Source organism: Lepidochelys kempii, chromosome 13 (assembly GCF_965140285.1).
Source record: "Lepidochelys kempii isolate rLepKem1 chromosome 13, rLepKem1.hap1, whole genome shotgun sequence".
Taxonomy (NCBI): Eukaryota; Metazoa; Chordata; order Testudines; family Cheloniidae; genus Lepidochelys; species Lepidochelys kempii.
The window spans coordinates 28,111,402-28,183,098 of NC_136392.1; the positions used below are offsets into that span (position 1 = coordinate 28,111,402).

A 71,697-nucleotide genomic window follows, 5' to 3' on the forward strand; every position below is an offset into this window, starting at 1 on the left:
AAGTTACCTGTTACTGACAACAGGTGCGGCCCATTGGGTGCTGAACCTAATTTAGCTACAAGTGCTGACAAAAAAAAAAACAAATAAACAAGTTTCAACCCCATTTCAGGACCCAGCTCTTACCCAAGCTTTCTGGAGAGGAGACCAGCACTGTCCCTCGCTAGGCTTGTCGTTAAAAACATGCTCGGTAGCAGTTCAGTCCAGTCACACATGGAACTGACACTGGCTGTCGCTTTCCTGTCCTAGACAAAGCTTAACTGACCCAGATACCGCACCTCAGTATATTGAATGTGAACCACTTCCATTTACATGGAGAGAAAGGAGACAGCCGTTAATTCTCTCAGTACTGGAGCTATGATCCTTGCAGTCCACAAACAAAGGCCATGTATACACTATGGGGACTATACAGGCATAGCTATAGGTCCAGAGCAATGCTGGCATAACCCTGTAGGGTACGCCCATAGGAGGTGGTTTTTCTGTTGCTGTAGGAACACCATCTCCCTGAGCAACGTTAGCTAGGTTGGTGGAAGCATTCTTCTATTGGGCTAGCTGCGTTTACACTTGGAGTTCGGTCAGCATAGCTCCGGCACTCAGGACTGCAGATTTTTCACACCCCTGGTCACTGTAGCTATGATCACCTAAATTTTAAGTGTAGCCCAGGCCCAAGTAGACCATTTAACTGCCAGCTAATGTACAGAAATGCCATTAATTCATCCAGTAATGTTCACACTGTACTCAGCATCAAGGGCTTTGACCCAAGTGAGGTCATTGTAAATTAAACTAATCAGGGAAGGGTAAATGACGCTTAGTCAAGACAAACAGGAGGGTGATTTGTAGTTGTGGTGCCTAGTGAGAGCCCCCCACAACCCACTTAACATTTCCACTAGGCAGGGAGTTTGTAGTGGTTATAGCCTTATGCCCATGCAGAGGTGTGCGGTTGCATCCTAAATTCAGCTCCAGGAGTGGGGTATATAGGTAAGAAACCTGTGAAAGCAGTTTGCAGAGCTTACTACTTCAGCTCCCAGAGGGGAAAGAGGATGAAAAAGTTCAAGATCAAACAACTCTACCCATATAAAGTAATTTTAGCCACCAGCTAGGTGAACCATGGATTTTAAATGTTCCTAAAGTGGTCCTGGACAAAGTCTATCGTTAACTCTTCGTTATCACCTGCGGGAGCTCCCCCTTAAGTCACTTTTGATTTCAGTGGTGCTACCATGAGTTCAGTCCTTACCAGGTTAGCATTACATGTTTTCCTAACCCAGGCCTCCTACATGGTCTATTAGTCTGCATCCTTTGATTCAAGGCCTGCATTCAGACCCACAATCCCTCAGGTGTCAGCTTGCCAAGGTGGGCCTTTATCTCCCCAGTTCCTTTTGTGCTGCTTGCAGGAGGAAATAAACTGCTCTCCTTGAACCCGAGGGGGACGTTTTCCTGCAGCCAGCTCCCTTGTCCAGGCAGCCCCAGCACCAAGAATAGAGATACTCCAAATGAGAATACATGTTCGTTATCAGAATCAGTGCCAAGGTGTTAGATGAAACCAGCTACTGCTTCCTCTCTCTCCAGTTTCATGCTAGCTTCTATTGCCTAGAGCTGGGATTAAACCGTCCTCACAGCCTAAAATCAAAGATTGATCAAGTAATCTCCATCAGCACACTTTTCCTACACCACTCCTCCAACCACGTAAGCCTTATTTGTCAGCCTCCACTCTTACTGGTCCCCCTCAAGGGCTTTCAGAAGAAGCAAGGCTTTTTGGCAGCCCAACACTCTCGCTGTTCATGCTCTGAGATAGGAAAACTCTCAGATGCAAATCCTCTTAGAATTAGTTTATTTAAATTCACATGAAATAATTAGTCTGCCATTTTCTAGGAGTAGCTACCCTCGCTGGTACTTTTGGAGAGGACTCACTATTACCACAAATACTCAAGGGATATGAATGTGGATGGTCACTCCAACAGACGTAAGAATTTCCTTTACTAAGCAGATTGAGAAAAATCCAAATGTGCTCCTTGCTCTGTGTTACAAAAGCTGCAGACCAGAGCAGTACCCTGGCACGTCTGCGGGGAGCAGGAGTTGCCTTTTCAATTCTCCACATGGCTTTACCCTACATCATCCCTTTGCCGTGGGTTCATTTTGGGTGCGAAGGTATTAACTGAACCACCCAAACCTGGATGGGCAAATACCACTCTGCGTAAAGAACTCGGAGGAGAAATTGTTACAGCCTGTGCTTTGGAAGTTGGAGAGGCAGAGAGATCCAAGGATACACTACAGGCTGGAACCAGCAAATCTCTGCTGTGCCAAAGGTCATTACTCAAAACCAGGTACCAGCTACCTACTCACACAGCCTTTAGCCATGGACGAAGAAGCTATTTTGGTAAAGGGAGAAGCACATACCTACGGCAGCCCTTTTGTGGCAGTTTAAAGAGATAGCATTTATACCCTCGTATTGTCCTTCCTTAAAATGGAAGGACGGCTCATGGGATTTCACCCGCAGGAAGTGCAATGGGGCTCGGAAGAGTGACCGCCTCTAAGTCCAACTACAAGAGTCGGGGAATGTGTTATTGCTGAGGTTTGACCACTCCTCTTCTGCAACTGGCACGTGCAGGGGGTGGTGCTCTCTGCAGACAAAACCCAAGCAGGAAGTCTCTACACAGGCCAATTCAGGGAAGGCGGCAGCCGTGCATGTGAAGCCATTTCAACCAGGGAGCTTCCAGTGGATTAGGCCAGCCTTCTGTACTACTCTGCATTATTCTCGTGCTCCGAAGCCAAACAATAGGCACTTCATGTGACTGAAGAACAGAACTGTCTAGGGAACTCATCATAGGATGACAGGCTCTCCTGAACACTAGACAGCACTTAGCTACAAAAGGGCTTCAGAGACCTATCGCGCTCTGTCATTCTAGTTTTCCCTGATTAATTTGCTAAATGACCTTAAGGTCAAGCCACAACTTCTGTGTCCCAGTTTCCCCATCTGTACAGTGGGGATAATTCAGCCCTTTTCAAAATGTGGTAAGTAACATCTTCAGGTTTTTCAAAGCGCTGGGAAGGAAAGCATTAAAGACATCCACAAGGCTGGATCACATTTTTCCCCTACTGTGAATGCTGGGAGGTTCTTTGCTGGTATTGCAGGTACATACAATAAAGCAACTAAGCTTTCACTAGTTCAACTGTTTATGCTGGAAAAATAAAGGCTTAATTGCATCTTTAAGAGGTGAATTGAGGGATTTAGCATTCTCCTGTTTGGCTACTGTAATATATAGTAGTGGATACGCAAGACAAAGCTGGCACAACCTTGCTAAAACTGTTAATTCTTTTAAGGCAGGTGCAGGCAAACTTTTTGGCCTGAGGGCCACATCGAGTTTCCAAAATTGTATGGAGGGCTAGTTAGGGGAGGCTGTCTCCCCTGAAACAGCCAGTCGTGGCTCAGTCCCCGCCTCCTATCTGACCACCCCCCCACTGCCACTTCTCGCCCCTTGACGGCTCCCCCAGGACTCCTGCCCCATCCAACCCCCCCATCCCCTGATGGCCCTCCCAGGACTCCTTCCCCATTCACCACCCCCTGCTCCCTGTCCCCGACCACCCCCCACCCCGACTGCCGCCCCCCTCCCCAGGACACCTGCCCCATTCAACCACCCCTTCTCCCTGTCCCCTGACTGCCCCCGCCACCCCATCCAACTACTCTCTCCTTCCTGACTGTCCCCCCGGGACCTCTGCCCCATCCAACCCCCCTGTTCCCCGCCCTCTGACCACCCCGACCCCAATCCACACCCCTGCCCCCGACCACCACCCCCAACTCCCCTGCCCTCTATCCAACCCCCCCCCCCCGCTACACCCACGCCACCCACAGCACCAGGTACACCCACGCCACCCACAGCACCAGGTTTAAGAGCCTTGTTTATAATTTCTGGCTGTTCGCTGATGTAGGCAGGAGAAGGGGAGACGAAGAGTCAGGAATACAAAGCAGAAGTAAGGCTCCTGACAAGTAATTAAAAAAACCTCACATGTGCTAGACAGACATAGTATTGACCAAAATAAGTCTTCAGAGGAGACTTCTTAAGGTGAAGGTAAAAGTGCAGAGCTGCAAGAGAGAACACTGAATTGTTCCAGCTGCCTGACCAACAGAAAAACCATCACCACACAGGAGTTATGGTGTTCAGTTCCAATTCTGGCAGTCATTTTTTATTGCAGGAGTTTCATTCTCTTCTTGTCTGAAGAAACAGGGTGACGGTACAGATAGGCACATATTAGTGACTCAGCTCCACCCTCCACAACCTTGGGAGCAGTTAGCGGTTCTGCCACCTGTGCCTCTTTGCCTTCTTTCCATTCAGCGTTTCTGGACGTGGTTGTCAGAAACGGAGGTAACAATACTGATGTTAAGGTAACTACTTACCTTCAGGTAGGCGTGCAAATTTCCAGCAAGAAGTCTCACTGCATTTAGTGGTCAAAGCATAAATCCTAATAGAAATATTAGTGCTGTAAAATACAAGATCTTCTTACGAGCACAGAATATGCAACAAATCATGAATGTCAAATTCTTATGATAATTTACAGCATGGTAGGCAGAGAAACAAAGCCAAAACTGTGTGTTCAGCCTTTAAATCAGTTGATTCTACCTAGAATACAGCAGCTCCTAGGGCCCTCTGACTGGGGTCTCAATCTGTTGTTCCAGCATATCATTACACTAAAACAGTCAAGAGTAACTGAGTTACAGAAACACGCCCAACCATTTTGCTCAGCTAAGATTGGAGTTTGTATGATAAATGACCTGACTCTGTATCTGTCACAATTCTGCCATAGCTACAATTATGGACTCAAAGATAAACTGATGCCAAAGAGTCTGTTTATTCCTCTATCAGGCAAGAGCAGAAACCAAATTTAATGTAAATTAAATGTCTTTAAATCTAATAAAATTAGATAATTGACGACACTAGCCGAGAATGAAAATTAATCAAGATATTTAATACAGTGCAAACCATAGTTTCTTAATTAAAATAGATGTATGCATGTATCTGAATGGGTTATCAGTTACCACAAATAGCAATGAACACTGCACTGCTACATAGAAAAAATGTACAGCTGGATTTTAAGTGTAAAATCTCCCTTACTTCCAAGGTAGTGTTTATCAATTTCAAATCAGTTTCACTAATTAAAAATGGGAACAGTGACTAGGTCAGTGCAGTGATAGAAGGTGATCACACAGTCAAAGGAAATAAATACAGAGTGCAAAGAACTAAAAACCTAACGCATTCTTATACCTAAACATGAGAAGCCGATGGTGGCTTATGACTTTTCCTTTTTAAATGCCTTACAAGACTTCCAGACACACTTTCAACTGACTTAAAATTACAGGCTGCATTTCAGGTCATTTAGATTCAATACACCCCAAAACTCTAGAAGATGAAGATCCAGCAGTGGCATTAGCATAGTCCAGAAGCTGAACGTTGGATTTTGCAAATACATTTTATTTTACAGAAATTCAACATCAACTGCAGGCAAATTTCCCCGACCCCCTTTGTTTTCTTTGCGCAGACCATGCTATGCAGAGTACAGCGATGCAGTGCCCACTGCTTTGGGTTAAGATTAAAGAGATAAAAGACATTTTGCTGAATGTTTTGTCCCCATCACACTTCACGTGCACCTAGAACAGGTGGCCAAAGTCTGTTTTGTTTTTCCAAGCCGTTGCTGCTGTAGTTACATGTTTCCAGCCCAAGCTTCCAACTCTTTCATGTCATCATCATCCTCCTCTTCTTTCTTCTTGGCTGTAGCATAAAGAGAGTGTGAAGAGTGAGGAGCAGATACCTTGATGTAACCCCATAATGTCCTGCTTCACCTGGACATGCGACTCTGGACTGCACAAGGCACTAGGTCCCATAGAAGAGCAAATATGCCACATGAGGTTTTCAGTTACAAGACTTATGTGCCATTTTAAAAGCCAGCCAGGGTTAAACTTCCTGAGGCCGTATTTCAAAAAGAGAAAAGAAAATGGTTTGTGAGAAGAATGAAAATGTGCATTTTAATCAGAGTGATACACAAGCATTGCCCATATTTGTCACAGTCACCAAATCTCAAAGCATGGGAAGGTGTAGACCTGTTTATTTTAGGAACTCCTTTGGAGCCATGTAGAGTTTATTTAGCTAAGCAGTAGCCATTTGGCAATGGATGCCAATACCTTTTGCTTTCTTGTTGCTCAGCATGCTTAAACCAACCACTATGGATTTGGGGCTATTGGTCTTAGACTGATTTGAGCGCAGCACTAGCTGGAAGAACAGATGAGTTGGGAGCCAGGAAATACCAAGTCCTGGCCTAGGATCTCTCAGATTTCCTGTGCTGTTTTCACCTCTGTCTCTCAGTTTCCCTCTCTGAAAATGAAGGCAATAGTTACCTTACAGAAATATTGGGAAGGTTAGTTAAAACTGTACAGTGCTTTGAAGATGTAGAACACTAAGTCTCACCTTAAAAATTTCCAAATACTACACTTTCCCCAAAGAAATTCCTAATGCAGCAAGATAGAGAATTATTTTTAATTTTAAAGATATCCATTCTCTCCCTGTAATGAATCCAGACAGTAGCTTACAGTATGGGGGGGTGGGAGGGGGTGTGTGTGTGTGCGCGCCCACGCACAATTTGTAATACAAAGCTGGCACAAATGGGAAATTCCTGAAGTACAACCCTTGAAAGGGGAGGAGTCTGTTTGAAGGTTTCTCTTCTTTGTCAGGGCCCCCCAAATTCAACAGGCATGGAAGAGTAGAAATCAGGATAAATAAAAACTGATTTTTAAAAATATCAAATTGAATTTTTGTATTTAAATATTTTCTTTTTAAAATAAGCCTGTAAACATTAAATGTGAAATTATGACAAAATATGCTGAGCCTTACATTTATTATAATCTATTAAAATAATTTAAATGAAAAATGCTACATCAGTCAGCACTCAAATTTTAATGAATTACGGATGCTTTTTTTATTATATACAGAACTGGGGGAAACTAACTTTTAAGATCAACTGAAGCTTTATAAATATGGCACAATGTCTTACATTGCATTAACTATCTGTATTTTCAGTTTTGATAATGGAGCAAATGCTGGTATTTAAATTTATCAGATGTCAGTACTTTTAGTTTCTGTTGTGCAGAAAAGCTTTTGCCTTAATTACTTTTGGTTTCAGGTTAGCAAGAAGGTGCAGAGAAAATATTTTTTTCATTTGGGCTAGTTCATTCAAAGTGGAGAAGCTAACTGAGCTGAAAAAGAAGAAAAGCTTATTTTCCTCTTTCAATCTATGAACCACCACCAGGTGGGAAGAGGATTTATAGATTCTAAAGCCAGAAGGGACCATTGTGATCACCTAGTCTGACCTCCAGAATAACACAGGCCAGAGAGCTTCCCTAAAATAATTCCTAGAGCAGATCTTTTATAAAAAAAATTTTTTTGATTTAAAAATTATCAGTGATGGAAAATCCACCACGACCCTTGGTAAATTGTTCCAATGGTTAATTATCCTCGCAGTCAAAAATTTATGCCTTATTTCCAGCCTGAATTTGTCCTACCTTCAACTTCCAGTCACTGGATCGTATCATAACTTTCTCTCCTAGACTGAAGATCCCATTATTAAATATTTGTTCTCTATATATAGGTACTTGTAGACAGTAATCAAGTTACCCTTAACCTTCTCTCTGTTAAACTAAATAGGTTGAGTTCTTTGAGTCTATCACCATATGGAATGTTTTCTAATCCTTTAATCATTCTTGTGGCTCTTCTCTGAGACAACAACATCTTTCCTGAATTGCGGGAAGCAGAACTAGACACAATATTCAAGCAGCAGTCGCACCAGTGCCAAATATACAGGTCAAATAACCTCTCTACTTCTATTTGAGATTCCAGTCTTTATGCATCCCTAGATCACATTACCTCTTTTGGCCACAGTGTCCCATTGGAAGCTCATGTTCAGCTGATAATCCACCATGATCCCCTCCAGTCTTTTTCAGAGTCACTGCTTCCCAGGATAGAGTTCCCCATTCTGTAAGTATGGCCTACACTCTTTGTTTTGGGATGTATACATTTATATTTAACTGTATTAAAACACATATTGTTTGATTGCGCCCAGTTAGCCAAGTGATCCAGATCACTCTGTATTAGTGACCTGTCTGCCTCAATTTTTACCACTCTCCCAATTTTAGTATCATCTGCAAACTTTATCAGTGATGATTTTATGTTTTTTCCCAGGTAACTGATAAAAAAAATGTTAAATAGTATAGGGCCAAGGACTGATCCCTGCAGGACTCCACTAGAAACACACCCACTTGATGAACATTCCCCGTTTACAACTACATGTTGAGACTTATCAGTTAGCCAGTTTTTAATCCATTTAACATGCGACATGTTCATTTTATATCATTCTAGTTTTTTTTAATCAAAATGTTGTGTGGCACCAAGCCAAATGCCTTTCAGAAATCAACTTTATCAACTAAATTTATAATCTCATTTAAAAAGCTGTCAAGTTAATTTGACAGGATCTATTTTCCATATACCCATGTTGATTGGCATTAATTACATTACCCTCCTTTAATTCTTTATTAACTGATTCCCATATCAGCCACTCCATTATCTTGCCTGGGACCTATATCAGACCTAGAATTACCCGGGTCATCCTGTTTACTCTTTTTTAAAATTAGCACATTAATTTTCTTCTAGTCTTCTGAAACTTCTCCAGTACCCTGAGACTAACTGAAAATCAACATTAACTCTCCAGCAAGCTCCTCAGCCAACTCTTTTAAAACACCTTGATGCACGTTGACTGGACCTGTTGATTTAAAAGTATTAACTTTAATAGCTTCTGTTTAACATTCTCCAGAGATATTAGTGGAATGGAAAGAGCGTTATCACTATATGATGGGACTACATGTTTTTTCACCCAAACACAGAACAGAAATATTTATTGAACACTTCTGCCTTTTCTGCATTATTATTGCTAATTCTACTATTTCAATCTACTAATAAACCAATGCCATTGTCAAGATTCTTCCTGTTATAACATATTGTTAAAACTCCTTATTGTCCTTAACAATGCTGGCCATAGATTTCTCCTTGTGTCACTTTGCTTCTGTTATCCATTTCCTACAATTCCTAACTTCAAATTTTTAGAATTAAAAGATCTAAATCAGAAGGACACAGGGCCAGATTTTCAAAGGGACTTGATTTCAATGGGAGTTAGCCACTTAGCCTGCTTAGATAATTTCAGAAATACTGCTAGGCACTTAAATATCTTTGAAAAATCTGGCGCATGGTGACCAGAAACAATCCATCAATTCACTAACTACAGTAAATACTTCCTTTGTTTAATAGGTCAGTTTTAAATGCAAAAAAAGTATTAACTTTTTTTTTTTATGTATACAGCATAATTAAGATGTTTTTATTAGTTAAATAAAACAAATTTTAAAATGCTATTTTGGTACTTCTAATGGACTCCTAATTGCCATCCAAATGCAGCTTGCCACAAATCCCAGGTTTAAAAAAAAAAAAAAATCACCTGATAAACAAGAAATGCATCACATCACCATTCAACAGTGGTCGCTTCATAGACAAGAACCATGGAGGGCTGGACCCAATGGCAGAACCAACAAAGAACCTCACCACAGCAGAATCAGGTTAGTGTGGAGCTTCTCTATGTACTAGTAATACACCTGCACCAACCAGGATTTGTCCTTGTAATTTGCCTCCCCAGAGGCTTTTGCTCCAAGGTTTTGCACAAGACTCAGTTTGGTGTCATCTGATTTGAGTGCCACCCCTAAGGTAGGGACCCCATGCACCTTGGGTAATCAGGAGTCAGCAGTATTCCCCCAAGACCAGGTGCTATGAAAACAGAGGGCCAGCTATGTAAAACCACAGCATCCCAGTACAGGGATGAGAGGCAGACTCAAGGACCTGCAAACATGGTTCAATCAGAGCCCTGAGACCAACTTGGAAGACTAAATTCCAAGAACTATTTCTCACTCAAGTCTCCCTTGATTTTACCTCTGTGTTTGGTCTTGTCAGGATTGCTTCCCATTAAATTAGCTGCCATTAGTACAAGACTCCCAGCTTCCATTTCCTCCTCCTACATCTCCATTCTGCCTTGAACCTTGTTTAACATATTATAGGATAAACTGGAAGTGCAGGAATACATGCTAACTGCTCCTGTTACAGCTATTAATTTTCATAGCTCTAATGAAAGGAGATGGATTCCTTGAGAATAACACATCATGTAATTCATGAATCCCATATTAACTCTACAAGCTGCTTGTAGCCAGAAAATTCAAAATTCAAATCCTTATTAAGAGCTGCTGATTTGATGAATGCACATGTTAATGAACCAAGCTGACTTTGGCAAAGGCAGACAATTACCTGGCTTTGATGGTATTGCTATTGAGGGCACGTTTGGCAGTGGTACTGTCTCGGGACCACTGATCTCCAGCAGGTTTTTGTCTAATTCTTCCTGTTCTAGTTCCTCCAATTCTGCCATCAGTTCATCCTAGTATTGTAAAGGGAAAAAGAAGGATTCAGATCACACTTGCCACTAAGTAACACAAACACAGACAGACTCAGCTAGGTATATTATTACAGGGGATGGCCTAAATGACCCTCCAGCACATGATCCTCCAACTGTGAGGGCAGGTCTGAGTCTCAACCCCGATCTGAATTTATGGCTTCACTTTCTGTTGGGCACAGAATTATCTGATCCAAAAGCCTCCAAAACGTTGGGGGTTGAAGTCCCATCCAAGTTTTGTAGCTGCCATGCGCCCAATTTTCCAGAGGTGGAAGAGACCACTTGCTAGGAGAAATTTTACATTCTAGAACTTACATTCTTGTCTGAATGCATGCAGAACTCAGATCACTAAGAGATGGGTTTTAATTTAAAACAGTGCAACTCTTGAGCTGTTTTACCTCATCAAAGTCTTCCCCAAATCCTACAGGCTTTGAAATAGCTGTTGAAATTTCATCTGCCAGCTCCTGCTGTTCTGCAATGTCCTGCATCAATTCGTCTACTTTATCGATATCCCTGTAAAGAGAAGAGTACATGATGTTAGGTCATTAGCCTGGTTTGCACTGCCCACTGACTACATTTGCTAATTCTGTGGCAATGCTAATTCCACACTGTGATGGCTTTCAGCTGTGCATGACCTCACATCTCCAGCCACTGCAGCTCTTCCTCCCTCAACTGCTCCACCCTGAGCAATCTCCAGTCCCTACTCCCTGCCAACATCTTGGCATTTTTACCCATTGCAGAAAGGTATGAAGCTTCCTCTAAAGCACACGTCATTTCTACTGTGTGGATTGGGCAGGAGGAGGTGCTCATTCCCAGCAGATTACCTCCCTAATGATTCTAGAAATCACCGGTTTGCTGTTCTTCAATTTTTCTCTTTGGCAGAAATTTAGTGCTGAAAGATGGACAGAGCCCTGGAGGACAAAAGCTTCCATTTGCCCTCAGAAAAGATATAAACACATGGCAAGATGGACTGATCCCACAAAATCCTTTCACATAGGTAGCCAAGCAGCCCATTGGCTGGCAACTACTTTTGGTTACTACTACAGATCTAGGTCAGCTTTAACTTGTCAGGGTGAAAGGCTCCGTTACCCTATTATCAATCCTTTAAGCCATCAAGAGCCAGTTATCAGTTTGTTTTGAACTCTAATTCTTAGTGTAACTCAGATCTAATTGCTTTAGTCAAGGCTGGAAGAAAAAAGTGCCTTCACAGGACAAAAAATTATCAGCAGCAGCAGCGTCAAGTCCACAGTTAAGGGCGAGCTGAGTTTTGCACTTGAAACTGGGATTCAACCTCTTATGTATGAAAAATATAAGATGTCCTCCCCAAAATTCTACTCCTTAGTCTCCGAGCATAGAATGACTTCTAAAAATTTAGAAACAAATTCATTAATTAGTTTTAATTAAATTAAAAATGGGTCCTTTAAGAAACCTGGCACCTGTTTTGTCATACTTATGTCCCCAACGACCATAATGAAATAATGCAGACTTTTACAACTTTCTATATACTTAACTCACTGAAATCTTGTGCATGGATTACATTTAAAGGGTTTTCTCGTTTTTTAGAATTGTCATTCTCCACACACACCCCCATTCTCCATATTCAAGTTTATTCAGGGGCAGGAACTCAATACACTTCAGAGAATTCCACAAAGAACTGCCCTCTTCCAAAATAGCCACTTTTCCTCATTGTTCTCAATGGAACTGAAGCAACAGATGGCTCTTAGCAAAAATAGCCATTGCATCTATTCACCTACTCCTCGGTGTTCTTCTCCGCCTCCTGACAGCATAGAGGGCTATCATCTTTCCTGAGGTCAGTTTACCTTCACTCCCATTGAGAGCAATGGAATGTGGTGGCATTTGGAAAGAGGGCATATTAACTGAGCTCAGCACCTGGCCTCATTGTCATTGCAAAAAATGGGGGATGCAGGTCATTTTGAAAGAGTACAATTCTTCATACGTTTCTCTGGAGAATATTTTACGCACCAGCCTTTTCTAACTGAAAGCTTTTCTGTTGTGAAAAACAGCGAAAAATTTTACAAAGTTACCCTGTTGCACCAGAGTTACTCAAGAGAGGGGGGAAATGGAGGGTATGCATGCAGGAGATTGTAGGGGGTAAAGGAGAGAAGAGAAATCTGAGGCACTCTTCAACAATTTCATGTCTTTAAAAATCAGTTTAATTTAATCTAGGACCACAAACAATAAAATGCCCTAATCACATGAGGTCACTATATGGCTGAGTAAAGACTATTTACATTCCTATATCTGAACAGGTTTGGATTTCTTTTAAATTTAACCTTAGTTGAGAGTTTCCTGGGTTTGCTAATATTGGCTTTGTGTTAATTACAACATCTCTGTAATGTAATTTACCCTTAGTTACTAATATGTACTCTCAACCATAACTCCATCTCAAAGTCATTTTTGTCTGCAAATTATACTGAGTAGAGGAAAAAAGGAACAGACTACACACCCCTTTTAAGAAGTGTTCAGGCATTAGATGGATCTGTGACCGGTACATCACTGAAACCACTTCAGACTATTATTGACACTATCCTTTAGCTAGACAAAAATTGTGTGCGCGCTATTAATGGCCTCATACCACACAAAATGTTTCTGGGTTGAAAAATCCCAGTCTTTTGTAGCTCCATCAATAAGCGAATGCATCCAGTATTATATTTTTAACTTTTTAAAAATAATTTACTACTTTGTCTGTAACCTCTGCAAAAATCAGTTATTTCATGCCAAGATGACGCAGAGCATTTTAGCAGATTGCGTGGGACCCGGTTCATTATTCTCTTTCTATCATTTTTCGTTTGATTTTGATAGAGTGGACATTCATTCAAGGATACAATATGAAATTTCTTACATGTTGTCATGAGCAGCTTTCATAGCTTTAGCAGCCAAGCCCATATTCTTGAGCACTTCAGTATTGGTGTTGGCATTTTCAAGGGCTTCCCTCTGGAATTCAATTGTTGATAACGTGCCATCTATCTGTGAAAGCTGCTTCTCGTACCTCTTCTTGCGTTTTAGGGCTTGAAGAGCAGCTAGACGAAACAAAACCAAAATAGGATGTATGTTATTTGTGTCCAAAATAGCCATTCAAATGTGTACAAAATTCCATTCACAAAACAGAACAATGTTTAATTCATTCTATTGCTCATCTGCTCGTCTTTCTAGTTTAATTGAAATTTGTTACTGTTGTTGTTCCTGCCTAAACAAATGTCATGGTAGCCAAGCCTCTGATGTCCACTTCATGTCAAATACAGACTATAAACCAGCAATTACAACATTGGTAGTCTAGATGCTCAGCATGGATGATGCTACAGCAGGGGTAGGCAAACTTTTTGGCCCGAGGGCCACATCGGGGTTGCAAAACTATACGGAGGTCCGGGTAGGGAAGAATGTGCCTCCCCAAACAGCCTGGCCCCTGCCCCCATCTACCCCCTCCCACTTCCCACCCCTCGACTGCCCCCCTCAGAGTCCCTGACTCATCCAACCCCCACCCCGCTCCTTGTCCCTGACCGCCCCCTCCTGGGACTCCCACCCCTAACTGTCCCCCGGGACCCCACGCCCTATCCAACCCCCCCTTCTCCCTGTCCCCTGACTGCCCCAACCCCTATCCACACCCCCGACAGGCCTCCTGGGACTCCCACGCCTATCCAACCCCCCCATTCCTGTCCCCCGACTGCCCCCCACAGAACCCCCGACCCATCCAACCCCCCCTGCTCCCTGACTGTCCCCCCGCAGAACCCCTGACCCATCCAACCACCCCCTGCTCCCTGTTCCCTGACTGCCACCCTGGGACCCCCCACTCCCCACCCCCTTACCATGCCAGAACCAGCCATGCCCCCTGGCAGCGCGGTGTGCTCAGGCTGTGGGGGAGGGAGATAGCAGGGGAGGGGCCAGGGGCTAGCCTCCCCGACTGGGAGCTCAGGGGCTGGGCAGGACGGTCCCACAGGCTGGATGTGGCCCGTGGGCCATAGTTTGCGCACCTCTGTGCTACAGAGTACTGTGTTTTATAGCAAATACCATGTCTCAAAACATAAGCTTTAAAAGTAACATCTTCCTCCATCTTTTCCCATGGAACACACAGCAGTCCATGGTACAGTAACTGCCAAACATGGTTTTAACTATGCCGCAGGCTCAGGCAGCAGCTGCAGATAAGCAGGAGTGACTGGGAGAAAGTATTCTGTACAGAGTTACAAACACCAAGGTTACAAATTGACCAGTCAACTACACCTCTCATTTGAAACGGGAAGCATGCGATCAGGTAGTAGCAGACACAAAAAAGGGCAAATACAGTAGAGTACTGTGTTAAATGTAAACTACTAAAAAAAATAAAGGGAAGGCAGCATTTTTCTCTGCATAGTAAAGTTTCAAAGTTGTATTAAGTCCATGTTCAGTTGTAAACTTTTGAAAGAACAACCATAACATTTTGTTCAAAGTTACAAACATTTCAGAGTTACGAACAACCTCCATTCCCGAGGTGTTCGTAACTGAGGTTCCACTGTACGTCACGTCCTGGTCCCGCTCCTGTTTGAATAAGAGCAGCGGTCAAGGAAAGCTCATCTTGTATAAACACTCTTGACATCTCCCCTGGTGTAAGGACCCACCCGCACAGAACCTTCTAAACATGATTTTTGTAACCAATAGAGGTGCTGTCTCCTTATCTGTAACCCTGTCCAGTTTGAGCCTGCACAGCAGCTTTCCTGCTGTAAGTGTTTGTTTCTAGATCACAAAGTGCTGTCAATGAAAGTAAGGGCAGATGAGCTATCCCACAATGCCTTTGCACGAAATCCACAGAGTGACACCAACACATGGGTCTGAGGAGTCTGGAATGTACTGTTGTACAGAGAGCTGGGAGGAAGGAGAACCAGTCAAAATGGATACACAAACCAGATCAGCGTTTTCAGTTAACACTAAGCACTCAACTCCTCACTCCCAGTGCTTGTGCACATGTGCGCACAACCAGTTACAGGAAGATACCACCACCCGATTAGATCACTGGCAAAAGTGAAACTCAGCTAGCTGCTCTGGATCAATCATTCATGATGTACGTGGATTAGAGCTGGCTGGAAAATCCCTGTTAAAAATTACGTGTTCTTTAAAAAAAAAAATGTAATCCCAAACTGAGACAAAATGGCAAAAAGCGCGACATTTTCCCAGAAAGGGATTTTAGGAAAGCTCTGTTTCAGGTGAACCAACATGGAATTTTTAATTTTTCTGAGAAAGAGACATTGACAAGAGCCTTGCAGCCCAACGGCAGGACAGGCAGAGTGCCCATGCACCCGGGGAGCTAAGCTGAGCATCAGGGAGGCAGAGAATCAGGCATTCAGTGATGGCAGCCACCTGTAAAGCTTTTGTCATGAGAGACCTTCCAAGCAGGCAACTGGGAAACCATCATTTTGATTCCCTGCTCAAAACTAATTATGTGTGCACGCAAAACTAAAGTTTTTCCCATAGAAAATTCTGGTTTTGCAAAGGACTTTTTTTGTTGAAAATCATTACAATAAAAAAAACTTATGACCAACTGTAGTGTGGATATAAAGTGCCTGTAAGTAGTTACAAATTTGATTACAGGCTGTAGTGTGAAAAGGGCCTACCAAAGGACAGATCGGTTGGGTATCATCATACGAAGAAAAAAGGAACACACACAGTAAAATATTGGGCACAACCACATAGGCATAGGCATATTCCTACTATACCTATCCCCTTAAATATACATTACAAAAAAAATCTACATTAGAAACAAATGCCTTTGCCCCTCCATGACCAAGCATTACATCTCCCTCCATCCAGGTCCTTTTCTAGCTATTTCCAACCAACCAACCTGTGCTTCGGCTGACAGATACAACACAACCTCTCTGAAAGAGTCATTGTTTGGATGAAACAATTAATTACCCTAAATGTTATTTCCAGCTACCTCTGCCAAAGAGATCAATAATCCAGTTCTTCAATATACAATAGACTTGGTAACTTAATAAGAACATTTATCTGCTTAAGACATAGAATCAACTTGGATATCTACTCAGACTCTAACCCGATGACTGCAGTTCTTTGCTCCAAGATACAGCTTAACATTTGAATTCAGACCTGTGTTGCATTTCACTCCATGCATGTCCTTTTCGTTCAAGTCTCTAGCCTCTGTGAAAGTCGGATCAAAAGAAGTTTACTGGGGAAAGGTGTAGGAAATGAATAATTGAGAAGTCTCAGACATATACACACACACACAATATCCGGTCGAGGGCCAGTTTGTAACAGCGAACTTGTCAGTTACACATGTTCACTAGAAGTGAAGAAAAAACAGAGAGAATTTCCAAAATCCAGTTCTAAAACCCATCCCCTAAAAATGCTATTTCAGAATTTGCCTTTCCTCACTGTAGTGCTGGAACTGAATTGTGGGGGAGATTCCCCCTCCCCTACCCCAAAGTTATAGCTTTCCTGAAGAGAGAGAGACTACACTCCCTTGTCACCTTTTCTAGAATACTGACAATTTCAAGCAACATGATGAAGGAGTGGCTGCAACACAGGTGACAGGGCTGATCTCCTAGAAGCTGACTGTAAATTTACAGGGGCCTCATATGTACTGTTGGGTCCTGTCTTGATGGGTAAAGGGAGAGTTATCCAATTGTGTTCAGTTGAAAACACACACCTTTTTAGCCCATCAAGACAAGGCTTCTGGGTGGTTGCACACTACACAATCCTTTAGTCTTGTAACCCTCGGGTTATATTATCATTACTCTGCAACACATTACAAAACAGAAAACTAGGTACAGTTACAATTAAAGCTGCCAAGCACAAATCAAAAGTACCATTGATCACATCCATTGAAACAATCTAAACAGCCAGTATGAAAATCAAACAGAGGTCACATTGCCCATTTTGAGTCCAGCTTTGCACAATTCATGCACACACTGCTAAACAAATATTTCTGTGACCTGCTCCCCCACTTGACAGGTGTCCCTATTTTAGGACCAATCCAAATTCCATTGACAATAGCAGTAGTCTTTCCTTTGATATGAATGGGAGTTTGACTGGGCTTTCAAGTAATAAAAGTATTTGTTCTGCAGTATCATGCTGGATGCTATTGGTGACTGCTTTATGCCATATCATAAAATTATGTGCAATACATTAAACAAATATTAGAGATTATAATAAACAAACTAAATACAATTTAATTTGGGACTGATATTATCTTGCTCAGAAGGAAAAGCCTGCTATTTGGATGTGCTTGTATTCAGTAGTGATAGCACTAGAAAGAAATCCGAGAAACAAAGGTGGGAAGTTCAGAACTGTTGATTTTGTGGAATATGTAGACTGCAAGGCCAGACTTCTTACAGCTGTTGTATAAACAGAAGTACGGTATTATAGTTTATGTACAGTTCTTAATGAAAGCTATGGGATAAATACATAAGCTTCGTTTAGACTTTGTACTTACTGGGAGTATTTTGTTACAAGGGCAGAACTCAGGCTATGTGGGCACTAAACACTGAGAATGTGTTTTTCATTGTGTGTGTGGATGAACTAGATGTCAGGGTACTAACCAGAATTTTGTAACCATATCTTTCTATTTCCATTCCATTTATTTCTATTTTCTTCTCTTGCCCACCCTTCCCACCACAGGAGTGTCTGTTCAACGTATTTCACTCTAATTGCACTTACTAATCTTAAACCATTAGAGATTTTTTTGTTTTGTAATTTCCCTCGGCTTTTTGTTGTTTGGTGGTAAATCTCTGGTTTAATAAGTCAGGCTCCTGCTCCTGCATATGAAAAGCTCTGTGCTATGTCTCAGGTAAGCTTTAGTTGACTCTTAAGTTCTCTCCAACCCTGGTTCTCCGGTCAATCTGTAGTGTCCTGATCCGGGCCAGTCCATGCCCCAGCATTAGCCCTACTTTCCCATGTTATCCCCTGACATTTTTTCTAACAACAAGAATGTCCTTATACCCAGTAGTGGTCATGACCTTGATTTAAAAATCTCACTACTCAAGTTTTCCATAGTCCCTTCCATTTTGCCTGCTGCAGGATTACGCTATGAGAAAATGGTAGAAAAGACTTCTATGTTTCAATGATGTTGAGGGGGGAAGGAACACAAATAGGAATGTAAGAGCAAATATGTGCTGTCTTACTCATATACACATGTACCACACTTTTCAACACTTGGACAATTTAGGGTAATATTTACCCAGTCAATTAACATCTAGATGCAAAGCACTTTTTTGAAGTGAAAAGAGACATACAACTGATTAAATATCACTGCACCTGGCATTAAAAAAAGTGTACTAAAAAGGTCAAACAAGACACTGAAATGTCTCTAATACAGAGGAATGCACCTTACTGTAGTTTATTTAGAGGTCATTTAATAGCAGCTACATTTCCACAACTATGCTTTAATCCAATTTAGAATTCATACCATTTACAACTGGAATCTTTTATTAAATTGGAGAGATTATGAGACTCTGAAAGGCTAATTTGGGTCATTTCACATTCATTTTCTCCTGTGAGCTCTATTAATTCATTTATCCCCCTACAATACGATGCATTTCGCATTCAGGATTTTTCTTTTTTTGCACTAATCAGCTCTGCTTTTTCATGGCTTTGCTTTCACAGATAAACTAAGGCACAGAAGTCAGACTGTGAATACAAGTGAAGAGAACATTCTGTGCTACACAAGAATATCCCCACCAGATCTTTCACATGAGAACATTACGTCTTCCAAACAGACATGCCCAACCAGTATTTATGTTAGGTACTGAACCAAAACTCAGATGGAATTAAAATATCCTTATTAACTCTAATCTATATCTAGATCTTTTTACTTTTGATCTACAGCATATAAAATAACCATCAAGATACAAGTGAGATTGTTTGCCCTTGAACAATGTACATTCCCAGGATGTTTGCAGGCTGCTTTAATAGGCCAGACTCAGCGGCAGACAAAACTCAAGTCTAATTCCCAGACACACTAGAGTTCTACCCTGCAATCAAATCCACTAGCCTGTGTCCTGAATCCACTCGGAAGCCTGTGTATTGTAAACAGGACTTCCTGACTTAGAAGTGATAGACAGCAAATGATTATGGCAACAAAGCCAAGCAATTGTGGCCTCTAAGTCATGTCACTGTAACGTCGTACATATATTTAAAGGATAGAAACACCAAGAAAGGAGACGACTTGTTAAGACTAGTAAAATTAGGGTATAACCATGAGTAATAAGAAAGCAGACTGAATATCAGAAAAGTTTCCTGACCTTAAGGTCTACAGACCTGTGGTGGAGCTTCCCAAGGGAAGTAATAGAAGTCCTTTCATTTGGGAGACGTAAAACTAGATTAGATAAAATACAGAAAAGTGTGCAGTAAGGGACAATCCTACATCAGTAAGGGAATGGACTAAACAGTTTTAACTGGTCTTTTCTGCTTCATCAGTGACTGTCCACTACCTATCCACTGATGTATCAGTTCCTCTTCTCCATTTCTAATAGGGACTACTAATCCGCAGCCCCCTTTCTGCAGCTACGGGTCTATGAACTACCACTGACCATAAACAACTCAAGCTATCCTCCACTTGTCATACCACAGAGTGAGACTCCATAACATTTCAAATCTGATCTGTCAGATGCATAGAGTGGAGTAGTGGCTTGGGAATGTAAGAGAGCCAAAATTACTTCATTCAATCTTTACAGCATATTGTGGCTTTAGAGGCTAGACCCCCACAAAGGAGACTCAGACTCAGTGTTGCAACACTTAACTTTACACATCCTGCTGCCTAGTGGAATACTCAGCCCAGGCTCCCCATACAACGCATGGAAGAGATAGGCACCTAATAAAGGGATCCACAAAAGCCAGCATGCTGAACAGGGAGCTGCTTAAGACAACCAAGGAGGTACATATGAGCTCCTGTTGAGTCTTCCTGTCTCTTGTGTCCCTTTCTGTCCCCCACTGTCTTCCTCCTCTCCTATCTCCCTCTGTTGGCTTTTCACCTGATCCTGAAATCAACTGCACAAGATGAAATGGCCCATCCAGCTCTGATAGGCCTAAGTACTACCAATGATGGAGGGGGACATAGCCAAACCAAACAGATAATGTCCCTAATTAGAAAGGCAAAATAGGGTCCAGAGAAACAGCTGTCATAGCCAGTGATGAGCTGCCAAAATCTTAACAACGGGTTCCGTCCTCACCCCATGAGGGGGTCGTTGCCCACCCCCGCCCCCCGGGACTCCTGCCCCATCCAACCCCCCCCCACGTTCCTTGACACACACACACCCCAGGACCGCTGCCGCATCCACCCCCTTCCCCTGTCCCGACTGCCCCCAGAACCAGGTAGGAGGGTCTCGTGGACCACCGTAGTGGGTGCCCACCCCACCCCTAAGAGCCAGAGGCACCTGCCGGGGGGCGACGTGGGGAGTCCTGGCGGTTCTTACCTGGGGCAGCTCCCAGGAAGCATCCAGCAGGTCCCTCTGGCTCCTAGGGGCAGGGGAGCAGCCGCTCTTCCCACTGATCACATCAAAAGTGGCGCCTTAGGTGCTGACTCCCTGGGTGCTCCGGGGCTGGAGCACCCACGGGGAAAATTTGGCGGGTGCAGAGCACCCACCGGCAGCTCCCCACCCCCAGCTCACCTCACCTCCGCTCCTGAACGCACTGCCCCGCTCCGCCCCCGCTCCCGGCTTCCCACGAATCAGCTGTTCGGCAGGAAGCCGGGGAGGACTGAGAAGCAGGCCGTGGCTTCCCACTCAGGCCGAGGGTGGCGGAGGTGACCTGGGGTGGGGAGCGGTTCCCCTATGTGCACCACCCCCCCCGGTTACCTGTTGCAGCGCGGGGCAGCCCTCCTCGCGCGTTCCCCCCACCCCCACTCACCTCCACCCCCCTGGGCCTGAGCGGGAAGCTGCCACTTGCCTCTCAGCCTGCCCCAGCTTTCCACGCGAACAGCTGATTCGCAGGAAGCCGGAGGGGGGGGCTGGAGAAGCAGAGCAGGGCAGCGCATTCATGGGAGGAGGCGGAGGCGAGCGGGGCAGCGTGTTCATGGGAGGAGGCGGAGGCGAGCTGGGGCGGGGCGGGAGCTGCCAGTGGGTGCTCTGCACCCACCAAATTTTCCCCTTGGGTGCTCCAGGGCTGGAGTACCCGTGGAGTCGGCGCCTTAGGCGCCACTTTTGGCTGGTTAAATTTAGAAGCCCTTTTAGAACCAGTTGTCCCTCGCTGAACAACCGGTTCTAAAAGGGCTTCTAAATTTAACTACTGGTTCTTGCGAACCAGTGCGAACCGGCTCCAGCTCACCACTGGTCATAGCTGACCTGCCCAGCCCAAACTATCTGTCTGTGACTGACCAACGGCCCTATATCCTGAGAAGATCAACAAATGCTGCATTTCCCCCACATTTACTATTCTACCTCTTCTCTCCCTTCTGTGTCTGTCTTGTCTAAAGGAAGAAAGACATAGCGTTCCCAACTCAAAAACTGAACAGAACTAACCCTTTCTTCCCCACCAACGAAGGCTGTTTGACAGAATAAAAGACCAACATTCACCCTCTCCAAAAATGATTCTGGTTTCACAGGTTTTGATTATGTTTATTTTGCATAATCACTCAGTTTGTTTCAGTATTTTTGCCTTGTTTGTATTCTTTTCCTTTTGTGTATTTCAATCAATAAATTTCTCATTTTTGGCATAAATTTCCTGATGCATTGTCATGGTATTAAACTGTCTGAGGTCTCCATATATCAAACTTTGTGTTTCATGTTGTGTGTTTCATGTTGGACAGTTAGTCGTGTTAATGCTATTAACTCTGAGAGCACGTTGGGATAAAGAGCCCAAACTGCTGAGCTATGGGGTATTCTGGGGCAGGACTCGGTCCCTCCTGTTGAAATTGCTCCACTTTGTCTGAATAAATAGTTTGTGGGGCCAGAGAAAGAGTGACCATGACTCTCTAGCTCAGTGATTATGGCACCCGCCTGGGAAGTGGGAGGCCCATTCCAGTGACTATTATACTAAGTGGAACGATTACAAAGGAAGGACTGAGCGCCCTACTGCAGAATATCCCAGAACCCAGTGTTCAGGGCGCTCTCAGGAGATGTGGGTTCAAATCCCTGCTCCACATCAGGCAGATGGAGGAACTGAACCCAGGTCTCCCACATCCCAGGCAAGTTCTCTAACCACTGGCTAAAAGCTGTAAGGGGGCACCACCACCTCTTCTTCTGACAGCACTGCTTTGTATGGGGCCTGATCTGTTAGGCAGCCTCTGAGCATACATGGGCTCTGCTGGTGAGACAGATGGGGCAATGCCTAGTTTGAGGATCCCACTGGAGCTCAGGCATGAGCTAGGTAACCAGACTGAAGCAGCTACATGCATGTCCAGTGGCAGATTTTTTGGTGACTAGGAGACTTTACCACTGGAAACTTAGGTGCCTAGGGAATTTAGCTGCCTACAGGATTAAGCAGGAGCTGAGCAGGGGTTTTGAGGATCTAAGTTTTAGACTTGGCACCTAAATCCCATTGTGGATCTAGCCCTGATACCCCACAATTCCTCCTCTTTTTCACTTTTTACGTGGTTCAGAAACTGCACCATTGGCAATTTTCATACTTGTAACTCTCTGAAAGAATGGAGAAACCACACCATGAGTTTATACACTTGTAACCACAAGTAAATTGGTGTATAATGATGACACGGTCAGTATTTCTTCAAGGCTATCAAACAGATGCATAACGGATTAAGCAAAGGTCCACCATAACGATTCAACTGCAGGACTGGAACCCAAATATGTAGACTAAACTAGCTCTGAGGTGACAGCTGTGCTAAAGGTGACCATCGAAAGATGAAAATTGAAAAGATTTCTGTGATATACAAAGGAGGCCTGAAAAGTGGGAGGAGGTTGTTTTGTTTTTAATTCCCCCACTTTCTCTTTATATCAAAAAATCCAAGTCTTGTTTAAGGTTTATGACATCAGATAGAAAGAAGTGAAACCTGATTGGGAGAGTAAGTGATTTTTATTCAGATGATTAAAAGCTTATTTTTTTAACCACCACTAAATGCCACACAAAGTTATATGAGGCCACACTCCACCCATTCAATTAAGGACAGGTTCTTAGAGGCTTTTACTGTAGATGCACTCAATGTTTTGGAAGGGAATGAGGCACCGCCATGCAGCCTTAACTGAGTTAACAAAATTTTGGGCAGTGACTTTCTACTGTAAAAATAAGTGTGTGTATTTCTCTGTGTTTGGGATGGAGAAGGAAGGGGAGAGAGGAGAGATGGAGCCTTTCAGACCATATGTGCCGTCTTACTCAGATCACGGGGGATGTTCAACCCCCACTCCGCCCCAGGCCCTGCCCCCACTCCACCCCTTCCTGCTCTCCTCTGCCCAAGGCCCCTCCCCCACTCCACACCAAGCCCCCACCCTTGCCCCACCTCTTCCTGCCCCCACTCCACCTCCTCCTTCCCCAGCACCTCCTGCATGCCACTGAACAGCTGATCCACAGCAGAAGGCACTGGGAGGGAGAGAGGGGAGGATCTGATTGGCAGGGCTGCCAGTGGGTGCTAAGCACTCACTTCTTTCTTTCTGTGGGTGCTTCAGCCCCAGAGCACGCACGGAATTGGCGCCCATGTTTCAGACCTCCTTTACACATGATCCAAAACAAAACGGTACAAAGTCAGAAAGTGTTTCCTCTTTACAGGCCACATTTAACTTGATGTGTGCAGAATTGATTCTAAGCTGTTCTCACACACTTCCAAAAGTCCTCCAGGCATTCTGCTTGGCCTAATTCATGAACTCTGCAGAGAGCTGCCACTTCAGTTAAAAACACCAAATTAGGAAAGCAACTTTCTCATATTTTAATGCACTATTTCACTTGAGCACAGAACAAAACAATACTTCAAATCAAAAGAATAAGCTGTCTTAGAATGGAGTATTTTAATTTATGAAATGTCCAACAGTGAAAAACCTAATTTCTCATATCTACCAGCGTCTTGGGTGGCTAACCAGAAATTGTGAAAAAAATATCCTCTAGCAACAGGGTGACCAGATAGCAAGTGTGAAAAATAGGGATGGGGTGGGGGGTAATAAGTGCCTATATAAGAGAAAGCCCCAATATTTGGGGCTGTTCCTATAAAATCGGGACATCTGGTCACCCTATCCGGCAAACACCACACCCAAGAAACCTGAAGGGAATGGAAATACTGTTTAACATGGGGGAAAAATTCAACTTAATATAGGAAACTAATTATAGTCTTTACTACAACTATTGTTGTGGTAGCAGGCTTTTTATATATTGCAATCAATGCTTTAGGATCACCACAGGATTTATGCTGAGGTGTGTATTCAAGATGTTTTTGTTCTGATCTACAGCTATTCTATATATGAACTTAACTACCGTGTTTAATTCTGAAAACTGATGAACAGTTCTGCCATCTTTTTCTAAAGCCTGTGGAACAGTCCTTGCTATCTGCATATATACATTTTAAGTTGTGATGTGTTGTCATGGTAGATAATATAATTGTATTAAAAAATTCACAGTGAAGCCAAAACTATAAATATTTTATCAGAAAGTAATGACAGTAGCTCCTCTTCCCCCCAAATCCACTATAATCACTTCATACAAGTGCATAAAAAACTGACACCTCTGAATTTTTCCCTCTAGCATCTCATTATTTCACACACACAAAATAAAGAAGCATGTTTGAAGTCAAAATATAACAGCTATCTTTATTCTTTATGAAGATTGCTATTACATTAGGCAGCTATGAAAGAGGCAGACCACCCTTGGGATCTGCATATTTAATTAAGCCGTTGCTATTTCCAGGATAGTAATTACAGTAGCAGACAACATAACCTAATACCCAATTTAATTTACTGTGGAATTGCTCAAGCAGAAACAACTGTAACCACACATTATGTTTAAACGTTTATTCTCTAGACTAACCAGACAAATTTCCACACAAGACAAAAAATTGTTTGATGCTAAAGTAACCATCAGTACAGCTACCTGAAGGGAACACAGATTTAAGTTTTCTTGTCAATGCACCAATTTCTTCAAATATTCTCACTCTTTTAGATTAAGAGGCTGTATTTGATAAGGTCTTTGGGACAGGGACCTGATGGGTTTTCTGGGAAATGCTTAGTACACCTAGTATTACCTATTTTTACAGAACCTAACATTTCCTTTGGAGATTAGAGCATGTGGAATAAAGACATTGTTATGCACAGTATATACTTGTGAGCGTGTAACTGTTAGTACAGCACCTGGGCCTGCAGACATTACTGCAATATTTAATAGGGTTATAAATCCAGCTGGTTTTGGGAAGCAGATATTGGGGCAGAGGGTGTGTCTATTACAGGATTACCCAAAGTGGTTTTGCTTCTGTGCAATAAAAATTCTGAAGAAAATAGATATTTGCATTTACTAATAGCCCAATCCTTCAGTCCCTCTGCATACAGAGCTCCCCTTGACTTCAACAGAAGCTCTGTGCATGGAAGGACTCTGGGAACAGGCTTAGAAAGATGCTAAACCACGAGTTTGTTCAGTGGTCATTTTAAAGGATTGTTAGCTTACTGTAGCAGGATCATGTAGAAAGCTCTGACAGATTTCCATATCCACCTCCTAAAAAAAGGTCTGGGCTGATACAAGAAGAGATAGTTACCAATGGATTTAGAATTTTGCCATTTACAGAAAACAACAAAAATCAACTGAAGTCAAAGATTCATCACTAGAGCATTCACAAGACCATGATGGTCTCTCTTCACTGAGAGAATTAAACCAAAGAACAGCAAAAATATTCTAATGCACCATCACACAAGAACGATCATACAGGACCATACCAACAATACATAGATCAATATCTTATTTCAGATAGCGGCAGATACTAGAGAAAAGTTTTACAGCCTCCACAATTAATTATGCACCAACAAGCTTACAGGATATATTTCTTCCTAACCTTTGGCAGTTTGTGGTTTGGCTTTAGACCTGAAGCAGGAGGATTTCTGTCCATTATAAAGTTATCCTATATAATGTAATGGTGGACAGAATTCAACTAAATCTTCTTGTCATTCATATCTAATTATTTTGAATTTTACTATGTTCTTTGGTTCAGTAAAACTTTATCGCAGCAAATGCCATCAGTTAATATGCACTAAAAGAAAGCATTTCCTTGTATTAGTTTTAAATGTATTGCCTTTAATTTAATTGGCTGATCCCGGGCTCTTATTATGTATGGTGACCAGACAGCAAGTGTGAAAAATCGGGACAAGGGTGGGGGGGAGCCTATATAAGAATAAGGCCCAAAAATCGGCACTGACCCTATAAAATTGGGACATCTGGTCACCCTATTATTATGTGACACTAAACAGGAGCACAACTTCTCGGTATCATTATTCTAATACATCTGTCATCCTGTTACCATTCCAAACTAAGTAGACCTAGGGCCTGATTTTCATTCCCAAGGGCCTCTTTACTGCTCTCCCAGAGGGAAGGCAAGACAAATAAAAAGCAGCTGGATTAGAGGCAGCTAGATTTGGAATGTCAGCTTCAATTGCTTGAAAGAAAAGTCATTTTAAAAGAGGGAGATTTTTAAATTTAAAGTCAGACTTATTAACATGTTGCTAGTTGTTTCCTTTTTCAGGTCTTCAGTTGCAAAGTGGATAGTACATTCTTGTTTCTTTATTTTCCCACTTTTTAGCAGAATTTCAGTTTTTACAGAGAAATTTTTTCTACTAAAATTTCACACTTAAATTCTCCACTATGATGAAAAAGATGAATCCAGAGCCTCATTAACAACCTTACAGTGATAACACCACAGATTCAAAAGACAAGGTTGATAACCAAATAGTCGTTCTATCTCTGCAGCCACCACCACCTTTCAATTCAGGAACTTCCACAAGGGAAGAAAACGGGAAATGCTTCAATCAGGCTATCCTCCTCTACCATGGTTTGCAATCTGAAGTCAACGCAACAAGTCATGTAGGTATTTTTGAAAATCCCACTTTAAGAATAGAATTTTAGATTCATGTTTGAAAATTTTGGCCTGTATATAAAAAAAGTTCACAATAGCTTTTTATTAATGTAACACCTCCACAATTTTTAAAGTGAAAAAGAAAAGATTTTAATAAAAATGCTATTTTAGCCCCAGATGCTGCAAACACTTATCCACAAAGCTTACCTTTACATGATTGAATAGTCTCATTGTGCGTGAAGTTAGGGACCTGCTTTAGTGCTTGTTGACTCAGGGCCTTAGCATTTTACATTTTATTTTTCGTTTATAGCAGTTTTAAAGTACCTTATTTGAATTTTATGAAACGCCGCTATTGGCAGTATACTAGAATTTACAAAAAAAACCACCTGAAGAACCTAAGAATATATAGGGTTTCATATACCCACAAATCCAATTTTGATATCTGAAGCGAAAAATGTGTTGCGTTTGGGGAAAACAGAAGAACTGTCTGCATTAAAAAGTACTGTGAAGAATCTGAAGTTCTGTTATTTTACTTAATACAGAAACAGACACGCTGTAAAGATCTGCAGGTAAGTGAACTTACCGGATTCCCCCCCGTCCCGAGCCTGACCTTCATGATTTTAATCTATCTCTGTTGTCCTGCAGCTACCATTCTTTACCACAGAAAACAGGATCACATATTTGATACAAAAATACTGAAAGACACCTGGCCCAGCGGAAACTCAAGGTATAACAACATCTCTGGTCAGTAAGACTGAGGAGAAATTTAGACTTAAGCCTACTCATTGCTTCACTCTAGAAAGTATGACAACTTGAGGCAGTATCTTATCAGAAGCACACATCTCACTAAAACAAACAAAGGAGGCAAATGTATATATTTGGAAGGAAAAAAACCTCTAAAAGCAACCTCAAAATAATGGTATGCCAACTGTCAACCATACAGAAAGAATATAAAATGGACTAATTTATTAAACCCATCTATCCCATTTGCCTCTCTCTTCTGGACAGATCCCACTGTTTTCTATCATCCACATAATAACCCTAAACACCAGAGTAATGAATACTTGAAAAATATCTAAAAGATGTAGATTACTACCATATAACTGTCTTCTACACAGATACTTAACATAAAAACTTAGGCAACTGAAACAAAAGCATGCATTAATTTAGCTGTTCTGTACACATATGAGTCCATACTCCTGGTGCCCACAACACAGACAAGAGTCTGAATCATCAACAGAATCCCATTTCAAAGGCAGCAAGGACAAACAGCGGGTGTCTCAGACTCGCGGTTTGGCAGCGTTAGAGCATATTTTAAAATCTCAGATAACTATTCTGGCTCTCTCAGTCTAGCAAGACGCAGCAATTTATCTACAACATGTCAAGAAACTCCTGAGACGAGATTCTAATTAAAACAAATCTTGACATGCTCTCCAACACTACATGTATACATTAAAAACAAAGCATAGATTTCAAGGCCAGAGGGGACCACTGTAATCATGTAGCCTGACCTCCTGTTCAACACAGGCCATAGAACTTCCCTAAAATAGTATAAGAGCCCAACAGCAACAAGTTATATGCAAAGTAATCGGATAAGATGGTTGATTTTAATCTCACCCACTGAGCACAATCCTTGTTTAAATATGATTTTATAGGGCACCAGATGGCTCAGGGGATTAGTAACAGAGATACAGAACATTCACCTCTGCATAACTGGTCATTCTGTGGCATGTACCAAACAGTGCTTATCTCAGTCCAAGTCCAGTTTCTATTAGACAAGTGTCTGCTTACATGATACAAGAGCCAGCACCTCAACTCCCCACTCAGTGCCAGAGGTGAGGTGGTCCCTCTGGGACGTAGGAGGAACCTTGCAACATCAGTGCCATATCTCTTCCGTGGATTATGGCACAATAGCAGCTATATTATAGTTATAACGGAGGCAGACTTTCCTTTTTGGGCACTTGTAACTGAAACGTTATCCTTGAACACCTGGAGCCTAGCACAGTAGGCTGCAGGACATTTCTGCAGACAGAGTACTTACCTTCCATTTTAACTGTGTGGTTTTCCACATTGTAAAGAATAAAAACCAAGCTTTCAGGAAATGCTGTTGCGATCGCTTCCTGCACAGAAGAGAAAGAGCACACGACCATTTGCACGCTGGCAGGAGGAGGAGAAGGAAAGGGACGGCACACAATCCAGGAAGGAGTCAGAGAAGACAATAACAATATGATTCCTCATTGGTCACTGACTGGAACTTAAATTCCAGCGTGAGGAGGAACAACAGTCAGCTTTAAGCATCTGAAGTTGCAGAGTCTGGTTTAGAAATAAAGCTGAATGCCTAAAAGCTTTATACTAGACACACAGAATCTCTAAAATTTTCCTTTAAAAATGAAAACTTTACCAAGGTGCAGAGCTCCGGATACGTACATACAAGCCCCAATGTTTCAGAATGACAAACAGATGAAGTTCTGAAGCATCATTCACCAAGCTAAACTATGTATAGTAAGTGATTTTCCTAGCTCAAAAAGCTTCATACTGTAACTAGTACACAGGTAGGACTGTTTCCATTTTAAAAACTACCAAACATGTTTAACACTACTATACAGATATTTGAATTAAACAGTATACAGACTGATCAACTTTCAGTTTCCAATTAGAAAAAAAGCTATGAATCCTAACAATATAGAAGACAACTCTAGCACCAAAAAGCCACATTAACAGGTTGTTCAACTATGATACAAGACACAAATATTCCTTTCCTCACTGCCAACTCAAAGTGGACTGTTAATTACTGTACAAATTAAAGAGAAGTCCTTGTATATGGTTAAAGAATTTTTTGAAATGAGTCCTATAAAAACTTATCAGAACGGCAACATAAACTGAAACCAACAATTTTAATACTTCACATTTGTATACCTTCCATCTGAGGTCTGCAAAGCATTTCAAACCACTGATTTAATTAAACCTAACACTGCTCTTGTGTAAGGCTTGAAAAACTCATCTACTAGTTGTCCCTGGCAATTTTGAGGGGGTGACATCAACAATTGCTCAAAGAGGTGTGAAACCATTCCAAAAGTGACCTGATAAAGTGGTGTTTTCCTAAGTATGCAGAAGACAAGCCAGCATCATCTGTTGCTCCCAGTCTTGGGATACAGCTGGAGTGTGAAATTAACAGAGGTCTGGTCAGTTCCCTACTGCATTTGAGATTCCCATGGGTAACAGTGCTACTGACTAGAATCATGTCAATTTTGCAGCCTGCCAGAGGAAAACAGCAGAGGTTGTCATTGAGGCTATTCAGAGGGGACCACCACCTAAGAGGCTGGGTGGGAGTAGAACAGTAGATGCCCAGACTCCCTTACAGCAGCCAAGTGGATCAGGGCTGGGAGAGAAAAGCTCCTCTCTCCCAACAGCAGGGGCTTCTATTTATCTATCACCCCTAGGCAGAGGCTAATACATGAGATAAAGTCTCCCCCCTCCACCCCGCAGGGCCCTGGGAAAGCATTTTGGTAAGAATCCAAGCACCAATCCTTCTCTGCCTTGCAGCCGTGGGTAGGTTCAAAGCTTTCACCAGGGAACTGCTAATGGCATTCAGTGATGGGGCTCCAATTTATCTTTCACTTCTGCCTCCATCTAATAAGAACCTAGTAAGATTTTCCACAGACCTTTCCTTGTAAGGTAGGCAATGTCCTCATTTCAAAGTTAAGTAACTTGCCCATAACTAAACAGTGAGGCTATTAGAACAGATATGGGGAAATGGAGAGCTGGGTTCTAATCCTGATTATGACTACTAGATACTACTGCCTTAGGCAAATTAAATATGCTATAGCCCAAACAGAAGTTATGGGCTTAATGCAGAAATTACTGGGTGAGATTCTTTGGTCTGCATTATGCAGGAGGTCCCTTTTGGCCTTAATGTCTATGAATCTATGGAAAAACTGCAAAGCAGTATAAAAATATATGTATGAAGTACCGTGACAGGAATCAAAGCTTGGACACATGGGTGGGCAGAAATGCTGTCAAACAAAAAACTTCCTCATTTTTGTGTAGTTCCCCTTTCTGAAATTAAATGCTACCATGGGGTGCTGCTGTGGTGTCTCATCCCCCGCTTCCCCAGGGATGTTCCATTTTATTAGGTTATCGTCACTATTACCAAGTGATGCAGCTATATTCACCTCTAGGACCAGATCCTGTGCTCCAGTTAGGACTAAAACAAGAATTGCCTCAAAGCCAGAAGTGGGCAAACTACAGGCAAAGGTGGGCAAACTAGCTCCTGGCCCAGGAGGTTAGCCCCTGGCCCCTCCCCTGCTGTCCCCCCTCCCCCGCAGCCATGCCACCGCATGGGCAGTGCTCTGGGCAACCTGGCCGTGCGCTCATGCAGGGCAGCGCAGCAGCGTGTCTGGCTCTGGCGTGGCTCCCAGATATGCTGCTCTGAGCAGCATGGTAAGAGGACGGGGGGTTGGATAAGGGGCAGGGGGTCCTGGGGGCAGTCAGGGACCAGGGGGCGGTTGGATAGGGGGTGGGATCCCGGGTGGGGTGGTCAGGGGACAGTGAACAGGGGGCGGTTGGATAGGGCAGAGGTTCGGGGGATGGGGGGAGTCTGGACGGGGAGGGGGGTTAGATAGGAGGTGGAGTCCCATGGGTCCTGGGAGGGGGCAGTCAGGGGACAAGGAGCTGGGGGTGGGTGGGGGGGGAAAATAGGTGACAGGTTCTGAGGGGGATGGAAAGTGGGAGGGGACAGATAGGGGGCAGGGGCCAGGCTGTTTTGGGAGGCACAGCCTTCCCTACCTGGCCCTCCATACAGTTTTGCACCCCAGTGTGGCCCTCCCGCCAAAAAGTTTGCCCACCTCTGCTCTAAGCTAAGCAGACATCATTTCAGACAATCAATAAATATTCCCTGGACTTCCTGTATGAAGAAGTGTTAAATCCTCAGCTGTCTGACATCAGCTCAACAGGTGCTTATAGCTCCCAGCTTAGCTTCAAGGCAGCTGTAAACACAATCACACTGTATCTCCTTATCACACCCCGTTAAGCACTGAACCACCAATTTCCATAGCAAGCACAGTAAGGTTATTCCTGAAGGCTACAAATTATGATTATTCAGCTATTATTCATTCCTGACACATTTGGTGACTAGCCCACCCAGGCCATTTTGCAGCCTGAAGTGTAATATAATCAAAAACCTAAAATTAGTAAATTGAATCACCTTTTCCACTATGGCTAGCTGCCTACAGGGCACTAGATGTGAAGTTTTCACCACAGAGGAAAGCTTTCAGCATCAAAATTCAGCTCTTGTTCGCTCTAAAACAAAGTCAGTCCTCTCATCCAGTCTGCCATTGGAACATCTCCAGATCAAACCCGTGAAAGTTTTGTTTGAGAAATGAACAGACGAAAGTGGAATATAGTGAAAGTTCTTATGCACAAAGAAAAAAAAACAGACAAGAAGAGAACATAATTACACAAACATTTGATTACTGTGTTTTGAGGAAGTCTGTACACAAGAGTTAAAGCTAACCTATGTCTCATACTCACCTCCAGCCTGGAGAATTTGTACTTACGTTTGGTGAGTGGGCCAATAGAAATTTTAATTATTTTCCCACATTGGAAAAAAATGATAACAAAAGTATTCATATTGGATCTGTGACAAAAATAATCTAAGTGTAGCACTGAGTCTGTGCTATACCAATATTAATTTACTAAATCTCCTCACATCCTTATGAAGTAAAGTGAGCATTATCCCCATTATACAGATAAGGAAAATGGAGACAGAGGCAGATGTTAAGTGTCTTGACCAGGTCATCGAGTATGTCAGTTACCGCTGGGTTCAGAAGTCAGGACTTCCTAGGTTCCAGTTCCATGCTCTGAAAATGCTGGCCCCATGAAACACTCTAAGTTGTATGTATTGATATTTTAAGTCTTGCATTAAAACATAACACATCCTAAAACGGATTGCCTGCTATAACAAAAATTTAAGCCACAGAACAGTTTTGCCCTTTACATAACAGACTTCTGGTGTACATGCCTAAAAGAGGATTCGGGGCGAGGATGGAAAAATCTAGTAAATATCAGTATTAGAAGCATATTTAGCAATACAAAAAAATAAAAATCAGTAATTCTTGTTAATGCATCAGATATGGTTGGAATATAATTCTAGCAAAATGTTGACATTTTGGCACTCTCTAAACCAGTCACAGCACTAATTATCCATAGAATCACGTCCTCTCTCAAATGGCTGGTTCAATTCCTATACATACATTTAAGCTGCTTTACTTTTGATGAATGATGTCAAATAACTGAACTAAAACCACCCACATGGCTTGGCTAACATATTGCTTTTACATGTGTACAAAACAGAATTCTATACAGATCTACAAATCCACTTAAACAACAAAAACCATGCACATGTTCAAGAGTGAAGTTCACACACTGCTTAAGCCTGTCAAGGTGCTGAACACCCTCAGCTTCTGACTTCAACCAGAGACGGAGGTGTTCAGCACCTCATAAGATCAAGTCCTCAGTTTGCACCATGAAAAACTGGTTTTCTGTGGATTTTCACCCACTAACCAGCTGAAAGCTCAGGCTGTCAGCGCCGGGGTAAGGGGATGCCCCAGCCGTAAGCCCAGCACCAGGCTGACAGCCAATGCAAGCAACCCAATGTCTATACCAGTGTAGTCAATAGGCAGACTCCGGTCTGAATCCAGACTGCCAGACACTTTTCAGTGGACCAATGGGGCAGAGGGGATGCGTGGGCGGGACATCCATAGGTCACATGCTCCCCCCACCACTTCTCCAGTTACCTCTGAAGGGGAAGCGAGGAGGGGCACTCCACCTGGCAGCAGTGCTCTCCCTGTCCCAAGGAGGGAGCAGGGCCGCTGGCTTCCGGATGTCCCAAGAAACGGGGGGACACGTGCCCCCCTACTAGCCACAGCTACGTGTCGCCTCTGTGTGTGGGCTGAAGCTGAGCTGGAGCCATGCAGAGCCATGTTTCTGGTCCGAGCAGTCCCCATCCCGTGCTCCCCACCCTGGCCTCATACCCCCCACTCCTAAGCGGTCCCCAGAGCCCACCCAACCCAGTCTCATGTCCCCTGCCCCCGAGCAGACCCCAGAGCCCCCGACCCTGGCCTCATGTCCTCCCTATCCCCCGTCCTTTGGGGCCAGTTCCCAGAGCCCTCTCCAGTCCCCACCCCAACCAGCCTCTTTTCCTTCCCTGTCCATCTCCAGGCACCTGCTTCTGCTACATCCCAGCCTCCCACCATCTGGAGTCTCCCTGGGCCCTCCGACTACCTGGCGCCTCCTTCCTGCCCCTCTGCTATACCAGCCCTGAAAGGGGCATCTCACTGCTAGCTGGATCATAGTCCAATAGTTTCACTGCCTGACTCCAAGCTCAAAAGTACTCACACACATTCACACCATTTTGCTACCCAGATCCCAGCCCATACTCATTCCTCTTCCCCCCGCCCCATCTCTGCTACTTGGCTCAATATGGGGCATGGAGGAACATTTGGAAGAGGTGAGCAGCAACGCCAGGCGGCTCAGGCCAGCCCTATGTATCCTGTTTTCAGTTTAGGGAAATAAGGACACCTAGCAACCCTGGGCAGTGCGGGCAAGGAGCTGGCAGGCAATCCAGGAGTGGGGGCGGGGGTGTGTGTGAAACCAGACTACCACCATATTTTCGAAGGAATTCACACAGAAAAATGACAAAACAAAAACACCCTACCACCCATAGGGGAAAACTTCACAAAATGACCACTCCATATCTGACTCTCAGTCCTCATCCTCAAAGGAAATCTGAACACCATCTTCAAAAGATGAGCCTGGGAGCTTAAATTCATAACTTTGCTAGACACCAAAAATCATGGTTTTAATAAAAATACTGGATTTATGACTTCTTATAACACTCTGGAATCCACTAACCCCCCCCCCTTTTTGTCCTATGACTGCAACAGGACTAACGGGCCTCTTCATCTTGAAGGGTCCCTTAAAATATGTGTTTACTTATGCTCAACAATGTCCCCCTTGTATTTAGCTGTGATTCCGAGTACCTTTCCCAAACTTGAAGAGCAGCTCTGTGTAGCTCAGAAGCTTGTATATTCAATATAGAATATATTCATGTAATTTTTAAGAAAGGTTTTGTAAATGAGTTCCAATAGTTCATGGATTAGGGACTCAATCTTATGGGGTTTTTAAGGGGTTCCAGGGGCTAATCTTTCTATCTACCCAATGGGACTCAGTGCTCAGTCTAGAAGATACCATCAGAGATGCTTAGTTCTGCAGTTCTCAGACTGTGGGTTTGTATCTCCAGAGATCATGCTTGTTAACAGCAAAAATATTTTTAAAATAAATAAATAAAATAAAGACATGAGAAATAACAGACATCAACCCTATTGTCCCTCTGCAAATGTGCGTAGAGAGAGTCAATCCCTTACCTCTCTCTAAAAGTGCAAAGTTTCAAAAAGTTCAATAAATAGAAGATTGTTGGGAGCAGAATAGATCTGGACAAGGAGAAGAAGTCTGGAGATAAATGTGAGACGGGAGGGACAGGCAGAAGTGAAACTGTTTGAGCAGTATATTCCAGAAGTCTTGAGGTCTTTCTGAGTGTACCCTTCGTTGATTTGAGATACCATTCTTTCACTAGAAGGGAATACCTATAATGGCAGCAGGACACAAGAGAGACCCAGTTTGGGAATACGAACCATTCAAGAAATATATGTTTGCTGATGATGTTTTAAAGGAAGTCACACCAGTGAACTGGTGGAAGTCACTTAAGCACTTGGATTCAGAGACTGTTGAAGTGATAATCTCACTTTTAACAGCTGTAGCTTCTGCTGGTATAGAAAGAATATTTTCTCACTTCGGACTAATTCATTCCAAACTGAGAAATCGTTTGGGACCTGAAAAAGCAGGAAAGCTTGTTTTTCTTTTTCAGTTTATGAGCAAACAGGAAAATGAAGGTGAAAATGACTGAGTTATCTGCAGAAGCTAATATTTTAAGTTTCTCATGTTGACTTGGCTGACAGTAGATTTAATTTGTTTTTTTTTAAATATATTTCATTTAACTATTTTAGTTAAAAACAATTTTAACAAAACCAAACCTGATTTGAAAAAACTTGAATGTTTAACTAGATTCAAAAAATGCATATGCTTTTGTTAAAATATTATATGTTTGCTGTTGAAGAAAAAAATCCAGAATACATAACAGTTATTGATTTAGTTAACTAAAACAATTTAAATGTCTGTCTGGTAATGTTCTCCTCCTAATACAGCATGGCAAGAAAATTCTCCAAATATTAAATGATTAACCTGTTGAATTGGAGATAGTTCACCTCCCAATGACTTCATAAGTATCTGCTGCAATTACCTTTGGTAAATGAAATAACCAAACAATCATTCATTTTCTGATATAGCTGTAAAACTAATCTGAAAAGTTTTCAAAATAAATCACTTTAAAAATGTATAGTGTGTACCTTCTAAAAATGAAACCTGCATCTATCTCTGAATTGTGAAGAATATGTATTAAGGTTATAACAACCGACAAGAATGCACTTTTATGTAGAAATCCATTATTAAATCGCGTCTTTCTGACTAGTGATTTAAATCATGATTTATATCAATTTGATTTAAATCAAATCCACCCTGGAACAGATATCTTCAAATTCTTTGATTTAACCTGTTATTTTTTTTAAGTCTGCTCTAAACCAGCAGGGACCTGCATACTAGGTAGCTTTTGTACTTTTCTGGTTATTTGAAGTTAAGTTTCCCAGCTGTAAGACACTGCCAGTAATGCACCCAAGCTCAAACTCTTTATTATCTTTCTGACATTCCAATAGGCTATCTTCTACACGGAAATAGAAGTCAGCATTATACCAGACACACTCACCCATCATGACATAATCATGTGATAAAGTGTATACTTTAGAACAACTTCCTAAGCTAAAAACCTGCCCTTCCCTAATTGCCATTATAGATGAAAATTTGTTAATATAGCGTAAGTTTTACACTTTCACATTCCCGCCCCCTCAGACACAACCATGGCAGCCCCACTTACCTCCCCCTCCCATAAAATCATTTTGGGGATCTTCTACAGCTTTATTTGTCTACTACAGCTTTATAAGCTCCTAGTTACCCAGTTATTAAAACAAAGCGATCAATAAATACTCAAGGACAAACACAGTGCCTTCTATCACAGGATCTCAAATCACAAGTGTTAATTAAGTTTCACAATGCTATTAGGTTTTATCCCGATTTTCCAGGCAGGAAACCAAAGCAAAAAGAGGAGAAGTTACTTGCCCAGGATCACACAGCAAGATACAATCAGAATCAGGACTAGAATCTAGACCTGACAACCAATCCCACAGTGGAACCACTAGATCAGGCTACCGCCAATGGGTTTTACACCTACCATATCAAAAAGGAATGCTTACATTTTCAAATGGACCAGTTTTAGAAGATCAGCAGTTAAGTCCCACTGCACTGAAGCTGAAGACAATTTTGTCTCATCCACACTAGTGGAACATTTGCACAATCAAGTGCAGGGAGACCCACTGTCAGCAATAGGTCCACTGTCAGAGTATAAGTCTAAATAGTTCCCTAATGTTCATGCACATACAGAATGTTGGTTAAAATTTACTAAATGCACACAGTGTTTGGTGTTGTACAGAAAGACTTTTATAGAGTTTCTGCTGTAAAGAACGTATAAGTAACATACTCCATCATACAGTGTATAGAGAATAGGTCCAATGAACTGAGGGTAGACCGTGGTATGTTTTGTTCTGTCTCCAGGCATTGGTAGCAGGTAAGTCAACCAATATAAATGGAACTTAAATTGAAACTTTATAAAACAAAGGCCTGGGAAAGTAGCCCCTACAAGTCACCATTTGATAGGATCGCTTTCCAGTGTATCTAAAAAGAAATGATCCTAGAGTTCACCTGACAGGGCAGCCAATGCCAATAGCGTGTGGAACTTAATCCTATAACCCAGCAACAAGATGGACTGTTCAAGGAATCAAGATTCATATTAGGACTAGGGATCAGTAGAACAGACACACAGCTACTTTGGTGGCCACCGCCCCTCCCCACCGCAGATCAGAGAACAGTCCCACCCGTGCCCAGGGCTGAGAGAGCAGAGGGCTGAGCCTCGGCCAGAAGGAAGTGATATTCTGGGCAGGTTCTCACGCCGTGCCCAGGGCCTTGGGACCCCCAGGTCTGCCCAGCCTGCTCCAAGGCCCGTCCCTACGGGCACTCCAGCCTGGGTGCTGAAGGAGGGCACAGCCAGGGCTCGGGGCTGAAGGCCCAGAGCAGGGACCGCCGGAGAGCCCAGCGCCCCGCCAGCACGGACCGGTGGCTCCACCCCGCTGGGCGGCGGGCCGCCATCCGCCCCTGCGGGTTTCCCCTCCCCGGCCCGGCCCGGCCCGGCCCCTCACCCCGCTTGTTCTTGGTGCCGTGCTTGCGGGCCGCCACCAGCTCCTGCTCGATCTTCTTCTCCAGGAACTCCTGCTTCTTGCTGAGCATCTCCTCGGTGTCGCGGAGCCGCTGGATGGCCTCCTGCGGCGTCGGGCCCTTCCCGGCGCCCTTGCCGCCCGTCCCGAACAGCTTCCCCAGCATCCCCGACATGGCCGGGCCGCGGCGGGCAGCGAGCAGGAGGCGAGAGCGGGGCAGGCCCGGCGGGGGCAAGGAGACGGACGGCGGAGAGGCCCTGGGCCGAGACCTCGCAACAGCCGCTCCCCGCCCGGCGCCGCGCGGAAGACACTGGCCCCCGCGCCTCCGCCTCGGCTGCGCCCTCCTGACTCACCGCCGCCTCGCCCGCAGCCGTCACTCCGCACCACGGCAACGGCGGCTCCCCGCCCACGCCACGTCTCCCAGCCCCCACCGCGGCACCCCGCCCCCGGGCCCGGGGCCCGAACCGAGCAGGGGATGCTGGGAGCTGTAGTCCGCAGCTCCGCTCTCGCCTTGAGGAGAGCGTTGCATGCTGGGAGCTGTAGTCCCCACTTTTGCTCTCGTTTCAGGGCAGCAATGCATGGTGGGAGCGGTAATCCCCACCTCGGCTCTGGCCCTGGGGCAGCAGTGCATGCTGGGAGCTGTAGTCTCAAATGCTCACGTTACCCTGAGGGAGCTGAATTTCACATTGACCCCCCCCGCCCCGTCACCCACCATTACATCATCATCATGTGATGAACATATCGTAGTAAACTTCGTGACGTAAGAGGTAGAGCCATAGCGACCGCACTGAGACTTCCGGCCCTTCCGCAGCTTGTCGGGCGGCAGGAGGGAGCGGCCCAGGGCAGGGAACGGAGGGGCCGGGTACCTCCAGCCTGGGTCCCTTGCGGCGGGTCGGGGCGCTGAATCCATAACAACCGGAGCCCGCTCGGACACCGCCGGCTTGGGCTGCAGCCTGTTCACCTGTCTACACGGGCTGCGGCTGGTTAACACGTGTTACAGCGCGGAGAAGCTCCCTGGCAGAGCTGCTCGGGCCCAGGGGGCTCCCAGACCACCAGGCCCTGGCTATGCTGTAACTCCAGGGGTCTCCTCTCCAAACCACTAACTGGACATCTCTAAAATTTCTTCTGCCCTCATCCTGTCACTCCCCTTCTTTGCCTGGGGCGCGCCGCAGACTCCTGGCAGCTATGGTTAGACAAACCCTAAATCAGAATAGCACTAAACTTTGTGGGTTTAGTAACACTTTGAATAAGAGCCACTTCTTGGTGGTTTAATTCACTCCCTCCTACTTCTGTTTCTCTTCTCCCCTCTGATCTCATCTATGACAAAGATTCCTAGAGCTCCAGTTGTCATAGCATCTCTTCACTCATCACCACACTTTGCCTAGGACCTCATAACTGGTGGCTGGAGAAAAACAAGCAGAGCATTATGCTTAGACAACCCATGCTGGACTGTTTCATAGTAGCCAATCTAGGAGAATTAGGAAAGGATAGACTTGATCTTGCAACATCATTATGGCACAGAGTTATCTCTAAAGAGGCTTGGAGCCTATCCCTGCAGAACAGAAAAGACTGAATGGTAGGAGAGAGAGGGGTAAACCACACCACCTCTGGGAGTTCACCCCCTAGTTATTAATTCATCTTTCAGATGGGAAGGAAGCAGGATATAAAAGATCCCCGCTTTTATTCTAATATTGCCATAGTAATAGGAAACATACAAGAGTTAGACCACCTACAACTGTCAGGTTGTCTGTCCCCACGGATTGGGGCCAAGTCAATAATACTATGAGAAACTTCACAGAAAAATGCAGGTGCTACAGACAGTGGTCCTGGAAGATCTTCTTTGTGAGTCCCTGTTGAATTAATGTCCAAGGATGGTGCTAGGAAGTGTTGGTGGTATAGGAGGGGACCATCCTTCAGGTGTGACATAACACTGATGCCCTGAGGATGTATAATCATTACAGTGCCTGTTTCTTGGAGGGGCACTAGCACCGGTTTTGTGATCTAATTTCAATTTTGCTGGGTCCTTCAACTCCCCTGACACATTCATTGTATATACTTTTTAGTGCCTTACCTAAATGATACTATAATGCCAAAAAGTGGTCATGTTCCACACTAGAGGCAGCTGCATTTCAGTGACAGAGGACACAATTCTTGTGTAGAATTAACATTGCACTTTGTTTAGTGTGGGACAAAAGGCACAATGTAAATAATAATAATACTAACAATTGCCTGGTTCTTACACACAATAAAGACATTAATCAGATCCTCATGTTATGCCTGTGAGGTAAGTATTAGACCCATTTTGCAGATGGGAAGTTAACAGAATGGTTCATATTCATCCCTGCTAACTCCAGTGAAGTGTGAAAGCTCAGTTTAAGTAATTAACTTGAGCAAGGTCACACCAAATAAGAGGGAACAGGAACGGAGACCCCTGCGTAGCATGTTGACCAATACTGTCTCTTTGTTTTCTTGTATTCCCCCCTCATTCCGTGTGTAGCCATCTGTTATCTCATCTTATACTTAGATTGTAAGCTCCTGGAGACAGGGATGTTGGATCATATTAAAGAAGTTCTGTATTAAAATCACAAATGAATTTGATTCCCCATAGTTTAAATTCCAGGGTATTACTAATTAAGAGGTCTCTTGGTTTTTGGTACTGTTTCTCTCCCTCTCTGTGTGAAACTTGCAAGCTGCTAATTGTGTTAGTACAGTCTAAGACAGAGTCTGTTCTCAAAGCAAATCTTTGTAACAACAACTACTCACAGAGAGAGACTCAAAGCAATACTCTGTAACAACAGAAACAGCACCCAGAGACTCCCCATCCTTTTGTTGTATTCATCTCGCTTTGTTAACAATTGTGATTAAAATAGAGATAGAGGATGTATGTGGATGGATGCTTGGTGTGGATAATAACTGAATGATCAGGGAGGTGCCAGCCTAAGAATCCAGTGTCCATCGGCTGAAGAAGGCGTCAAGTGGAAATAACCAGAGGACCCCCGGAGGGCAGGCTGGAATCCACCCAACAGCCTCAAGGATGGGAGAACCAAAAAACAAGATAACATCTGGCAGCACGAAGCCATCAGGAATGTGCCATCTGCTGATTGATTCAGCAACAGCATGATGAAGCAATTCCCATAGATTGGCATAGGAAGAAATTCCTATAAAAATGGACTCTAGAAAGTGAGAACTTTGGGGTCTGATTCTGCAAACCAACTTCCAGGAGCATCAGATGAGCATCTGACAAGGCCCCGCTCCCTCCTCATGTCCAGGCCACCTGGCCAGTGGCTTGGCATGAGCAACTCTAAGGCTGGTAACTATGATAACAACCTTGCAGAACTTGTGTGTGTGTGTATGAATGAATGTATGAATAAATATGAAATTGAATGGAATGTTATAGCTATAACTAACTGCTTACTAGGATTCCTTCTGTATTCACAATAAATGTGACAATTTGCCTTTTCCCCTTTAATAAGATCCTACTGGTTTTTATTTTATTGGTATAACATGGACCAGCTTTTTGTTCTGTTTGTACAGCACCTAGCACAATGGGTTCCTGGCCATGACTAGGGCTTTAAAATCCTATAATAATACACTACACTGTGCCCTCTTCACTGCTCCTCTGTATATATGCAGAATATTCTTAAAAATAAAGACAATTAAAGATCACGTGTTTTAGAGGACTTTTTTCTAAAGTAAACCCTGGTCTCTTCCTGGCAGATCTCTTTCAACATCTGAGTTTAAATTTCAGGCAGCAGAGCTGCAGGCACATGAGAATGTCTTTAAAAAAAATTACAAATCAATCATCTTTCTATCTCTGTCCAGCAGAAGAAAATAGGATTCACCTATATCTACCTATTTCTTGAGGGATTCTCAACAGGACATTACAGCAGCTTGTGGAACCAGCTGTCACAGCTCCAGATTGCTACTGTGCAGCCTGAGAGATGGCACAGCCTGCTGCTCTGACACACAGTCACACATTGTCTCTCCTCAGATGTAATTGGATTTCGCAGCCTCCACCAGCCATGCAAGATACTCACATGCTCAGAGCTTCCAAGACAGAAGCTCCACTATAAATACAGATCATTTTCTCTCTTGTTCCAAGACCTCTATAAACCCCGTTCTCTATTTCAGCATTTAGATTTTCCTTCTTGAAGAGCAAGCATGCCAGCCAAGCTGGGTGGAGAGCTGGTACTTGGAAGTCAGTGCTAGTTTTTGGATGTAAGGGTAATAAAATAAGGCAGCTTTCCAAGACACAGACGAGTGAAAAACAATGAAGAATCCCTCAGCCTCTGACTTTTCAAAATTATGTTACTTGAAGTTCTATTTGTATTGTCTCTCTAAGACCTGGATTACTTTCAATACAGGCAGATTGGGCAAAATTGCTTTTAGCATCTTGCTGAACATTTGACTGGCTACCCTACGATCACAACTGATTGAAAACAGAGGATAGAATGGAAGGCCATCCCTGGGCTGCCATAATACACACAGGAAGAATGAGACACCCACATACCAGTCTCAAACCAGGGATGATTGTAATGCTGCAATAGGTGCTAGCGGCCACATAATTACGCCTTACAATGTGGCCAGATAGAGAGGGAAAGCAGGAGAGGTATATTTAGCAAACCATTTCCTGGTGGTGGTTCTTCTGTCTGGAAAGCTGGGTATTTCAAACAAACTTTTAGGCAAATAAAATCTTGCCTCTGAAACAGATGAAAAGTTTTCATACAAAATGCTTGAAGGCAGCGGGACAAAAGCAGCAGGAAATACTGAAAAGGTGGTGTGGGCACTGGGACTACTTCAGGAGGATGAAACTGGGCAAAGGGAACCTGTAGGATGGGAAGCAGGAAACAACCTAACAGGAGATGCATTAGACTGTGCAATAGTCTCCCAAGGGAAGGGGTAGAGGCTGCATCATCCCGTTACTCAGCCCTGGAGCATGTGCTGTGAGAGAACAATCTTACACAGGCTGCCCTGGGATGCAGAAGACAGCTATGTTCTATCTATAATGTCTGTGCATTACTGCCTCTAGTTTAGCATAATACATCACAAGGAGACAGGAAGGACATCCCTGAACAACTCGCTGTGAGCGAGCTGCTGCACACAGGACAGGATGCTTGTGGTCAGTGAGGTCCAGAAGACCATTGCACAGTAACATTATTATTACTGCTCTGGTTGTCAGAAACTTATGCACCATTTCAGCAGATTTTCTACAAGCTCTTCTCATGTATAAGACAAGAAGGAGGCTCGGGAAGGAAACGTCATTGCCAGGAGCTTTTCTGAACACTGGACATCTCCAAAATGAGAGCCTGCAACACCACAGCCTTCCTACAGGCTCTTGGCCATTCTGCATGCTAACAAGGCCAAGCCTTACTGCTGGAAATGCTGATTGTTGTCCAATTGACTTTTACTCTGAATCCAGGGCCCAGCACAGAAAGATATCCAAGAAGGAAGTGCCAGCACCGGAGTAATCTAAAATGGCATTAGACAAAGCAATGGAGAATCTAGTGTACGAGCTAATCCCAAAGAGGACGGGGTAAGAGGTGAGAGGGAGCTCTCGTTCAAGCTCCCCTTCCTAATGATCAGGGCCTTGTCTGTGGCAAGTGAAGTATCTCTTTCAGGCATGCTCTGCTGTTGTCAGAACAACAAGGAGGCTGAAGACTGGCTGGGCAATGGAAACTCATCTGCAGAGGGGATCCCAGCAGGTCGGGGAGGGAAGGAGTTGCAGCTCTTGCTGCCCATGTCCTACCTGCTCTGTGGAGGCAGAACTTTGGTCTCCTGTGCTCTCCATGTGGCCCTTCACCAGCACTAAATTAAGTTCATTTTAAATTAATTTTCCACCTGCCTGCATTGAGCTTCTCTGGGTCAGAGAAGGATCGACAGGGGAGTCCCTCTGGTGCTCATCAATCCAAATCCATAATCAGAGCAGCTGACAGAGGGTTGGGAGAAGCTCTCTTGCCCCATGGAGTGAAGGGCTCCACTGGTGCCAGGAGCAGGAGTCAGCGCGGGCAACTGAACGTGGTCTCTCCCATAGCTATACAGAGCACTAACTACAGGGCTGGCCTCACGTTACTCAGAAGTTTACACGTTCTGCCATAGCCGTGCTATCCCCATCAACACATTGTCACATCTGCTCAAAGCAGTGAAACTACTGCAAAACACAGCAGCGCACAACCACATCTCCCCTTCCCTTACAAGGTCCTAGCAGGAAGAGGAAGATTTCTGGGCTCATTCATTCACCACGTGTTCCATGGCTCCTACTTTCCTCTCATTTTGGATAGATGTTTTCCTCCAACAACCACTTGACTTTTTGCAGAGGGTAGGGGTTTGGGGGAGAAAGATATTTGCCAAGTCAGGATTATTCCAGTCACATGCAGGGGGGTGAGGAAGAAGGGGAGTGGGGAAGGAACCACTGTTCATGCAGTCAATGACCAAGTGCTGGACTGAAGGCTGAATCACAGTAACAGAGGGCACTGAGACAACACACCTGCTCCAGGGTTTCGCTGGCTGCCACACTGAGCTTCCAACAAGCTGCCCATGACTTGGAGCTGATTGTGGAGGTGGCCAGTCTGATAACAGCAGCAAATCTTGCAATTCTAACAGCTAGCAGCGATGCTGGAACAATTTGTACAGTGGAGGTGCTGAGAACCATTGAACCAAACTGTAAACTCTGTATACGATGGAAACCACTTCAAGTCACGGGCTGCAGCAGCACCCCCAGCATCCCTAGTTCCAGCACCTCTGAGGGAAAGCGTGGAGAAGCACTGGGTAGCATGTAGACCAGCAGACTTGGAGTCAGGCAATCTGGCTTCAAGCCCTAGCTCTGCACTTCCTGTGTCAGCTGGGATAGTTCACTTACCTGCCGTGCTGTGGTTCCCTGCTGGACAATGAGAGGAATATTTAGCTGTTGTGAAGATTAACTCATTTGTGTCTAAGGCATTTTGAGATCCTTGGCTAAAGAGTGACATAGAAGAGCTAAAATACAGTGACCATTGTGGCGAGAACTTCAAACAGAAGAAAAGAACACACACGTACATGCACTCAGGCACACAACTGTGGGCACAATGCCGCAGCTGCTGGCCATCCCCTGACTTCATGCAGAGCAGCTGCAGCATCAGGGCCATCGTGTTTATACACACCCAGTACAGATAATACAGCCTTTCTGCTAACACACACAGATGAGAGAGACACTGGCAGTGTCTATTAGGGTATTTATGAACAGTGTTCCCAAAGGATATGAGGATGCACTTGCTTCCAGAGGAAGGATCATGTATTTGCACTTGGACATGCCCCTCCCCATATATAGGCATATATATATGGATATATATCCCCATATATATGGATTTTACAATGAAAACATAAATGGGGCAGATGGTGATTTGCAAAGCTTTCTGCTCATGGTCTCTACCATTCTTCCCATCCTGATTCAGGGCTCCTCGTCACCCCACCCCGCATTGACAAGTGCTGAACGGGGACAAGAAAATGTAACATTCCCCTCCAGACCTGCTGGCCATCACTGGCTTCTATGGAGTCATGTACCTTGGTAGGTGGAGATGAAAGTCATTATCTCCCCTACCCATCTCCATCCCTAAGAGTTTTGGTCTCTGTATCACTGTGATCCAGACACTTCAGCCCATCTCACCATGAGTCTGGCCACCCCACCAGTGGGTGAAGAAAATGCGGATCCCCTACCGCTCACCAAGCACACACAGGTCACAGTTTTATCAGTCCGTAGTCTGAATGTAAACGGGGACAGCCAGCATGGCGCACGGCACATCTGTGCCAGTCTGCAACTCTGCCAGGGCAAGACTGGAAGCAATGCTGCTGGGCTGGCCGGGGACTACAAGGTCCGAATCTGCAGCTGCTGACCCACCAACCACAATGGACAGGACTGCGTCTGATTCCCGAAATTGTTCTTTGTTGGGGCTACTCTCCCGGGGGTTCTCCCCCTCTGCACTGTCCTTCAGCTCTGCCAGGGCCAGCTGGCCGGGAAGAGGAAGGCCCACCTTCCGCCGAGCTCCCCGCTTCTTCTGGGCCTTCCTGATCTGAAGCTCTTTGTCCTTGGGTGAGTTCAGCCGGCACTTGTGGTCCTTCATATACTTCTGGCGCGTGAAGCCCTTGCTGCAAGTGGGGCAGCGGTACTTGTAGTTTCCAGTGTGTGAGCGCTGATGTTCCACCATGTGGGCCCGTCGACTGAAGGACTTGTTACAGTACTGGCACTTGTGGATCTTCATTCCTAAGCCAAGCACAATACGAGAAAGAGCTTAGTTACAGAACCCTCCTTACAGGGTGGATGGACCCATTAATCGCACTGCAACGGGGCTCAATAGTTGTGTCTGCTCTTCAAAGCCGAGTAATTTTTTAACTATTGCTTGGCAAAAACAAGACAAAAATCCCCACCCAAAGCTCCCCAAAATACTTTTATTTGGTGCTTTTACTGCTTAAAACAATCACCCCCTCCCGCAAAGAGATCAGATTTTTTCGTTTTCTATTTTTAAAAAAATGCACATAAGCAGAGAATGTGTATGGCAGGTTGGAGCCTGAAGTGATCTGGAACCCTAATTTCAGGGTTTATCATAAGGACAGCATTGCTCCTGTCCCTAAAGGGAGTTGAGCAATATACCATGAAAGCAATTTCACAAGAGCACAGTCAAAAGTGAAACACATGCTCTTAAACTTAAGATTTGCTTGGTTTAGGAACCGTAAAGAAAATGAACTGATTTTTTGAAACTCCTTAATTTCACTGGAGGAACAAACTGATGCCCCCCATCAGTTGCATCTTCAGTGCATACTCCATCCAGCTGCTCTGTCCAGGGCTCTGGACGTGACAGAGACAGGAGAGGGAGAGATCTACAGTTGTACTACTTGTCAGGCAAGAATTGCGGGGCTCCCTGGGAGCTTGTTTCTAGGGGTGTGGCTGTGGATGTGGAACTCAGACAAACGCTCATCTGAATCCCAAGAGATTACTTTTGACATGGGGACATTATTGGGTATGGGGCAGAAAGAGCATTCTTGGTATTAATATGCAAATAAGCACACCTAATATCCTACTCTGCTTCAGAATTCCTATATCCCAAGCTGGCCACATGGTTTATTATTTGTATAGCCTCAAATGTGCATGGATCTTAGACACAGCTGCAAATGGAACGTGGGCTCTTCCAGTAGGCCTGCAGGAGCAGAGGTAGAAATCCCAAAGCCAGGGGCTGCTTGCAGAACCAGTGAGTGACACTATTAGTTTTACTGCATGGGAAACTCCTTATATTGGACTGTGGAAAATCTCCCGCGGGAAGTGGTGGTGGATGTCTCATCACCCAAGTCATAGCTGGACAAAGCAGGAGAGTATCCTTCAGGGAAGAATCCTGCATTGTCAGGGAATGGAGCGGACTGATTTCATAAGGGATTTGGCATCTCTTGCTTCTGTGGATTCTAGGACAATGTATTTAGTGGGTGGAATCAATGTAGACTAGTGTTATCCAGCAATGGTGCTGAGAAGGGTAAGAGTCCTACTATTCACTGCTATAAAGGGTACTAGTAATCCACTCGCTTGACAGTTCGTAGGCATCTTACCCCTACTACTGCTCTGGTTGAAAAATAAAGCCAGGAGATATGCACACTGGCCTCCTGCCTAAGAGGCTCTCTAAGCACTTAGGTTGAATTCAAGCAGCATTTTCATTCACAGCTATGGGCAGCAAGGGGAGAGCTGCAGTCCCACTTACCGGAATGGGAGAGTATATGAGCTTTCAGCTTGTCTGGCCTGTTGAACTCTTTATTACAGCCCGTGTGGCTTCTGTAAGAATAAAAATCCCAGTAACCAGCTTGAATCGGGTTGGGGGTGGTGAGGACAGAAAGAGGTACATACATTAGCTCTCAGACATCATCGCTCACCACCCATGTGCCGCGGAGAGCTCAGGGTGTATCCACCGGGTGTTACGACAGGGGCCCCACAATTTCAAGATGAGTGCTGCGATGTGGATGCACATGGCTTCCACTGGAAAGTCATGCGGTGCCTGTCACGGGTCCCCTCACAGAGCGGTATTAACAGTGCTTCAAAGCAGCTGCAGGCAGAAGCAGGGGCAAAGGTGTTGCAAACTGACTGGGATGGGAGAGGAGTTGGGAGAAGCCAAGTGAATTGAGGCCACTGAAGAAAGACAATGTTATGCCAGGGGTCTCTCTCTTGTATCTGAAACGTACCCATTGGTGCTGGGATGTGCAAGGGCCTATGGCTAGAGTTCTGGCCCCAGCATTACCAAGGCTCTGAAGCCATCTCACTCCACATTAACTGGAAGATAGGTTGTATCTCTGTGTACAGCCTCTTGTCATAGTAACTGATGTCTTCTCAATTACCCTTCAGGGTAGGGGACTCCTCCAGCCCAAGCAATGAGGGCAACCATTTCCCACGTTCCAAGCCAGACGCCCCCCCACCCCTGGGGACCACGGACAGTTATTGAAAGGCTCCACATTTTTTAAACAGAAGATGCATTCAGTGGACACAGTGCCAGTGAAAGGCACCAGACTGTGCCCCAAGATCTCTATCCATGCAGAGAGCAAGGGGCATCTTCCCCACCCTGTCCTGCCAACACAATGTAACCCTGAGAGGGACGGGCATATCTCAGTCAAAGCTTTAAAGACATTTTGAAGTGGAACTAAGAAACCTTCCCATGTGCCTCATGCATTAGGCGACACTGCCTTTGAGGGCGGAGCGCATGGTATTTATACACATTCAGGCAACCCCTCGCTAATATATAGCACTTTTAAGTGCTCTACCAGTGCGATGTGATAAACCTCACAACCTCGCCAGGAGGCAGTAGGATCAGCCCCATCTTACACAGGGAGAAAATGAGGCAGAGATGAAGGGATTGCGACAAGCAAGTGGTAGGAGCTGGGGTTAGAACTTGCTGGTTCCCAGCTCCCTGCTCAAAATCGCTAGAGCATGGAGCCTCCCCAAGAAGAGTGGGTTGTTTGGTGCCACTCAATATGGGCTATCCACACACTCTGAGAGCCTATAACAGCCCTTTCATTAAAAAAAGGAGTACTTGTGGCACCTTAGAGACTAACCAATTTATTTGAGCATAAGCTTTCGTGAGCTACAGCTCACTGCATCCAATGAAGTGAGCTGTAGCTCACAAAAGCTCATGCTCAAATAAATTGGTTAGTCTCTAAGTTGCCACAAGTACTCCTTTTCTTTTTGCGAATACAGACTAACACGGCTGTTACTCTGAAGCCCTTTCATTGTGCAGACTGAGGGAGACCTTCCTTCCCAAAGACCAGTGGGATCTCAGGAACAACAAAGCCAGCTCTGCTCCTGGCTGCCAGGGGTCACTTGGTACATACGAGAAGGGACATTTGTACTTCTTGAAAGGCTCATGGATCAGCATGTGTCGCTTCAGTTTATCTTTCCGGTTGAAGGCTGCGTCGCACACAGAGCACTTAAAGGGCTTTTCACCTGCGCAGGACAGAGACACACTGTCAGGGACATACAGGCTGCACTGGGCCTCAGGGCTTATCATTGTTCTAATAACCCTTTAGTCCCTCCACTTGGGCAGCAGCGTCAGTCTCCGCTTTCCTGCTCTGTGATATTCCCTGCAAGCTGGGTCACCCACTTCAGCATGGAGACTTGATAGCTACGCTGTGCGAAGGCCTCTCCTCTAGTTACATCTGGCCCAGAGCTGAAGGAGCAGAAGGATTCCCTGCTGGTTATGGAGTCAAGTGTATTTCCTCACCCCTTGGGCTGACAAGTGTGCTCAGCCCCAGACGAGGGGAATGGCCAGTCCCTAGCGTGTTAACAGCAGGTTCCAGGGAGATAGCTGTGTGGAAAGCCCAAAGGTGATGAAGCGACAACACTCATGGTAGGGGGCACAGGACACTATGACAAATCTCCACTTCCCTCCCCAAACGGCAGGTCCCTTTGCCACTTTCTGAAGACCACATAGCTTCTCCAAACTGCCAGCGTCACTTGCTCCCCATGCTGTGACAGGGCAGGCAGAAGAGTCACAGGAAAGCATCATCTTCCAGCCCAATAAAAACAGAGATAAGACTCCAGAGGCGAATCACCTCCAGCCCGCCCTCGTGAAGCACTGTGCCTCAGAGAGAGAACCCCCCACACGCCATCAGGCCCGAGCGCCTTTGGGTGTGCTCGGATTCCAAAGCAGGACAGGAAGGCCCGAATCATGAGTACAGAAAGAAGTGACTCCTTCCCACTCCAACACCTATCTCTGTAGTTCAGTGGTTCTCAAACTTTTGTACTCGGGACCCCATCACACAGCAAGCCTCTGATTGTGACCCCTCCACCCCCACCCCTTGTAAATTAAAAACACTTTTTTATATTTAACATTATTATAAATGATGGCAGTGAAGTGGAGTTTGGGGTGGAGGCTGACAGCTCACGACCCCCCACGTAATAACCTCTGAGGGGTCACAACCCCCAGTTTGAGAACCCCTGCTGTAGTTCCTCCCTGAAAGGCCCCTGTCAGCAATGCTCCCTCTGGCCAATGGGTGGATGGCTACACCTCCCATTGAGTGCTCCTCCTCCAGGACAGCGCTGCTAGCCCCACCAAGCCTGAGAAGGGAGGAGGCTGGCTGTGTGCTGCACTCCCATCACCCAGCTGGTGCTGATGTGAGATCGCCAAGCTGGTTCAACAGCTAACCCTGTCTCAGCAGCACGGTATTACTCTGAAAAGCAGTCGGCACCAAAGGTTGTGTAATACACTACTTACTCTGGCTAGCCTGGAACAGAATCAAAAGAGCACTGAATACTGATCCTCACTAAATACCATCCAGACAGCTCTGCCCCTTGGGGGTTCCCCAGAGAAAGGAAGCCCGACGCAGCGGAAAGGATACACGAGGAAGCACCTACCTGAATGGATGTGGGCGTGCAGCTTGAGGTAGTGCTCCCGGCGGAAGAACTTCTTACAGATCTGGCACTTGAATTTGCCCCCTCCTCCATGCGTGGGGAGGTGCCGTCGCAGGTACCTCTCACAGGGGAACACCTGTGAGCACAGAAAAGGAGGGGACTGTAACAGGATGGTCTGCCCCTGTCAGACCCAGGGACCCAGACAGCCCTGTTCTTCAGCAGAGCCCCATTAAGAATGCGTTGGGGCTGGTAGTTTGTCAGGGGTCAGATATTGGGGTTTGCTGAAGATTGTCAGTGCAACCAATCAGTGGTGCCCTGAAGAAAAGGCCTGACCAGACTGGGCATAGCATTAATCCCTCCTGGGCTGCGGGGCCGGCCCAGCAGCTCCCACAGACTCAAAGCCTGCTCCCCATACGGGGCTGGAGCACTCTCTGAGGGAGTACGTGCAAGGGGTGAGGGATTTTTACCTAAACAAAACCCAAGGGGAGGCCTGCAGAACCCCATGAGGAAAACACAAATACAGCTTTAAAACAGCGTCAGATGCTAAAGCTGTGCAGGCTGCAACCCCTGGAAATAGCTTTTATAACAAGAAGGGAATATTTGAGAAGCACCCACTCTGCCCACTTCCTGCGGGTAGTACTGAGATCAACTGTGGCAGGAACCCGTTGCACTTCGTACTAACAGTATTGTGCATCCCCCAATCATCTTCCATCACAGGGTTCCAAAGCGTTTATCCATTAATGGGTGACATTTGCCATGCCGACATTATTAACAGTTCATTTCACACACGGGAAAACTAAACACACCAGTCCAATGATTTGCTGACGATAATGCCACCAGTCCGCACGAGGGCTAGGCAGAGAACCTAGCTCCCAGTGCTGCATGCTCACCACTACGCTACACTCCCTCCGCACAGAAGCAATCTTAGTAACTCACAAACTCAGAAGCAAAAAAAAGCTGCCTAGCGAAAGGGCTTTCCAACAGCAGGAGTCACAGGCTGCTGCCCCTGTGTGTTGGGAAGTCCCCCAAGGATCAATGGGAGAGGGGGAATGGACTGCCCTACATGCAGATGTGAAAAGCAGCAAGCTAACCCTAACATGGCCACAGCCTTGCACAGAGAGCACCTGTCTCTTTCGGGGACAAAGGACGACACATAAAAAAAGATGGGTTACTAACCATGGCGGGTGTGCGTTTCCCCTTCCCGAGCTACCTCAGTACAAAGTGGTCTTTCCTCTGAGATTGTTCCTGCCCCCACTGCAGGATTTTCACCTCCTTAGCTATAAACAGAGGAGCAAGGGTCCACATTTTAGTCTAGATTTTCAAACAAAGTGTATTAGAATTCAGCGCCCGCAATTCTGCCCCTCAACCCCCGGGGGTGACGTGATCAGAACGTCCACAGCCAAAGGCTGCCTGGGCGTCCAGCTCTAGACACGCTATCAGGACAAGCTTGTCCTTTCCAAGTACACACAGCATTCATCCAAAAGAGGAGAGGACAACAGTGGGAGGGGCACATAGAGGTTTATTTGGATGGGAGACAAGCGATGGGTTAGCAAGGCTGGGGCTCTACATTCTTCTTCCTGTAGGCAGGATGTGCCTAGTGGTTCAAGGAGGGAACAGGCTAATGGTCACAGTGGGGGCTGAAGGAGAAGCCAAGAAACCACAGAAACCACACTAAAGCCAGCCTCGCTCCTGTAGCCATCCCTGACTCTGGGAGGTGAGGCAGGCCAGCATAACATCCAGCATTCCTGTACTGTAAAAGGGACAGATCCTGTCAGGTGCTGAGTGTCCTTCGCTGTCAATAGAGTATTTGGGGCTCAGGGCACTCAACCCTTTGCAGGATTGGGGCTCAATATGATGCAGGGTTGAGGGATGGCAGGAAATTGGAGAAAAGTGTATTGATCAGTGAATGGGGTGCAGCAGAAGAGCTGGCACTGTGGGGAGGAATGGACTCTGCTCTAGAGAGACAAGGGGGCCAGAACACTCCTCCCTCTCTTGAGAAGTCCTAGAGGACCTGCCAGTCTGTACTGAGGTAGAAAGGGAGAGGAAAGGGAGACGAATTCCCCATCCCCCTCAGAAACCCAAACATCTCTCCAGGGTCATCTCGTGCAAAAAGCCCCACCTACCTTCTGGCAATGAGGGCAGGGGAAGTTGTGCGTTGCCGTCTGCAGATGGTGCTCCAGCGCTTCTGGGGTGGAGTATTTATTGACACACTTGACACACCTGAATGAGGAGAGACAGAAGAGAACATGTGAGCAAGGACCAGCCACAGCAGCCATACCATACGCTATCTCTGCAGACAGTTATCCACCCTGTACATTCTCTATTCAGTTTTCCCAATGTTTGGTTAAAAACAGTAACAGAACACAAAGTGTTTGGAGAGCAGCAATAACCCCCTCCCCCATCCTAACCCCATGAGTTTGCAAACCCAGATTTCCACTTCAAGGCTTCTGCTAATTTAAGAATCCTTCCTCTACCCCATTACAAGAAATACAAAATGGAGGGGCAAGGGGAAATATCAAACCTAAACAGAGCCAAGCCCTCAGAGAAAATCACTCATCTCTTAACTCATTGCAAGATGAACCCCGGCCTCTCTACAGGTGCAAGGACAACTAGAAATTACAAGCCTTTCTAAGGAGCAGCAGTCACATAATATAATGGTATATAATCCAGACAAGGCTCCCAGATGCATTCCAAGAAGTCACTGTGCTCCTCGATCTACTTGCAATCTTCCCCTCAGCATTTCCATAGCACTGTAAGTGCTGTCCACAGAACACAGAGCAAGGCACCAGAGTCTCACTTGCTCCCTCCATCAACCATCTATCAGCTTTCCAGGTCAACAAAGCTCGCTATGCTTTAAAAAGAGAATGAGACTGTTGTGGAACGGCTACGTTTGCCTGGACACAGCTCCCACGCCCACCGCACTGGTACATAAGTGACACCTTTTACTGTAGATATTGGTTGTGATTAATTCACCCGGGTAGCCCGCTCACTCTCCATATGTAAATGCAGTGAACGCCAACAGCACCCGTGGCACCTAAGCCCTCAGACTCGCATTCTGTGCACAAAGCGTTTGGCCACAGTCGCCAGGCAGCAGGGCACTCAGCTATGCACCACGTGAACCCAATATAATCCCAGCAGCTGAAAACAAGATCCCACATGCTTCCCCTCGTGTCCCTTCAGCGCTTGGGTCTGAGAGCACATGCACTCCGCCTGAAGCGCGAGGCTGTCACTCTCTCCTGCTGCGCCTGGTAACCACCGTTCGGATTGCTACCGTACTTGTACACGGCCACGTCCTTCTTGGGGCTGTGCTGGGGCAGCAGGCTGTGGGAGTATTGGTGGACGCTCAGTTCATACAGGGAGGGGAAGTCCTTGCTGCACAGATGGCAGCGATAGCTCAGCTCCTCCTGGTGGTTCTTGATGTGCTCCAGAAAGGACTCCAGCTTCTGGAACGTCTGAGCGCAGCTCTTCACCACGCACTTGTACACCTGGAGGAAGAGGCAGGAGTTTATGGGAGGAAGGGAGAGCTACGAGAGTGGCGCACATTGGCGATAAAAACAGTGCGATTCCCCTGCCAACAGATGTGGTGTACTCAAGCGTGAGGGCGTAAGACTCGGACTCAAGACTCCTGTATGCTCTTGCAGGCTCTGATACTGCCTCCTTCAGCAAGTCATTGAGTGGGCAATTTTCCAAAGCATCTAAGTGATTTAGGAGCCCGAGTTTCACTGAAAGCCACTAGGAACCATGCTCCTAAACCACCAAGGTTCTTTTGAAAATCCCAGCTTTAACCTTAACTTTCTCCATGTGTAACAGGGGGATGGTGATATTTAGCTACTCATTGGGAGTTTAATTAAATCACTGTGAGATCCATGAATTAAAGATACAGGGGGAGATTCCAAAGCCTCAAACAGCAGTCAGGTGCCTAATTCTCACTGACTTTCATTGGCCGTTAGGTGCCCTACCTCCCTCTGTGCCCTTGAAAATCTGCTCCACACTATACACTGTCAAATTATTATTGCTACTAATTTTCTCCTCTCTTGCTGGACCCATGGACTTTCCCCTAGTTTGGATAGCGCTAAATTAGCCTGGCTGTGTTTATGAACAAAAGCAGCAATTTCAGTCCCCAGAGTGTCTCATCGTGCCACAGCTGCCATTTATGCACTATCAGTTATGGGAGCAGCACTCCAAAAGCAGCACCCATTCACTAACCCCCACCCGGTGCCAGCAGCAGGAGCACATGCCATTGTTAAATGTGTTAACTGCCTTCTGGTCAGAAGTTCTTGGAGATGGTGGCGGAAGATTTTAAATAAAACAGCTCTGCAACACAACGGTCACAGTCACACTGTACCAGTGTTACTATGGGTCAAATCTGAGATTTAAAGAAATGGACAGCACCTACCAGCAAGGAGTACAAGAGTGAAAGTTAATTTCACTCTTCCCCAGAGGTAACTCATGGTGTTGGTGCTCCAGCCTCACTGTGCCCACGCAGCAGGAAACTCAGCCATCTCCAAGGCCAGTTAGCCCAAACACACTAGAGCTGCTCAGTAACACTGAAAGCCAGCTGGTAGCCAAATGCTGGGGAGCTCTTCCCTGATAGCATCTTCTCCCAACGGGCAGCCAAGACTCTGGGAACATGCAGCCTCAACATTACAACCGCTGAGGCTAACGGGGACCCACGAGCAAGGCAGCAGCCCCAGCAGGTAAATCCAAATGCCCTCCCTCCCATTGAGCTGGGCTAAGTCCACCTCTTTTTATGATCAGTTCTATTGTTGTGGCATTCAGAGGCCCCCGTCAGGATCGGGGACCCTGCATGCTGGGCATTGTAAACACCAAAAGCTGCAGTCTTTGCCAAAGACACACAGCAAATGAGTGGAACAGGCCAGAAGATGGAGGATAAGAGTAACAGAAATGAGATCACATGATTCCATAGGCAACTACTCCACAACTCGATGGTTGCTGACCATTTTAAAGCGTTCTGGATTTGGTTTTTCCAGCTCTCCACAGCTGCCAACTAGCCCACTCCTTGGCTGATTTCTTCCAAGCAACACAGCAGGGCTGGGGCTCTGCTTGAAGCTGCTCTTTTCCAATCCAGACCCACACAAGAAGAGCCAAGAAGCACAATGCAGCACTGCAGCAGCCGGTTTTATGATGTGAATGCACTTGATTATAACAGAGCCACAAGCACTCTACAAAGACAAGCCTCTCCTTGTGCTGGGGAGAACCTGCCATGTTCATTCCACTTCTACCTGATCCTCACCGATAATTAGACCAAGGCCACTTGGAGCCAAACTAACGTCTCAGTCTGATTACCGATGCGGGCCCCACAAACACGAGTGTCCACACTGTGTCACCCACCTGCTCGTTCTTGTGCTGCGTCATGTGCGATTTGAGCTGGAAATAGGTGTTAAACTTGCTGGGGCAGAACTGGCACTGGTAAGAGCTATCAATCAGGACAACCTGCTTGGCTTCCAGTTTGCCAACCTCACTCTCTTCTGCGGGGGCCATGGCCTGAGGCTGCTGGGGAGAGTTCCTGGAGGCCTGGCTTAAGCCTGGAGAAACGGGCAGAGGCACAGAGAGAAAGACAAATTGAAGCATTCCTGAGGTCAGTTTTTGAACAGCTTTGAAAACTAAGGCCCCAGCCCTCCATTGCCATGTGACACTTACTTTTGGTCTCTGGGCCAGCCTCCAGCTCCCTTCTTAAGTGCCAATTCTTCTAGCTAGACAATTCAATTCCCCTAGCCTTCCCTTTACAACAGATTATCAAGGGCCCTGATTATTCTGGCTACCCTTCTGTGACTCACTATTCTTACCTGTCATGCTCCCAGCTGTGTTCCAGCTGTCTCATTGAAAAGAGAACTCAACGGGTCCCTGACGATCTAAGGCCATATTCATTCCTCCATCAAGATTTGCTCAGTGCAGGAGACGAGAGGCATCAGCTAGCCAGTTACGCATCCCTGATTCACTAGCTGCCTAGCTTCAGTGTACATTAGAGCAGCCCCTACACTTCTGTAACTTATGCCAGCTGGTTATGGCCCTATAGGACCACATACCCGTTGAGAACTAGCAGAGCTGAGTCATGCTCTGCCCCACCCTCCATGCCAGTGTTCGGGGGAGGTTGGTGTAAACATTGGTTACACCACTGGATGCCAGCTGGGAACTCCTCCACACCAAGAGAATTCTGGACTGGCCAGTTAGACGAGACTTCACCACCCTGAGCAGTGCAGAACGGCAAGCCAGAGCACACAGGGTTGCATTAGCCCACATGTCTGATCTGTGCAATAGTCTAATAGATGCTGCTAAATGCTCGGTCTCCAGATAGCGGCAGCACTGGCATTAACTCCAGAGGAAGCTAACATGAGGGATACACGGGTTGGAGGAGCTTTGGGAATGAGGAGTGTTCAGAGATCCTGGGAGTGTCGCTCTGCTTCCTAGTAGGCAATTTCCAAGAGTAGCACACCTGGGTTCTCCTCGTCCTCCTGCTGGTTGGGGTTCAGTGCCATGACCTGCACCGTGATGGAGTTGCGGGAGATGGTGCACCCGAGCCCCGGCGGCCACACCTTATGGGTCTGCATGTGCTTCTTCACGTTGGACTTCTGCGCAAAGGCTCGGCCGCACACGATGCACTGGAACGGCTTCTCACCTGTGTGGCTGCAGGGCAGACCGCAGCACATCAGTGAAGATGCATGACAGGAGGTGGTGGCCTGTAAGCATGGATCACAGGGAGCAGCTGTCCCAGGAGTGAACTGAGAACCTCGCTGCTTGGCAGATTAGCCCCTGGGCATCCCCAGCAAAGGGCTGGGAACCTGATCAACTGGCATCAATGGATTTTGTGGGTGGAGTGGGAAAAACAGGCCTTATATACAGAACACAGAGTTACAGCCCAGGAGTAGTTTGGGGGTGGGGAGGACCTCTGCAATGAAGTCGGAACACTTATCATCACGTTTTTCTGCACTGCCCCAATAAGGCACTTGACCATCATTGCTTGGCTTAGAATAAAACCCCTTTCTTCTGCTCCAGCATCAGGGGATCCCTTCTTTTCCTCCCACTCTGCTTCCAGACTAGGAAGAGGGGAACCCTGTCCTCTTCTCTCTCTCTTCCCCCCACCCCAAATTACAGGGAGGGAGATCTTTCTGCTCTCTCTTCCTGTTCCAGCCCAGAAGCCACTTCTGATGCTTGGTGTTCAACATGTGAGGGGCCCCAGGATGGGCTTGGAGTTTAAATGACTCTTGCTAGCTGCCCATCAAGCTTTTAAATCTTTGCTCGGGGCTGAGACTAGAGCTTTTATCCTTCCTCTTCAGGCATCACTCTGAATTTTCACTCCCAAGGGGCAGCTCTGGAGGTGAAGGTGGTTGGATATCCAGGGAACAGGAACCGTGGACGTTCTCATCAGCTAGTGAGCAAAGAGGACTCCAAAACCAGCTCATACTCAAAAAGTAAAAGATGCAATTACAGCTCACGCCTCCTGTGCAATCAACAGCCCGCCCCACTCGGCCATCCCTGCCGCATCTGGGTTAGCATCTCACTGTTACCTTCTGATGTGCTGCTGCAAGTCAAAGTTCTTGGTGAAGGCCTTGTCACAATAAGTGCACTTCAGTTTGGGGGACTTAGGTTTCCCTGAAACAGAAAGAGTGCATAATGGGAATTCGCTACCCCAATTCAATTGCATTCAGGACCAAAGAACATTTGATTGGATATGACTGGCCACAACACAAGAGTTCGTCCCATGGGGCAATAATAGGTGCCAATTCTACTTTTTGTATAGGATTTTTTGTATAGCATAGCAAGAGTACACTGTGTTGTACATTTGCTAACAGAGTCTCAAGAGCTTCCAGTCTAAAAGTGAAATGCAATGGAGACATGATGGTCTACGGGTTATAGCAGGAGCTGGCCATAAGGAGACATACCTTCTTGCAGCCCACTGTCATTTTTGGAACGCCTATTTTTGGCGGTTGAGGTGGAATCAAAACCGGCCACGTTTCCTCCGGATGCATTGGTCAAAGGAGCAGGAATATTAGTGCTTTTGGATTTGAAGCCCTGCTTCCCTGGGCTGTACACAGGAGGGGAGGGATACACAGGACTTTCCACACACTGGCTTGGCACCTGGAATAATGCAATCACGAGTGAAAATACATTTGCTAAATCTGTGGAGAAGTTGCCATACTAGATCATTAGTCTGTCTAGTCCAGGGTCCTGCCTAACTGGATCAAACCGGTAATCTGTTTCTCTAACCAAAGGGAGGCTAAACCAATGCACAAAGGGCAGCTCTCAGACTGAACCTTGCCAAGTATTCAGGAGTTATTAGCAAGACTTGGACACCAAAGTATAATCTCTCAAAACAAAGAGCTAGCTATTCCTGATTAGCCCTTGGAACTGTCTCTCTGCTCTCCAGAGCTGATCACCTGGATCTGGACTCAAACCTGTGACCCTGAAGGTGGAAAGCTCAAGCTCCTGTTATCAACCCCATGAAGATTTCTGAAGGAAGTTCTGCTGTGCAGATTCCAGTTAAACAAACTGACAATATTATTGGGAAGGCGAAGGGTTTAGTTAGCAAAGCAGACCGAGTCATCAATCTGGAGTAACACAGTTTGAGGGCCTTTCTGAAAAGGCATCTGGAGAAGTTTGGCATGTCGTCTCCTACCGCATACTCCCCAGTCCCGTTTCAAGGTCTCAAGTAACATGGCTGCCACCACTTCCCCTGGGAGACTATTTAACTGCCTGAGGAATCTCACTATCAGGGTATTTTTTCTGATATTCAGACTAATCTTTCCTGTGCTGAGTTTCGGCCCACTACTCCTAGTTCAATCCCTTTGCAAAGTCTCTGTCTTCCCAGCAGATACCCTTTCCAATACTCACAGGCAGTTACAGGAAATCCTCCCCTTAAACACGTCTACATGTGTTCAGCTCTTTTAATCTCTCCTCATAAGTCAATCCCTCCGGTCCCTTAATCATTCTCGTGTTCTCCCCATTCCCTTCAGCTTGTTGACATCTTTCTGATCATGACTTTCCCGCAGAGGAAATACTCATTGATTACCAGACAACCTAACACATCTTTCCCTGACTAATTTTATGACAAATTGCCTTTCTAATCCAGCTGACTCATGAGCAGCATCTTCTCCCCAGCTTGTGAAATGAGCTTGCAGGAGCCTTAAGTGTCGTGTATTGGTCAGAAGGTAGAGCGGCATCTGAGGGATGACCCATGGCTATGCTCTCAATATGAGGCCAGGGACATGGCTTTACCTCTATGGGCGGATAGGGCTGCATCCCCAGCGTCTGTATCTCCACTGTGCTGTTTCCTGCCAGAGGAGCAGGTGCGCTGTACACTTCCACCACCCGGCTGCCGCCAGTGCTGGGCTGTCCCGGTGCTCCCAGGGTCTGAGCGGGAGGAGGTGGGGGCTGAGGTGGAGGAGGAGGTGGGGGTGGCGGTGGAGGAGGGGGCTGGGAAAGGTACCCAGCTCCAGTGTGCATACTCAAGCTGCTCTGAAAACCGGAACAAGAGACAGACAGAGAAGACACTGAAAATGCAGCACAGGTCCGGAGTTGCAGAAGCCTCACTCATGACATCATTCATAATTCACTGTCAGATCAGCAGACAAAGCGAACTCTGGGCAAAATGCCCTTTTTGACACAGATGTGGGCACCTTACTGAATACAGTATCTAGTTTCTAAGGAAGGAATGAGCAATCCAACAACCACCTATATACCGTGCAGGGGTCAGACTGAGAGGGTATGCAGCAGCTCAGTGTTCTGCCACTTTTCCCTGTTGATGGTCATCTTGTGCTCTAGAATCCAAGCATTGGCTTCATTTTCTTTGTAGTCCTTCTGGGTACAAGGAAACCCCTCAGAATGCGAAGAGGGTAACCAGTGCAGGGACACCTGCCCAAGTCGGCAGACAGCATTAAACAACAGCTCCGAGGGAGGCGTCCCATTGATCTCCCTGGTCGTTGGTCAGGATGGTCCCTGATGATTACACGGTAACATGCACATTATTTCATGGGGGATCATAGCACACAAGAAAGAAGCAGGGATGACTGTATTATGAAGAGCAGCACAATCTGCTGCGAGAGGCAGTGTGAGTGAGCAGATCTTGAAATAGGCCCATCACTTGTTGCTTTCCAACCTGACCTCTGCTGTTGTTTTTGAGAAGGTGCCCAGGCACCAACATCAAAGCAGCTCTTTGAACCGTGCAAGTGACGCTGCTAGCCAGAACTCCATCTGCTATTCAGCCAGGGACTCAGTCTGTTTGGAAAACGCACTCCCCTTACCTGCACGGAGGGCTGCACCGTGGGCATTGGTTGGTCCAGGGATGTAAAAGCGGACATGGCTGACATCAGTACCTCGTCACTGACTAAGATATTCCCCTGCACGAGTGTCTGGATCAGCGGAGATGGAGGAACCGTGATGTATGTGGAAATTTGCTGAAAGAATGGGGAAAAAAAAGTGGTGGGGCTCAACATTAGAACAAGAGAAATAATCTCTGAAATGCCCAGGAAAGGAACGAGGATGTGCTCTTTACTAAACCGATGAGTCTCTGCTACCTCCAGCTCTCCTCAGTCGACTGGCCACACTAGAGATCTACTGGTTGCTACTGTTTGTCTCTTCACCTATGGGTCTATCCTGCCATCGGGAACCACACTGGCACTGTTCAGAAAAACGAGAGCTAGACCTTCCAATACTCTAGTTCAAAAGGAACTATTTTGGGGCAGTTCTCTGGCCTGTGCTATACAGGAGATCAGACTAGATGATCACAGTGGTACCTTCAGGCCTCAGAATCTACGAACGAATCAATCCTGGGAGACCTAATGGCTCAGGGGATTGGAGATGGGATAGGGAGCTGGCTATGGGTTTACAGTTCAAACCATGATGGTTATTAAAGGTGACCTGAAGAACAAATTGCATTAAGACCTTCAGTGGAATGCTCTGACTAACCAGGTGACGTGGTGAAATCAGAAAGGCCAGGGACTAGATGGCCAGGAAGACTGTACTTCCTTCTCACCCCTAGAGGTGGTCCCACCAGGTCACAATTGAGGTACATTGTGGGCGACAGCATGGGGGAAGATTTTGCTCACACTGTCCCTGTTCTGTGGTTACGGTGAGAACTGATGCCTCCAGAGTCGACAGCACCTTTCCCCAGGGCTAGATTCACTTTAAGGGTGGAAAAAACACATTTTTTTTTACTACTGGAGAATTCCATCTTTTTGGTTGATTTGAGGAGCAGAAAGTATGCCGTGTGTATGAGGGGATACAGGAGCACTGTGGCAGAAGAAGAGCTGCATGGATTCAATTCCGGCGAAAGGTAGGTTTGGGGTAGGGGGAAGATGTTTGGTTTTTTTAATTCCAGCAATTTTTTTTTTTTTAATTCTCCCCACACATGGCACACTGGGATATACGGAGTCGTGCGTGGAGACTGGGCGCTGAAGGAACTAGGAGGCAGATCCAGGGATGAGGATGCCACATCCAGCACCCTCTCTCTATGTATGGGAGCTAGATGCAGCTAAAGGGTGGGAGTGAGGCCCACCCCCAGATATGGAAAGCGGCAGCCAGTCATGTAGGAAGCAGCAGGCCAGACAGACCCACAATACTAGGACCCCGAGTTAGAACTACAGTCCTACAGCAAAAGGAATTCTAGAAAAAGGAATCCTAGAAAAAGTGGAAACATGGATGAATGGCTAATGAGGAGAACAAAGGAATGGCAGGGGAAAAAATCAGAAAGACTAAGGCACAAGGGACATGAAAGGAATAAAAAGAGGTTCTTTAAATATATTAGGAGCAAGAGAAAGATGAAGGAAAGTGTAAGTCCTTTACTTATGAGGAAGGAGAGCTAAAACTAATGAGGTCAAGAAGGCTGAGGTTTTTAATGTCATTTTGCTTCAGTCTTCATTAAAAAGGTTAATGGTGACCAGATACACAATTAATAATAAAAACAAGGGAGAAGGAATACAAGCCAAAATAGGGAAAGAACAGTTTAAAGAATATTTAGATAAGTTAGATTTATTCAAGTCAGCAAGGCCTGATTAAATTCATTATAGGGTACTTAAGAAACTCGCTGAAGCAATCTCAGAACCATTAACAATATTCTTTGAGAACTCTGGGAGGATGGGTGAGGTCTCAAAGGTCTGGAAAAGGACAAGCATAGTAGCTATCTTTAAAAAGGGGAACAAAGAGGACCCTGGAAGTTATAGACCAGTCAACCTAACTTCAATACCAGGAAAGATACTGGAACAAATGATTAAACAATCAGTTTGTAGGCACCTAGAGGATAACAGGGTTATAAGAAATAGCCAGCATGGAGTCATCAAGAACAAATCATACCAACCAATGTAATTCCCTTCTTTGACAGGGTTACTGGCCTAGTGGATAGGAGGGAAGCAGTAGACGTGATATATCTTAATTTTAGTAAGGCTTTTGACAAGCTCCATGTGACATTCGCATAAGCAAACTAGGGAAATGTGATCTAGATGAATTTACTATAAGGTAGGTGCAAAACTGGCTGAAAGAGCAGTTATCAATGGTTTGCTGTCAAACTGGGAGGGCATATCTGGTGGGGTCCCCACTGGGATCAGTCTTAGGTCCAGTACTATTCAATATTTTCATTAATGACTTGGACATTGGAGTGGAGAGTCTGCTTATAAAATTTGTGGATGACACCCAGCTGGGAGGGGCTGCAAGTACTTTGGAGAACAGGATGAGAATTCAAAAGGAGTTGGATAAATCAGAGAATTGGTCTGAAAATCAGAAAGATGAAATTAAATAAAGACACATGCAAAGTACTATACTTAGGAAGGAAAAATCAAATACACAGTTACAAAATGGGGAGTAACTGACTTGGTGGTCATAATGCTGAAAAGGGTCTGGAGGTTATGGTGGATCACACATTCAATATGAGTCAACAATGTGATAAAGTTGCTAAAAAGGCTAATATTCTGGGGTATGTAAGGCTCGGGAGGTAACTGTCTGGCTCTATTTGGCTCTGGTGAGACCTCATCTGGAGTACTGTGTCAAATTCTGGGTGCCACACTTTAGGAAGATGTGGACAAATTGGAGAGAGTCCAGAGGAGAGCAACGAGACCCATAAAAGGTTTAGAAAACCTGACCTATGAGGAAAGGTTAAAAAAATTGGGCATTTTTAGTCTTGAGAAAAGAAGACCGGGGGGGGGGGGGACTTGGAGGGGTTGGACTAGATGACCTCCTGAGGTCCCTTCCAACCCTGATATTCTATGACTTGATAACAGTCCTCAAATATGTTAAGGGAAGATATAAATAGGACTGTGCTCAATTGTTCTCCATGTGCACTGAAGGTAGGACAAGAAGTAATAGGCTTAATCTGCAGCAAGGGAGCTTTAAGCTAGATAATAGAAACAGCGGTCTAACTAGAAGGGCAGTTAAGCTCTGGAATAGGCTTCTGAGGGAGGTTGTGAAATCCCCATTGTTGGAGGTTTTTAAGAACAGGTGGGACAAACACCTGTCAGGGATGTTCTAGGTTTCCTTGGTCCAGCCTTAGTGCAGCGGGCTGCACTTGGTGACCTCTCAAGGACCCTTCCAGCCGTACCTTTCTGTGATTCTATAATAAAAGATTAAACTCTTTATTGACCCGCTGTTCAAGAGCAGTGACACATCTGTTCTGAAGGAAAGCCCATAGTAAAGGGATTATATGGACTTTTCAAATAGATTCCAAGAGATAAGAACAAGGTGGGTCGAACCCGGCCTCCCTAGGGTGAGATCACTAGCCAGGTGTAACTGGATTCAGTAAACGTTCACCCCTGGGTTCTCTTGCCCTCCAAAGTCAGTGGCGCAGAGACCCCCCAGCATGCCGTGTAGCTACCTGCCGATTGGCACTCTGAGCCTGCTGCACGGATGTGACGGACGGAGTGTACACGCTGTTGGTAGCCAACGAGACAGTGGCCAGTGAAGGGGTGTTTCCTTGGCATTGCTCCCTCTTGTGGGTCATGAACGCTGGCAGTGAGTTGAATTGCTTCTTACACTTCCCACACAGGAACACGTCCTCGTCATCTGCAATCAGAAGGGAACGGATCATTGATCTGGCTTCAGGATCCTTCTCCTCCTCAGACTATGGAGCTACCTTCAACTACGGTTAGGGTCGGAAATGGGATGATACAATTTGGTGCCTTCCTGCTGTCACAGCTAGGGGAGGGGTGAGCTGAATTCTGTTTTGCCTTATGCAGCTTCAGCTATTTTGTCAGCTGAGCTCTTGCTGCAGAATGTCCTACTGAGGATGAGAAACAAGTAACTGAACTTTGCATTCCTCTAGCTCCTTCCAAGTACGTCAAAAAGGCTCACATGGATCAGCCTGGGCTGTCTTTAGACAGAACAATCAGCCGCAGTGCATGGAGGCGGGAGAGACTGATTACACAGCGTTCACTTGTGTGTGTTTGGGGAAAGGTCACAGAATAATTCTGCATCTTCCAAGTGAGCCCTGATAAAATGCTGTCTGGCCTACGCCTTCCGGTTTTGGGGAAAGCAGCTCTGGATCCCGGTGTTGCTGATAAAGGGCTGAAGTGAAAAGCCAGACTTTCATAGGCATTTAAGCCAGCAACTACCCTGCTTGCTCACCTAAATTAGCTACACAATGATTTGTCCCCAAATAATTGAGCAACCTGAGTGTTCATTGCAGCAAGGGGTTTGTGACATACAGAAAGTGCCCCTCCCTTCATGCCTTTACTGAGGTGCATGGCCTGGACGTGCTGCTGAGATCAAATGGCCACTGGGAGAGAGGGCACAGCAGGAAAGGCAGCCCACAAGAGTCTCTTTCTGCTTGCACATGCAAGGAAGAGAGGGGCTCACCCATGGACTGGATGGTGGTGGAGGTGTTGACATTTTGACCAGATGGATCTGTCACTGCTCCTTGACCATCTAGCAGGGACTGAACAGCCAGCACTGTCTGATTATCCATTCCTAAAAGAGAAACAGAAGCAAGCGTTAGAAGGAAAGCACAGCCCTACCTTGGGACATCCAAGCAGGCCCTCTGGGACAAGAACTGGTTCACTGAGTCTGAAATCTCACTCTGCACCATCTGAACATATCCTACTGTAAACACAACTTAAACGAGTAACACTGAAAAGTGGCTCCCTCCCAGGGGCCCCATGTCTCCCGCTTAGCTCTTCTTCCTTCAGTGAGCTCCCGCTCCCCCCTACCCCGCCACCTATTCTATGTGCTAGTTATCCTAAGAGAGAAACCAGATCCTAAGAGCAGAAAGCCAGTTCATCTTTCTTTATATGGTCATGGGAGGAGTGGGTAAGAAGAGGCAAAAGAAGATCTGACAGCTGAAGGAGAGAGCTGGTTTTTGGGGAAGCTATGCCCAGGGAGGGCAAAGAGTTTTAGCTGCAGAAGGGGGTCTGATCAGTGGCACGTGCCACTTGGAGGTGCAGGAACATTTGGAATTTCATAGATTTTAAGCTCAGACTAGTTTAAGGTCACTATGTCACACAGAGGGTAACTCAGGCTGGTACAGTTACTCACAAGCCATGTGGTGCAGTGGCTGCGACTTGGGGTTTGTTTTGTTAAGAGACCTGAGCTCTGGCCCTGCAGTGAGCTTGAATAAACTCTCTGCTAACAAATTTTTAAAAAGGGAAGGAATGTGCAGCAGTTCTTCCCTGTCTTCTGGGTCAAGGTTCATGGCTCGAGTCAATAATAAGGGTAGGGAATTGAAACAGCACTTAGAAGAGGTAAGATTTGAACTTGTGGTCTCTGCTTTGCCAGCTCAAGGAACTTTCCCTTAAGCTACAGCAACATTTATAAAGATTCCCTCAGTTAGGGTCTTTCTCATTTTAGCATTCCCCACAAGCCAGTGACGGCATTCACACTGAGGCAGATTTGCCATTCAATTAAAAATTGGCAGGTTCACCTTAGCACAAATATTTTTTTTCATTGCAGCTACAATGTTATCTAAAAACTCTGTAGACAACCACTAATGATGTATAACTGATACTCTAGGAACAAAAAGCAGCCAAAGGACAGCTCCCAGAGCAGTTTAGATTTCTTGTAAAAGGGGTGAAGTCACTGCCCAAAAGGGTGTGATTCAATTCATTTTTCATCAAACCATGAAAAATTCAGACAGTACTCAGTTTATATTCTGTGTTTTGGCTTTTTGCCATTTCCATGAGATTTTTACAAACTAAAGGTTTAAAGCTCCTGTTAATACTGAACCCTAATGCAGTCTTAACCACGGTGATGCTACTGCTGCACCACAATAAAAAAGAGCAAATAATCTTACAAGGTAAAATCATTTTCAAGCAGTACAGCTAACGGGCAGATCCTGATGAGAAGCCAATTAGTAAATAGAATGAGGAGAGGCTTGAAAATCCTGCAACTGATTGCAAAGACATAAGGAATCATCACAGAGAAGCTGCGCTGCTTTCCTCCTACAGATCTTCTCCACGCCAGGGTTTAGGGCAGGAAGCGAAGAATATCATGTGCAACAGAAGCTGCAAGGGGAGTATTTAGATCTGCACGATATAACTTCTCCAGGACTGCCGCGGTGACATCCCAGGTGCCCAGGGGCCTCCACAAGGGAGAGAGAGGGACTCTCACCAACTGCACACATACACAGCACTTTAAAGATTAGCTAAGAACTCACTACTCCTGTAGCACCCATTGGAGCTAGTTAATATACTCAAGTAACAGAACCCTCAAGATGCCTTAACTGAGTAACCTGATCAGTCTGCCTGTGACCCATTAGATTTCTCCCCTTCCTTTCCTTTTATTAACCTTCCTTGTTGTGTCTCATTTGAACCTATGGCTCCATCTTACACACATTTACTGCCAAGCATAGGACTCACTCTTGGGTGTAGCTCCATTGACATCAATGGGATCACTCACAGTCCCAAGCACTAAATTCAGTGACACGTGCAGGACTGGGACCTTATATCATAAGCTCTGCAGAGGAGGGGCTGTTTCTTTACTTGTGTCTGTAAAGTACCCATCACACTTCATAGCTCTGCAACAAATAACAATATATCTAATAACAACCCCTAATGGAAGCTTGGGGGTGTTTTTTCTAAACAATTATTTTAACTGTTAAATAGGAGATGAGATCATCCATTTTGTAGCCCTTGTCCCAGAAACTGATTTTGAGGCATGGTCTGTTTTATTCATCACATTCCCATCAGGAAGCAGATAGGAGTCCCAGAAGTTCTGCCACCATTCTGTATGTGTAATGAGATACGGTCTCTCTTCCTCATTTCCCCTTCTAAAAAGCCAGCTTGTAGGGAGCAGCATGGCAACCCCAGAATCCCAGTACTGTTGCTGTATGTGGGTAGGCAGAATGTAGGGTGAAGAATCTCCTACACCCGCTGGGCAGACAGCACAGCTGGAGGCCGGGCAATTTGCTTCAGAAGTACCCCTATGAATAAAGGTGAGAAGGGTGGGTGCAGCGCCTTCCCCTCCCTCACTCCTCAATTGAGGAGCATATCTGTAAGTAAGCCTATGATTTAGTCACAGAGGTAGCGGAAGTCACGGAATCCATGACATCAGCAGTGGGAAGCTGCAGGGTTCCCCGCCACCCAGGGGGCCAAGAGGTGCATGGGCGCCATGGGCCCTTGGAGCTGCAAGCTGCAGGTGGTGGGGGTACCCCGCAGCCCGCAGCTGCTGCAGGCGGCTCCTAGCCTCCCTGCAGCTGCCCTGCTTCAGGCAGCGTGGAACTCCGCAGATCCCAATATTGTCCCAGACATTTTTAGTAAAAGTCACAGACTTTTTTTGCCCGTGACCTGGCCGTGACTTTTACTAAAAATATCTGTGACAAAATTTTAGCCTTATCTATAAGTCATCTGTCAGCTGCACCTCTTCTCATCAGTGGCAGATGCTGCATACTCTCCTCCTCTTATCAGATTCACATAGGAGAGAAGACTATGAGAACAGCATGGCTCTGCAACTCCAGGGAAGGGAGGGGAGAGCAGCTGTTATGCAATTCATGCTCCTTTACAAACCCACCATGCGTTCTTTTCCATACTGTAGGGAACTGAATATTGCAGGAGAATGCAAGTTTTGTTTTGTTTTATTTCACGAGAAACCAATATTTTAAAATACACGCATACATTTACAATTATTCCCCTGCAGCATTTGCAAGGGCAACACTGCAAACTCCTGCTAGTGCATCAGAACCAGAGTGTGAAACTTACAAGTCTATTGCAATGTCCAAGTGGAAATAAGCAAGCAGCAGGAATAGTGAGAAGAGAATTGGACACCTAGAATTCTATTTTAATAGTTTATGTTGATAATTAAAACACCTTAAATTACTGAAGCTCAAAAATTTTAAAAACCTAATTCCTGTCTTAATATTCATGCCAGAAATGCCAAGATCAGGCTGTGAGGGGGGCCAGATTACATTTTTAATAGGGTTGTCGATTAATCGCAGTTAACTCACACGATTAACTCAAAAAAATTAATAGTGATTTAAAAAATAAATCACAGTTTTAATCGCACTGTCAAACAATAGAATACCAATTGACATTTATTAAATATTTGTGGATATTTTTCTACATTTTCAATTATATTAATTTCAATTACAAGGCAGAATAAAAGTGTACACTGCACACTTTATATTATTTTATTACAACTATTTGCACTGTAAAAATTATAAAAATATTTTTCAATTCACCTCATGCAAGTACAGTAGTGCGATCTCTTTATTGTGAAAGTGCAACTTACAAATGTAGATTTTTTTTGTTACATAACTGCACTCAAAAACAAAACAGTGTAAAACTTTAGAGCCTACAAGTCCACTCAGTCCTACTTCTTGTTCAGCCAATCGCTAAGACAAACAAGTTTGTTTACATTTACGGGAGATAATGCTGCCCGCTCCTGATTTACGTCACCTGAAAGCAAGAACAGGTGTTCGCATGGCAGTTCTGTAGCCAGCATTGCTAGTTATTCACATGCCAGATATACTAAACATTTGTATGCCCCTTCATGCTCCAGCCACCGTTCCAGAGGACATGCTTCCATGCTGATGACGCTTATTAAATAAATAATGCTTTAATTAAATGTGTGACAATTCTTTGGGGGAGAATTGTATGTCTCCTGCTCTGTGTTTTACTGGCATTCTGCGATATATTTCATGTTATAGCAGTCTCGGAGATGACCCAGCACATGTTGTTCATTTTAAGAACATTTTCATTGCAGATTTGACAAAATGCAAAAAAGGTACCAATGTGAGATTTCTGAAGATAGCTACAGCACTCGACCCAAGGTTTAAGAATATGAAGTGCCTTCCAAAATCTGAGAGGGATGAGGTGTGGAGCGTGCTTTCAGAAAGCTTAAAAGAGCAACACTCTGATGTGGAAACTATAGAACCCGAACCACCAAAAAGAGAATCAACCTTCTGCTGGTGGTGTCTGACTCAGATGATGAAAATGAACATGCATCAGTCTGCACTGCTTTGGATCGTTATCAACCAGAACCTGTCATCAGCACGGACGCATTGAAGCATGAAGGGACAGATGAATCTTTAGCGCATCTGGCACGTAAATATCTTGCAACACTGGCTAAAACAGTGCCATGCGAATACCTGTTCTCACTTTCAGGTGACGTCAATCAGAAGAGAGCAACATTATTCTCCTGCAAATGTGAACAAATTTGTTTGTCTGAGCGATTGGCTGAACAAGAAGTAGGACTGAGTGGACCTGTAGATTCTAAAGTTTTACACTGTTTTATTTTTGAGTGCAGGTTTTTTTGTACATAATTCTACATTTGTAAGTTCAACTTTCATGATCAAGAGATTGCACTACCGTACTTGTACTAGGCGAATTGAAAAATATTATTTCTTTTGTTTTTTACAGTGCAAATATTTGTAACAAAAATATAAACTGATCACTTTGTATTGTGTTGTAATTGAAATTAACGTATTTGAAAATATATTTAAATATATTTAAATAAATGGTATTCTATTATTGTTTAACAGTGTGCGTGATTAATTTTTTTAATTGCTTGACAGACCTAATTTTTAATGATAGTCTGTGGCCGGATCTTCT

The 71,697-nt window shown here is 45.2% G+C and overlaps 2 protein-coding genes across 6 annotated transcripts in view; both read right to left on the reverse strand.

Annotated features, from left to right (window-relative positions):
• Positions 1-4,935: 4,935 nt before the first annotated feature.
• CHMP4B (charged multivesicular body protein 4B) lies at positions 4,936-39,285 on the reverse strand. Of its 2 annotated transcripts, none has more exons than XM_073309896.2 (5): positions 38,857-39,283; positions 13,379-13,556; positions 10,914-11,028; positions 10,374-10,500; positions 4,936-5,756 (listed from the first exon to the last, which is right to left on the reverse strand). In XM_073309896.2, exons 1-5 carry the CDS (start codon positions 39,044-39,046, stop codon positions 5,689-5,691), a joined length of 678 nt encoding a protein of 225 aa, XP_073165997.1. In that variant the 5' UTR covers positions 39,047-39,283; the 3' UTR covers positions 4,936-5,688. The 2 variants fall into 2 exon arrangements, with proteins under 2 accessions (XP_073165997.1, XP_073165998.1); XM_073309897.2 differs by lacking the exon at positions 4,936-5,756 and adding an exon at positions 5,766-5,948 and having other exon boundaries at positions 38,857-39,285.
• A 6,405-nt stretch (positions 39,286-45,690) lies between these two features.
• The window catches only part of ZNF341 (zinc finger protein 341), a 29,575-nt gene continuing 3,568 nt past the window's right edge, over positions 45,691-71,697 (reverse strand). Inside the window, exons 2-16 of one of the 4 annotated variants that reach the window (XM_073309899.2) lie at positions 68,509-68,666; positions 66,515-66,625; positions 65,535-65,722; positions 61,978-62,130; positions 60,953-61,192; positions 59,620-59,815; positions 59,245-59,329; positions 58,173-58,363; positions 57,071-57,264; positions 54,995-55,203; positions 53,842-53,938; positions 51,722-51,854; positions 50,200-50,311; positions 48,585-48,655; positions 45,691-47,104 (exon numbers count right to left, since the gene is read on the reverse strand). In XM_073309899.2, coding sequence (XP_073166000.1) covers positions 46,593-47,104; positions 48,585-48,655; positions 50,200-50,311; positions 51,722-51,854; positions 53,842-53,938; positions 54,995-55,203; positions 57,071-57,264; positions 58,173-58,363; positions 59,245-59,329; positions 59,620-59,815; positions 60,953-61,192; positions 61,978-62,130; positions 65,535-65,722; positions 66,515-66,623 — 2,490 coding nt within the window. In that variant the 5' untranslated portion in view covers positions 66,624-66,625; positions 68,509-68,666 and the 3' untranslated portion in view covers positions 45,691-46,592. Of the gene's footprint in view, positions 47,105-48,584; positions 48,924-50,199; positions 50,312-51,721; positions 51,855-53,841; positions 53,939-54,994; positions 55,204-57,070; positions 57,265-58,172; positions 58,364-59,244; positions 59,330-59,619; positions 59,816-60,952; positions 61,193-61,977; positions 62,131-65,534; positions 65,723-66,514; positions 66,626-68,508; positions 68,667-71,697 lie in introns of those variants that run through there. The other 3 variants (XM_073309898.2, XR_012154711.1, XR_012154712.1) reach the window with 3 other exon arrangements.

Bases quoted from the DNA above. Each gene is read 5' to 3' on its own strand.
- CHMP4B (XM_073309896.2), bottom strand. From the start codon at position 39,046: ATGTCGGGGATGCTGGGGAAGCTGTTCGGGACGGGCGGCAAGGGCGCC. The intron at 13,557-38,856 runs GTGAGGGGCCGG...TGTTTCGTCTAG, and splicing joins CGGCACCAAGAACAAGCGGG to CTGCTCTTCAAGCCCTAAAA. The intron at 5,757-10,373 runs GTAATTGTCTGC...TTTATGCTACAG, and splicing joins AGCAATACCATCAAAGCCAG to CCAAGAAGAAAGAAGAGGAG.